The sequence below is a fragment of the Zalophus californianus genome, chromosome 7, assembly GCF_009762305.2.
Source record: "Zalophus californianus isolate mZalCal1 chromosome 7, mZalCal1.pri.v2, whole genome shotgun sequence".
Taxonomy (NCBI): domain Eukaryota; kingdom Metazoa; phylum Chordata; class Mammalia; order Carnivora; family Otariidae; genus Zalophus; species Zalophus californianus.
Window position 1 is genome coordinate 55,172,408 of NC_045601.1, and position 72,089 is coordinate 55,244,496.

At 40.0% G+C, this 72,089-nt stretch overlaps 1 protein-coding gene and 1 long non-coding RNA gene across 3 annotated transcripts; one reads left to right on the forward strand and one right to left on the reverse strand.

Annotated features, from left to right (window-relative positions):
- Positions 1 to 2,797: 2,797 nt before the first annotated feature.
- LOC113927778 (NADH dehydrogenase [ubiquinone] iron-sulfur protein 5-like) lies at positions 2,798 to 3,485 on the reverse strand. Its single transcript, XM_035728704.1, has one exon. The coding sequence runs from the start codon at positions 3,352 to 3,354 to the stop codon at positions 2,917 to 2,919; it is 438 nt and encodes a 145-aa protein (XP_035584597.1). The 5' UTR covers positions 3,355 to 3,485; the 3' UTR covers positions 2,798 to 2,916.
- Positions 3,486 to 15,661: 12,176 nt separating this feature from the next.
- Positions 15,662 to 52,609, forward strand: LOC113927783. 2 transcript variants are annotated; one of them, XR_003521740.1, is made up of 4 exons: positions 15,662 to 15,764; positions 16,866 to 16,999; positions 34,626 to 34,683; positions 52,546 to 52,609. It is a non-coding gene; the product is annotated as an uncharacterized LOC113927783 (long non-coding RNA). The 2 variants fall into 2 exon arrangements; XR_003521741.1 differs by lacking the exons at positions 34,626 to 34,683; positions 52,546 to 52,609 and adding an exon at positions 26,943 to 27,608.
- Positions 52,610 to 72,089: the final 19,480 nt, after the last annotated feature.

Here is a 72,089-nt window from a genome sequence, read left to right on the forward strand (position 1 = left end):
AGTTATTAGTTTGACTCAATAGACCCCCTTGTCTGAGGGAAAAAAAAAAAAAGTGATATGAATGGTAACAACCCCAAAATAAACTCAAGCTGGCATTCACCACTCTCCTCTGAGGAATAAAAACTAGATCTTATTCTTTTAAGTGTTTATATTTTGTATACCTGGAAAATCTTATAAAACAGAAAGGAAAAGGCGAGGCCAAGGCAACTGAGGTCAAGAGCGATTACACTGGGTCTGTAAGTACCAGGATAGAAGGGGTACTGAGAACCTCTGCCACCCACTCAGGACACCAAACCCAGATCCTTCTCACATTAAACATGCAATAAACCCAGGAGGGTTTCTCTGCGGCGCTTGCCATTGAAAATGTTCAAACTAGCTTCCAGAATTCTCTGCATCACTGGGAGGAAGGGGACCGCCCAATGAACTTCCAGCTAAACACTCTCTTGAATTCTAGTTGTTTTTTTATTTTTTTTCCTTCCCACTCTATTCCCAGGAACCAAATTGAGTTCACAAGAAAATATTAAACTATTTAAGAAGTCACGTGCTTCAACTTTGATGCTGACTCTAAAAACAAGAGGCCTAACGTCTTGGATTCATTTATTGGGGGGGTTGTTTTTTGTTGTTTTGCATTCCAGTCATTTTGGCATTTACCAAGTGACTAATACTCCTTGGCAATATCAGTTTATGCTGAACCCAGGACCTTTCATTCAGGCCAAGTATGCTCATGATTATTCAGGTATTTTTGTGAGGTTAGCTGGCCCAATCACTTAAAACTCTGTATGGTCAACACAATGTTTTCTCATTTGTTTTCTTATTTGATCCTTAAAACTGACCTATGAGGTAGACTGAAAAGGTTTGATTATTCACCTTGCACAGATGGGGAAAGCAGACCCAGAGAGGCTAATTTAGACCCAGTTATACTAATTTCAGCCTTAATAAGTAGCAGAGTTAAGGCTTACAACTAAGTTTCACCTCTCCAGGCTCAGATTTGTTCCCACCACACAGGAGGCGGTGTACAGTCAAAGAAATTGTGGGCTGGGTGTAAATCCCCACCCTGCCAACCACCGGCTGCCTGACTTGATTATTTCAGCAGAGATAAGACCTTTCAGTCAGTGACCCAGGCAGGATGATGACCAGCTGTTCCTCAAATTGATAATCTCTGAATGTTTATCTCTATTTAGCGAGGGTATAGATAAACTGATTTTCTAATAACAAAAATTCATCGTATCTTTGCTTTAGACAATATGTCCATTCCCCCTTGTCCTATAGCTCCAGCTCCTTTAAGTCAAAAGTGTTAATGGCCCATAGACACGTCATTAAAGACCTAGAGCAGCATAAGGAGAAGCTCCACATGGTACGTTACTTGAGAAAGCCCGTTTGGATACACCCCTCTCCCAAGTCTCTCCTCTCCCTCCCTTTCTCTTTCAGTGTCCCTCCTCCCCAGCTCTGACATCCTGTTCACAGGTCTTATGCCTCCTGAAATCTCTCTCCCTTTCTTGGCAGAGTAACTTAACTTCGTCTCAGCTGCTCTCCCTCTAAACTTGCACCCTCCCTCTACAGAATAATAGAAATCTTCAAGTATGTCAAAGATCATTTCACTGGGAATAAAGACTTCCTTGAACTCAACAAACCAAAGAACCAGGGCTAAGCAGCAGACTCTATCTGATGAGGAGTAAGGCAGTAAGGACATTGTTAAAATACGTATGTAAATTTTGTCTTGCTCTTTGATTAAATTCAAATGAGGGATTAATACACATGCTAAGCAGAAGTGGGACCAATTTACATTTCACCAGTTTTATAAGAAACCATGGGATAAAACCATTCTGAGCTGATGCCATATTCCCAATCAATTTCAAAATATTTAAATTCCTTTCGTTGTGTTTTTTCAACTCTTTTAGAAGATTTAGTAATTCTAAAATAGCCTCAAAATATATGAAGTAAAATTTATAGCACTATAGGTAGAAATTTAAAAATACAATAACTTACTAGATTTCAATATGTCTTAGTTATTTGAAGGTCAAAAATACACTAAAATGTAGAGCATTTGAGTAACATAACTAATATGCATGATCTAATGGGCACATATACAGATCCTACACCCAGCAATTAGAGAATATACATCCTTCTCAAGCACATTGAAACATTTAAAAAAAAAAAAAAACCCAAAATTAATGTGAAACAACTAAGAAGGAAGAGATTCTGTGATACAGATAAGAATTAACTTGATTCTCTTTTTAAATTTTTTTCTTAATTTTGAGCATTACTAGCACTAAGTGAGCATAATGCTTATAATCATTGTTCCTGAAGCCATGATCACCCATGTGAAACCCATCATTTTTTTCCATTTGCAGACCCTGCCATGAATTGAGAGGGAACTGCTTGCATCTTTGACAACATAATTGAATTGTATGAGCAATCCGACTCAGCTGTTCATGTTTATTTTTTTCAGCTTTACTGCGGTATAATTGACAAATAAAATAGTAAGATATTTAAAGTGTACATTATGATAATTTGATATACGTATACATTGTAAAAGGATCTCACAGTCGAGTTAATTAACATAGCCATTACCTCACATATTTGCTTTATTTTATTTTTGGTGAGAACATTCTCTTAGCAAATTTCAATGATACAATACAGTGTTACCAACTGTAGTCACCATGCTGTACATTAGGTCCCCAGACCTTATCACTGGAAGTGTGTACCCTTTTATTAACCTCTCCCTGTTTTCTCTACTCCCTAACCCCTGGCAACCACTTTTCTACTCCTTCTAAAAGTTTGACTTTTTTTTTTTTTCCAGGATAGAGCAATCCTTTATTTTTAGACACTTTCGCAAAGAGGTTTTCAGTAAATGAACTTTCCAGGGGAGAAGAGAGAACATGAAAATCAGCCTCCAGCCATCAGCAGCAGCTCTGCTCAGGGCCTACGATCCTCCTTGCCCAAGTGGTGAAGTGGAGGTGCGTACTTCCCTTCCTTTATTAGCTTATCTCGCTGCCTCCTGACGTCACTCAGATGTTTCATCGTTTTCTGCTGAAGCAGACATTCTACGAAATCATCAAATTCCATCTTGCACTCTTTCTCTGCACGGGTACCACCGATTCCATGCGCACATTCTATCCATTCTTTTTCAAAAGCATGGCATCGACCTGGAATCTTGTGAAGCTGCTCAGCACTTTGGATTGTCATCCAATGATCTAAGTGAAGGCCCAGCCTTTTCTGCACATCAAAGAAAGGCCTGGCGTCGCGCCACGGAGCCCTTGTCTCCTTGCAGGCCGCCACTACTGGATGATCTCTAAAAGTTTGACTTTTTTTATTTAAGATTTTTAAGATTTTCCAAGCTTTAAGAGACACCATTTAGTATTTGTCTTTCTCTCCATCTGGCTTATTTCACTTAGCATTGAGATCTATCCGTGTTATCACAGATGGCAGGATTTTATTCTTTCTCATAGCTGAATAATTTTCCATTGTATGTATGAACCACATCTTCTTTTTCCATTCATCCACTGATGCACATTTAGGTTGTTTCCATACCTTGCCTGTAATAAACACTGGAATGCAGATATCTCTTCAATAACCTGTTTTCATTTCCTTCGGATATATACCCAGAAGTGGGATTGCTGGATCATATGGTAGTTCTCTTTAATTTTTTGTGGAATTCTTGTACTGTTTTCCATAGTGATGGTACCCGTTTACATTCCCATGGGTTCCTTTTAAATAGTTTTTTCGGCAACTGCTCGGTTGTATCGCTCTTTCATTGGGCTCATCTTCTAAACATTGGTTTCCTCATCTGGAAAATGGGGATAGTATTTACGTGCACTGGTTTGATGAGAATTAAATGAGATGCCCTAATATAACACACCTAATCACAGTGTCTGTTCATGGGAGGTAATAGGCAAATCTGTGCCCTCACCCTTACCCACATATGCCCACAGTGCTTCTCCCATCACTCCAGACCAAACTCCCATCAAATATTGTCAACTTGGGCGCCTGGGTGGCTCAGTCGGTTAAGCGACTGCCTTCGGCTCAGGTCATAATCCCGGAGGCCCGGGATCGAGTCCCACATCGGGCTCCCTGGCAGGGAGTCTGTTCCTCCCTCTGACCCTACCCCCTCTTGTGCTCTCTCTCTCTTACTCTCTCTCTCAAATAAATAAAAAAATACAATCTTAAAAAAAATATATCGTCAACTTTCCTGGGGACAGGACCTTGTCTTTCTTCTTCTCCTCCTCCTTCTCCTCCTTCTTCTCCTCCTTCTCAGATGCCCCTCTCCTTCTTCTTAAGACTTAAATATTTAGGGGCGCCTGGGTGGCTCAGTCGGCTAAGCAGCTGCCTTCAGGTCAGGTCATGATCCCACGGTCCTGGGATTGAGTCCCTCATCGTGCTCCCTGCTCAGCGGAGAGCCTGCTTCTCCCTCTCCCTCTGCCTGCAGCTCTGCCTACTTGTGCTCTCTATCTTTCTGTGGCGGGGCGGGGCGGGGAGGAAGATTTTTTTTTAGAGTAGTTTCAGGCTCACCACAAAATTTCAAAATTACAGAGATTTCTCAGACACCCCTATCCCCATACATGCACAGCCCCCTCCATTATCAATGTCCTTCACCAGAGTGGTGCAATTGATGAACCTATGTCGACACATCATATTCACCCAAAGTCCTTACTTTACATTTCAGTTCATTCTTGGGGTTGTACATCCCATGGGTTCAAACAAATATATAATGACATAATGATATTATATTTTCACCACCTTAAAAAATCTTTTGTGCTCTGCCTATCCATTCTTCCTCTCCTTCCCCCAACCACAACAACCATTAATATTTTTACTATCTCCGTAGTTTTACCTTTTCCAGAATATCATATAGTTGGGATCATAGAATAGGTAGCCTTTTCAGATTGGCTTCTTTCATTTAGTAATACGCATTAAGTTTCCTCCATTTCTTTTCATGGCTTGATATCTCATTTCTTTTTAGCACTGAGTAATATTCCATTGTCTAGATATACCACAGTTTATCCATTCACCTACTGAAAGATATCTTGGTTGCTTCCAAGTTTTGAATTATGAATAAAGCTGATATAAACATTCACATGCAGGCTTTTGTATGGACATGTTTTCAACTCCTTTGGATGAATACCAAGGAGCACAATCAATGGATCATATGATAAGAGTATGTCAGTTTTTTAACAAACTACCAAACTATCTTCCAAAGTGGCTTTGCATTCCCAGCAGCAGTGAATGAGAGTTCTTCTTGCTCCACATCCTGTCCAATATTTGGTGTCAGTGTTCCAAATTTTGTCCATTCTAATAGGTGTACAGTAGTATCTCGTTATTGTTTTAAGGCCTTGACCTTTTATCCCTTATGCTTAGCATAATGTGACAAATGCTGAGTATGGAGAAGTCCCTCAGTAGATGTTTCTCAGTTGACTTTCCAAGTTAAGTAGATTCTCTCTTTCTCTCCCTCTCCTTGCCCCTGTCAATTTCCACACATATATACATGCATACACATACAACCATATGTATATACATATTTTAGCCTGAAATTTCCTTACATTTGTTAGTAACATACACTTATGTGACAATAAAAGTATTATCTTTTAGAAAAGAGATAAGAAGTCTTGGTTACTCAACATGGTGAGCCATTGATTCTTATACCTGAGAAAAAGTTAAAATGCCTACATTCATTGAAATTATCGTATCTGTGGCAAAGAGGACACAAGTTCTCAGGGTTCCACCTGGAAGATGAATGTTCCTTTTCCTTCCAAGAATGATTTTATCTGCCAGTGAAGGATAAAGGGGTCATTTGAAGTGACAGAGGCCTGAAATGCTGCCTCCAAGAAACACTGTTGCTAGTTTGGTTAATTCTTCCTCTCTGGCTGGAGTATAACTAACCCCCACAATGGAGTTTGCTATCTGACTCATGTTTTATTTGACTTCATTCTTAACCCATCTATGAGTGCTTTGTAGATTGGTGTTGTGTTTTGGAAATACAAAGAATGCTGGAGAATTCAAGTGAGGCTTTTAAAAATTGATCATTAATTTGGTAAATAACATCGTCCTAGCAAGAACATTTAAGTTTGACCCTTGGAATATAAACATTTTTAGGAAGTATATTAACTAATTTGTTAATTCACTTATAATTAATATCTTCTATTATTTTCTCTTACTCAAACACTACAGAATTATTTCCCTTGAGTCTCAATTATTCCACATCTTTTTGCTGTGAGCCGGTCCTCAGTCATGCATGAAGCATCTCCCATGTGTTGTGCACTCTATTAGACAGGACACCAGCGCCCTAACATGTATAGAGATCCAGGCTAGAGTACACATGGAAGCTCACGTGACATAGGCCTAAATATTTCAAGGTTGCAAATGACAAGATATGATCCATCCTTTCACCATGATAAATATACCTTCCTAACTACCTGGAAGGCCAGGTTCAAATTTAGAACCCTCAGGTTCCTTGAGGCTTCAGGCCCCAGCTCTCTGCCTAACTGCCTGCTCCTCCTAGTCCTGCTCTAACCTCATCCCTGGACACCTCCCATGCACACATGTGGACAGTCTAGCCTGTTTATACAGGTTCTGTCCATATGCTTCACGAATAGCTGCCTTGGCCAGTCCTCGGATCTAGGAGTGAGCACATACGTTCTTGGTCCCTTCTTAGAGGACAGATCTTGGGAAAGGGCTCGTCCAGGCCCCAAAGGGAGGATTGGACCTTTGGACAGGGAATTCTTGGGCTCTAGGTAAGCAAAGCATGGTCTAGAAACAGGGAGTGTAGGATCTGGGTAGACATGGAATCCGGGAAGGCACATCCCTGGTCCTGCTGACTTCTCACCTCAGGTATAGGGACACTGCTGGAGGACGGCCAAGGTAGGGTCTCTGAAGCACAACCCTCCATTTTCAGGGTTTAAGAGCAGTGCGTATGCTAGATAAGGAACTAAGATCCTGAATAGGCTGCAGATTGTTACCTCATAGTTCACTGAGGAGATGGACATATAAACAGTGAGCACTATACAATGTGGTGCATGCAATAATTTAGATGTGTGTATTGTGCTAGCATGACAGAAAAGGGTGGTGTCACTAGTCAAGTCAGGAGAAGTGTCATTGGAGCTCAGTCTTGAGAGATAAAGTACTCACCAGGCAATGTACACCTGGATGAGATGGCAAGGCAGAAGGGCGCCTGGGTGGCTCAGTTAGTTAAGCATCCAACTCTTGGTTTTGGCTCAGGTCATGATCTCAGGGTCGTGGGATCGAGCCCCACAACCGGCTCTGCACTCAGCCCAGAGTCTGCTTAAGACTCTCTCTCTGCCCCTCCCCCTTTGCACACTCTCTCCCTCTCTCAAATAAATAAATAAATTTTAAAATAAATAAATGTGATTTTGAGAAGACCCAAGCCCTTTGTTAGTCTCCCGGGTCATGTCACAAGCGAGCCACCTACAAATCAAGCAGGCTGGCAATCCCCTCTCTGGGAGAAGGCGTGACACAGGCTTCCAAGATTACAGAGCTTCCCTTGTGCCCATGTGTTTTCATGTTGATAAATGATTTGCCTTATGTACAAAATTTGATCTACCTGATTTAGTATTATTTCACAAAGAGTTTATCTTGCTTGAAGTGAATCCGGGCCCCTCTGTTTCTCCTTCTCTATATGAATCCTTCATGGGATATTCAGGAAAACAGTGCCATCCAAGAAAAACTGGGATTTAAAACTTTGGAATGTAGTAGAAGGTTTGGATGATGATGGGTTTATAATAACTGTAGAATTTCTAAAACCATGTACATTTATGTTTCTCAGGTCATTCCTACCCTTGTTTTTCATTGATAAGGGTTGGCTGTAACTGATTTCACATGCAGTTCTCAGATTTCATCTCCCCTTTATATTTTCTTTTCCCCATCCCAGAAATAATATATAGAAACCATAATAGTTTAGTTCAATTCCTCTAAGAGAATAACGGCTTTTTGCTCCCGGGGCAGTAATGTTTCGTGTCTAATGATTAAGAATAAATAATGGGGCACACGTTTCACTGGCAATCTAGGAAACAAATCAGTTGGAAAAACTATGCCCTGAATTTCTCAACTATTCTTAAGATTGGGTCAAAGTACAGGAAGAAAATAAACTCTTGCTCAAATTCTTGCCAGGCTTGGCCAAATCTCCTTTTGGAGGAAGCATATTCAGGGTAAACCCTCTGACTTGGCTTCTGTTCCTACTGGCACCCCATGGGATATTGGCTAAGTTGCTTAACTTCTCATTGTAAGCTTTCCTATCTGCACAAGAGGCATTTGATGATGATCATCTTGTCAACAAGCATTTATTGAGCGTCTATTTCCATGCACCACTGTACTAGGTACTCTACCAAGATGCCTGCCCGTCAGAGATATGGCAAGGATCAATGAGATAACAAAACTAAAATGTTCTAATATCCTTGAAAGAATGAAGCTGTGCCAGACCAAGAGATTCTGAATTTAAAGATTCATAAAGGTGAAGAATGGTCATCACAGTTTTCATAATCTTAAATCTATTTAGTTGACATGGAGATAAGTATTAATCCCCATACAGAAGAGTTAGCCCTGCACAGAGACAAGCTCTTGGAATATAAGTACAGACTACAGGATCTCCAAGGGGATTAGGGTAGAGAGCAAGCCTGGATAAATAGCTGCAAATTTATCATAAATACACTGGCAGTAAATAAATAAATGTATATATATATTGAGCAAAATCATTGCCTACGAAGAACACTATGCTTTTTATGCTCCAGTTGCCCTAGCAGATTAATCCTCTGCCTTTCTCCACCCTACTGTATGCGCTGGGCAACTGACCCCTAGGGACTCTGTCACCCAGTCTCCCTTGCCACTGCCTTCCAGTTCAGTTTGGCCAACAGGAAGCACCAGCAGGAGATCAGAGGTGGGACAGAGATGGTGATCAGGGTGTTTCCTCCTGTCTCTCTGTCTTCTTCAGGTGGGTCTTCGGCAGGGACTGTAGTCTCCACTAACTTCCATGGGGAACATGTACCATCATTTCCTCCCCTTGCCCTTTACACCTAACAGTGGTAACAGCTTCCCACTGTTGCTGATCTCTGGGTTCTTCAATGTCTCTTATTTGTTCTTTTGCCTGCCCATACCATTGTCAGTAGTTGTTTATTAAACTGTCTTTACTGGAAACTTCTGGGGTGAATTCTGTTTCTTACCAGGACCCTGACTAATATATACATGTTATAAGTTTTTTTTATACAGTCCATAGAGACCCTTATGTAGATCTAAGATATGTTTCATATGAAAACCAAAATACCTGAGTATTTGAATCAGCCTCTCCACAAGATGTCCCTGAGATGTTTAGATTTCATTTCTTTGAATTTCTTGAAATGCTCACACAGGAGCATTAAAATCCTCTGATGAAACCATTTTTAAGCTGAGAACTGATTGTGAGAATATCTTAGAATTGGTGAGAAACCCCAGGGAATACTTTGCACGTTGTTCTTTTTCCTTTACGTGGTTGATGACATGCATTTTATGTCAGAAGAAAGGAAAACATTCAGTAATTTTGGCTTTTCTTAGGCAATAATGGGTCTTGCAGGTCTGGGGATCGGATTTTATCTAAGAGGTTACACTGTACATGGATTGAAGCTTTGTGTCACACATGGAAAACACAATGAGGTGTCAGCAATCTGCAGTCTGGGAGGAAATTTACTCGATCCAGAGATGACCTTTTGTGACTCATTTTACCTCCCTTCTGCACTATGAACAAACATGCTACTGAGTGGGGAGCTGTAAATGAGTCCGTTTCCTGCAAACAAGATTTTAAGGAGACGCTCCAGTTGGTCACACACCAACACAAGATGATAAACTGTTGATTCCTTCCCTCCCGCTAGTGATACAAACCCTGGTCAGTGTTCTTAAACCAAATTTAATTTTAGCCTACAAAATCATAACAGAACTGAAAATTAGGTCAAAATAAGTCTGTCTCTGGTGGCAGTGACAGGGACTTTTGCACAAAGCCAAGTGATCTCACACTAGAAGCCCATTCCTGCTTAGTGTCATGGAAAACACATTTTTCTAACAGTCATGCTTCATTTGGTAGCCTTTGGCTAACTAAGTCTTCCTGGACTTAAAAATGGGCACTGAGGTGGGCTGGAGAAAGGGGAAGTTACATTCCAACCCTCTCTCCATGGGAGTCGGAAGGTCTATGTGAAAAAATATTTGTTTCCTCCCCACAATTTGTCTCTGTTCTTTATTTTTGGATATTAATGGGTGAGAAGGGCACAAGGGGCCCAGACATAATAAGATCCAGTGAGGAGGAGCTGGTGGAGGAAGGAGACACAGGAAGAAAAGCTTTATTTTCCCCACTGCATCGTCTACTCTTCTTGAAGTGAACAATCACGTTCCAATAGCCTGAACCCATAGGGACTTTAAAACTCCAAATGATCCTACTCAAATGGAACTTAGCCTATTGCTTGCAACATCTCTTGTTGCTCCTAAGTTTAAAGACAATGAAGAGGGATAAGAAGAAATATGAAGAAGACAGGATTGAATAATAATATTAGTTAATCCACTTTTTTTAAGTTAAATTAATTATTCACTGATTTATTCATGCAACAAATATGGACTAGGCACCTATTATGTGTTGCATAGTAATAAAGATACTGTGATCCAAGGACAGAACAATGCTAAGTCCTGGCCGTCAAGGACTCTACTTTTGAGTGGGGCAAACAGAAAATGAACTAAAAGACAAATTGATACATAACATGATATCTGCCCTCATAAATGCTAACATGTGTGAGAGTCTACACCAAGAATTTACTTACACAGAGCTCATCTACTCCTCACAGCAACTCAAAGGGTAAGTTTATCATCTCTATTCAGAGCAGGAAAGAACTTGTCCCAGGTCATCCTGGGCAGAGCTGAGCTCAGGTCTGCCTCATAATCTGGAGACAACGAGGTAGGTTTGTTGGCCTCCGCTGGACCTACCTACATCTGCCTGTCCTGAAGAAGCCTTCCCATTTAAGGGGAAGATGAGACCCTAGAGAGAGCCCTGGGGTCTCAGAGCACTGCTTGCTTGTAATTACCATGTAATTAACCATGGACAGCCTTCTGGAAGTTGCCATCTCTTTTAATTTAGATCTGTTACTGAAATGTTTTCTTTTCTTTCTTTCTTTCTTTTTTTTTATTTGAGAGAGAGAGAATGAAAGAGAGAGAGAGCACGAGAGGGGGAAGGGTCAGAGGGAGAAGCAGACTCCCCACTGAGCAGGGAGCCCGATATGGGACTCGATCCCGGGACTCCAGGATCGTGACCTGAGCCGAAGGCAGTTGCTTAACCAACTGAGCCACCCAGGCACCCTGAAATGTTTTATTTCTATTTAGCCTGATCCTAATTAAAATTTTTGTCCCCAATTTTGCTGTGAATGTCTTGAGGACCAGAAACATTTAAAAGATTTTAATCCTTAGTGGCTCTCAAGGCATTTATCTTGTACCCTGCACACAATGGACATTTATTTATTTTTTACAATGGACATTTTTAATATGGAGTTTACTTAGTTGAGTGTTTAGAAAAGGCAGTCCTGAGAATTTGCTGAAGGAGCTTCATCATTATCTCAAGTCACAAATGAGCTCCTTGCTCTTGATTTCTCACCTCAAGGCAGGTAGGGCTAAATCTTAAGAGGATTTCTTCTTTTAAATGTAGAGTTCACCTTGGAAAGTAAAATAAACTGGCCCAAAGTTTTTCAGTATAGCTAGAACTTCAAGGTACTCAGTTACAATGAAACATCCTATTTATAGAAAAGAACAGAATTGCTAGACTTACCATTTAAACTGGGAATTAAAAAACATGCACGTAGCACCTGGGGGTGGGCAGTGGGTTAGGCCTCTGACTCTTGGTTTCTGCTTAGGTCATGATCTCAGAGTCATGAGATGGAGCCCAGCCGCTGGATCTGCTCAGCATGGAATCTGCTGGAGATTCTTTCTCCTTCTCCCTTTGCCCCTCACACTTGTGCTCTCTCTCTCCCTCCCTCCCTCTCTCTTTCAAATAAATAAGAAATAAATCTTTAAAAAAATAATACACATGCACAAAACAAAACATAACCTGGGGATAAAATGATTTGCCATTACAAACCTTGTTACAGGAGAAAACATTCCTCCAAGCATCACGTTCAAACAGCATCCACTACAAATTTTGCTACCCAGCGTCCTGAGCAGTAAGGCTGCCTGAGTCTCCTTGCATGACAGGCCACTCTTTTACAAGAGGACTCATCAGGCACCCTCACTCAAATAAAATACCATTTAACATTTGTTTCTTTTTTTTTTCAACATAATGTTTCTAAACAAGACTGCAGAGCCAAGCAGCAAGAACATATAAAAACAAATACAGCCTTTATGGATGTGTAAATACTCTGGCCCTGCCATTCTTCCCTCAAAATTTACTGGAGCCCAGGAGACTGGAGCAGCGTGATGCTGAAAGGAAGTGCTTTCAAAGCACAATCAGGTTTATTCACACAAATGTGATCTTTCTGAGTCGTTAAGTGTAGTTATCCCATAATTTGAGAAAAAAAAATATATCTGGACGTGAGAGTGTTTTATTGGAATAATTACTTCAGGATGTGAGCCAGCTCCCAACCCTGCTGAGCCAACTTCCCACCCTTTTAACATTTCCTGGGTCACTCACTGTACCAGCGATCTCCTCTCTTATTTTGATCACCTTAGAACTGGCAGTCAGAAGGGGCTCTTCTTAGGAGCCGTTTCAGCCTCTATGGGATGGAGTTGTTAGCCTAACTCTAGAAAAGGGGCATGTATGCCATTGTTTCGCTGTCCGACTCATGTAAATTGGCATCTTTGGGCCCAGCATATTGTCATGATGAGAAACCACAGCACCCGACTGCTATGTGTACATCCAGTGAGGGAGGAGTGGTTCCGGATCTTGCTCATGTCCTGCATGATACCTCTGAAAACTAGGAATCAATCTGCTTGTGTTAAAGACTTAGGTGCGAAATAGAGACACATACTCAAGCCATTAGGATTAGGATGGGAGAAGATGAATAAAAATAGGGAGGAAAATAAGACACTAAGTGACTAGAGGCTGATGATCAAATTGAGTAAGGAAAATCCTTCCTTCAATCCACAAATATTTTTTTATAGATGTCAGGTACTCTGATAGGTTCTGTGACTAGGCAGATGAAATACAGTCCCTTTTAAGAGTATTCACAATATAGAAGTAGAGCTGGATAAGGCAATAATTTGTAGGACAGTGTATTATCTTGCTAGGGCCGCTCTAGTACCACAGATTGGGTGGCTTACACAACAAAAATTTATTTTTCACAGTACCAGGGGCTAGATGTCCAAGATCAAGTTGTCAGCAGGCTTGCCTTTTCCTGAGGCTCCCTCCTTGGTTTGCAGATGGCACCTTCTTGCTGTGTCCTCACATGGCCCCTCCTCTGTGTACATGTATTTCTGGTTTTTCTCCTCTTCTTACGTGGACACCAGTCATGTTGGATTAGGGCCTCCCCTTAATGTCCGCATTTTAGCTTAACCACCTCTTTTTTTTTTTTAAGATTTTATTTATTTAATTGACAGAGAGAGAGAGAGAGAGCGAGAGAGGGAACACAAGCAGGGGGAGTGGGAGAGGGAGAAGCAGGCTTCCCGCCGAGCGGAGAGCCCGATGCCGGGCTCCATCCCAGGACCCTGGGATCATGACCTGAGCTGAAGGCAGACACTTAACTGACTGAGCCACCCAGGCGCCCCATTTAACCACCTCTTTAAAGACCTTGTTTTCAAGGTACTGGAGATTGGGACTTCAACATATGAATTTGTGGGGGAGGGGGAGAGGACACAATTAAGCCCATAACAGTCTATTATAAACTATGATAGAGGTCACTCAGGATGCTTGGGAAGCGCAGAAGAGGGGGACAGTCAGAAGGGCTTCACAGAGCATCTGAAGAATAACCAGGTCTTATAGGATATATAGCAATTGGCCTGAGGTGCCAATGGTGAGTTCTTCCCACAGAAGGAACAGGGTCTTAATTAAGAACTCATAAGTACATGGTGACATTATGTATGTTAGAACCGTGTCTTATTTTCAGTCTAAAAATTCCACAATGGTACATGTCCTTACAATACAAAGACACGAAATAGGGATGTGTGCAAGTAGGAAAGATATTTAGAAACAGGAATGAGTGAGTGTTGGCATGGGATGGAAGCCGAGCTTGAAGTTTAGTTGAAGCAGTGCAATGATAGAATGTGGGGGTGCAAACTGGGTGCAAGGGAAGAGACAGAGGTCAGGAGAGGCCTACATATCAACCAGTTGTTCCTTACTTGCTCTTGGGCACTGTGTGTGTATACTTCTTGAGTCAGCAGCAAGTCTGTATTACACAGAGTCTTCTTCTAGGCTCCTGCCACCAGTAACCTCTATCTGAGACACAAACAAATGAAGTCCACACTCCATTCCTCTGCATGGACTTTATTGTTCAGCAGACAGTTTTCCCTTTGAAAGAGGCTTTTAGGAGCCAAAAGTTTCTGGATTTGCTGTCCCCAGAACCACACTGAAAGTCTGTCGGATTAATACAGTTGTAGTTTGTGGTAGAGAATTAAAGAAATGAGAAATTTTCTGGCTTATATTTGTGTAACATCTCCGTGCTGCATCCCCAAAAAACCACCCTCCATTTTCCCAGCTCAGAATCAGTGACAGTAATAATGATTTGAATTTAAAACTAAAATTGGATAATTTGGGGGTTGGAGAATAGAGGAAATTATGGATTGAATCAAAGAGTTATATTCCTCAGAGGAAGCTGCAGGTGGGTAAAACAATTCATTTGAGTTTGGTTTTGAGGATTAAAAGGGGGAAATTCTTTTTCAGAGGCACTGAAAAATGTAAGCAGTATGTGATTCAAAGATGTCCACCATCTGGATTTGAATGGATCAGCTTTCAGAGAAGAGTGACATCAGAGAGCAATTCTCAACTTCTGAAGCCCTGAGAGCCCAGGAAACAGGGGGAGCTTAAAATGCCCTGAAATTAATTTTCCTGCTTTTATGATTTTAGCCAGTGTTTTCATTTTAGTATTGATACCCAGAAGCAGTTTCTCAAAGGACTCATTTTTTAAAAATCGCATCAAATAAGCAAATGACACTATTCATTTACTTGACTAATACAGATTTCAAAAACTGCTGAATTGTGTCAAGTTTAAAAGACCAAGATCAAATTTACATACATTCAAGCCAACTAGGGGATTTACTCAAAATTATTATAACTTTGAAATGTGCATTTAAATGAGCTGCAGAAGGAAACGGTGGTAAGCACTAGAATTAAAAGTATGTAAACGTTTTACTTTGTTTCCATTTTTGTCCCTAAATGTCTGAGCTTTTCATAATTCTTGGTTTGACTCCGTTTATCCATTTTTAGTTTTTATTATTAAATTCATAAGCTCTCTCCATATTTAGTATAATACCACAACAATGCAAAGTTCCATGAATTTTTATTTACACGTGAAGTTCAATCCCAGTCCCAGCAGGAAATTTTTACGTTATCTAATCCATTCATCTCAGTTGTCAAGAAGAAACCTCAGGCATGAAAAGGGAAAAAACATTTCTCAGCGATACAAAGTGATTCAGTGGCAGAGATGAACCTCAACTACGACTCCCGGGTCCTCTCCTCTAGTACCTTCTCCCACCTCTCCTCTTTTTCCAGAAGATTATCTTCCCTGGATGTCTGGAACCTTCTGGGTCCTCTTTCCAGCCAGGATCTGATCAAGTGGACAGAGATTGAAGTTGAAGATGAATAGAAGGGGATCATGGTCACTGTTGAGGTGCAGGATTTATCACAAGTCAAAGCCAAATTCAGATGAGTTTTGTTTGAATTGTTAATTGTCATTCACCTTCCTCCTTCTTTTCATTAAAACAGAATGTGAAAAGTAAAACAGACCTTCAGTCTAGATTTTCATACTAGACTGTGGGACAAGAACTACCCTCATTGCTTCTCCATCACATTTACGGATAGTATGGGCCTTTGCTTGGCCCAAGTTCTGTATGAAAGAGGTTTTTAATTTGCAGGTCAATTTCCTTCACATAAAAAATCATGATTCATCTCCAACTATGTGCGTTAAGGTGGAAATTGTGGAGATACGGAGATGTATGGCATGGTCTCTGTATTCGTAAAGCTTATAGTAGTAGAAAGTTTAAGTTAAAAAAAAGTAACTTTTCAACTTAAAAAACATTCCTAGCCTGCCAGTTAGTAATGGTTGCGTGTTCTTCTTTTTGCATTTACTGGAAGGAGAAATCCTAATAGTTTAGTGGGAAAGGGCATCATTGGGGTTTTCCGCCGGCATGCTGGAAGGAAGCATGCACTATTTCAGACAATACAATAACGTTCTTCCAGCAAGAAGGAACTAGTTCAGTGCCTAAAAGTGGTTCAAGGCAAAAGTTCCTGAGAGAAAGTAGTTCGGGGGAGACTTAAATGGAATCCTAAGGGACCAGCTTCCCTGGTTGCTTCATAACGCCAGTAGAAAAGGAAAACAAAAGCCTTTTCTCCGCCCACTCTCCTCTGGACTTCCATTGGCGGGACGCCTGGGACTGACAGCTGAAGGCTGCAGTGCTTGGCTTCTCCTATTTGGGGGGGGAGGGAGAGGGGACTCCTGCCTCTAGGGTCCCACTAGGTATAGTGACATTATTTGCTGAAATTTTTACTTATGAACACAGAACTCTAACTTTCATAATGGTCAATGAAACTTTTTATCCATGAATATGAAATGTTCACTTATGAGCTGCAAATGCCGGCAGGCGTTCATGGCTAGTGTCCCACCCTCCCCCAACCAACGCTTGCCCTCTCCCTCCCCCCCACCCCCCATGGTACCTGCCCCCACTCCTGTGTTTCCTCTGGGAAACTTGATTCTTTGGCCTCTCTCTTTCAGATCAGACCGATAGGAGCCCATTCCGCTCAGGAATTAGCAACCACCCGTCATACCTTGACGGAGCAGAATCAGTTTGTCAGCCGGCTCAGTTTATTATAAAAGGAATAGAAGCAATCGGTGCAGGACCTCTACAGGTAGGTGAGAATTGCTATTGCATTTGTTAACATTGAGGACGTTCAAGAATAGAGTGGCTTTAAAGACAGCGTAAGTGTTTCAATATATATGTTAAGCTCTGTGGCAACTCTGTGCAAAGTTGAAGTTACTGTAGCCCTAGAGTTTTCGTTCGGTATAGGTTAATAAAATCCTTTTATTTTAAAATAGAAGGATTCATTGGGATGCTCTGGTTCCCTCCTCATGATGATGTGGCAAGGTTGTCTCTTTTGGAAAGAGTTTAGATCTGTGCCCCTAACAAAGCCTTTCTTTCACACATGTAAAATATCAATAGAACCACTGAAGGACGGGGTCGAGGAGAGCCAGCCTTACCATGGTTGTCTGAGTTTGCAGTGTCTGTTTTTGCTCCATTCTTTGGTCACGATGAGTGGAGGTGGGGCTTTCCTGGAAGCTCTGTTGTGGCGAACTGGCCCAGACCTGGCCTTCCCCACTCAGACCATGTGAGCAGACCCACGACCTCACCATCACCCTGCTTCAGGACAGCAACTGAAAGCGCGGTCCGTGTCACAATAGTTCTATTTAAATCCCGCCGGGAGAAACCCGGCCTGAGAGTAAAGGCTGGTGGAGTCAGTGGCAAACTCGTGCGTGTCTTTCCTTTCCTTTCCAGGGTCGATCCCTCATGTTTAAAGTAGGAGACTCTCAAAGTCAGGAAACTAGTCAGACGTCCAAACTATGCAGTGACGCTGAGGGCCCTGTGAACCGGAAACAGACATTTACAGTATCCCTTTCCAACTCAGTTGTTTCCAAATATCTACCTCTGATGCTAAAGGGGAGTGGGCTCTTGGCCCAAAGTCTAACGTGGGCAGAGGGAACGACAGTTCACCAAGGTCACTTTTATTTTTCGTTTTTACTGTGTAGAGAGTTGGGTGTATAATGTTGGCTCTTTTACAAGAGGCTGGTAAAGGGAGAGGAAAGAGGAAAAAGTAAGACTGTTTTTAATTCATCAAACTGCTGCTGATCTCAGAATAATAAACACAAGTCTGTTTCCTTGATTTTTTTTCTAAATAACAAATATTTGGGTAAGGAGTTTGATAAGTGCCCTGACCATAGAAATTATTTACCAAAATGATGTATCAGTAAAAAACAAACAAAGAAACAAACAGCGATCTCCGCAAAACCCTTGAGTATGTCTGTGAGATTCTTCGGTCTGGTTCCCAAGGTCCTTAGTCATCATTTCCCTCATCTTTTGAACTTGATCAAAGCAACACGAGGGCCTCTGAGGGGAAAGATTGGTTCCATTATGCAAAAGGCAATAAGGTAGTGCCCTTCCCAGCAGTTAATCGACAGGAATGTTGTAAAATACCGTGTGGTTTTCAAATACCAAGGCGGAAGTTTTCTGGTTTATAACCTCCCTAATCATCCCAACTGGTCTCCTGGCTTTCTCAGGCATTGCTGACTGATTCCATGCTAAACCAAACTGGTGAGGCTGGAGACCTGCTGGCCCAGGTAGACCAGCCCTCTGCCAGGTGCTTACCTACACTGGCCCTCAGAGCCGCCAAACCTGGGCTTCTCCCCCAGACCCCAGCCAGAGGTCTGGAATTTCCACAGCGCTGAGTTACTGTAAGAGCCTCCCAACTTAAGTCACTGACCCAAACAGGCAGCAAATTGCATTTAAATGAGCAACGCAGGCCCTGAGGAAAATAGGAGGGAGAATATAAACTGTGGTCACTGCATTCTTCTGATATTTGAAAATTAAAATGGAAATATTTTGTCCATTTGGATTTCTGGGAAATTTAGGGTGGGAAAATTCTTCTGGAGGTCTTGTAAGTAGGGTATCACTTTTTTAATTGGATGAAGTAATGAAATTATATTCTGTTTGTTTATTTGTTCAACAAATTTTTTTTTTTTTTGAGCGACTCTCATGGCCAAGACCCAGGCAGGTTCTGAAGAGATGACCATGAACAGGAAGGGTCTGGTTCAGTGGGCTGATCAAGAATGGAAAACACATACCACTGGCATGATGGTTCTCTTAAGGTGAAGAACCTCCTTACTATGTGTAAAGGGAAACACAAATGAACCATCCACCTCCCGGGAATCTCCTATTTCTTAGAATAGTTTTTCCAATTAGGACCTCAAGAAGTTACAGGTCATCAAAGCCCACATCCCAGCCGTGCTCTGCCTGGTGATTCCAGAGTCCTTGAGTCCCCAGAGACCAGCTCAGTGCTGTTTATAGGTGGGAGGGGATATTCTCTCTGCTTCTGAAGCATAAAATTCCTTGCGAGGGAGGGCACCTGGGTGGCTCAGTCAGTTAAGTGTCTGACTCTTGGTTTTGGCTTAGGTTGTGGTCTCAGGGTTGTGGGATCGAGCCCCACGTCGGGCTCCATGCTCAGTGCGGAGTCTGCTCGAGATTCTCTCCCTCTCCCTCTACCCCTCGCCCCCACTCGCACTCTCTCTAAGATGACTCCAGCCATGCAGCAGGGATCCCGTTGTGCTTCAAGATGGGATTAGATGGTTTGGGTTTCAGAATGCCTCCTTAATCAAGCTGATGAAGTTGGTCCCTAATCTAAATCAGGAAAATACCTGCTTTTAACCACATTTGTCTCAGGGTCTTTGAATTACTTGATATATCCATAATCCAAATCACAGATTGTTCTAGGAGACTGAATGATTCAAAATAGCTTAAATGAGGCACTGGAAAGCAGAAGACTCTATTTGTCCAGTTTATAACAAACCAAAGAGGAACAGGAGTGTCCGGCAGTTCAGAAAGGGGCAGGTAATGACAGATGGGATATAAACGGAAGGGAGGAGACTCCCAGGCAACAGTCTTGTTTTCATGTTTTCATAATGGAGTCTTTTCACAGGATAGTTACATGTTACACACAAACTTTTTGCCTAAGAAAATAGATTGGATTTAGAGAACACTTTTCTTTTTTTTTTTTTAAAGATTTTATTTATTTATTTGAGAGAGAGAGAGAATGAGAGTTAGAAAGCACGAGAGGGAAGAGGGTCAGAGGGAGAAGCAGACTCCCTGCTGAGCAGGAAGCCCAATGTGGGACTCGATCCCGGGACTCCAGGATCATGACCTGAGCCGAAGGCAGTCGCTTAACCAACTGAGCCACCCAGGCACCCAAGAACACTTTTTCTTTTGAATAGCTCAAAGAAAACTATTGCATCTAAGACTAGTTATGTGGGAGACTCTTTCTGTGTGAGCCTGACATCATGCTAACTATTTAAGTGGAGGTCAGAACAGCTTTCAAATTTGTAAGACCATGTTATCCTTATACAATATCTTTCATTTGAGCACTTACTCTCCCAGTACTTCTGTAAGGGTGTAGATAATTTATGGCTTATTTTATGGGTAGAGAAACTGAAATGGCTAACCATTAACAGGTTGTGTTTTCTCAAAGTTACCCAGTAGGTAATTAGTAGATTTAAGAAAACAATCCAAGACTGTGAATTCCCAGTTTCTTGGCCTTTCCCCCTTAGACCTTTATACCTTAGATCCTAAATGCAATGCCATAAGAATGTAAGAAATGCTGTATTAAGGACCCCAGTAGACTATTGCCTTATTACTGTCACAGGATATTTTGATGGGGAGCTTGATAGGTAAGCTTGTTAGTTACTGTCTATGATTTTCTTTCAAATTTAGTACTGCTATAAAGGGAGTCCTTAAAAGCAGGATTCTTGCCCTGGACCCTTAGACAGTAGCACATACAGACTCTTGCCCTGGTACCACAAACACATATTTATTAAGCACCATATGGGTGCTCGGTGCTGGTACAACATAGCCATTATGCCTTCCCTGATGATTAGCACTGGTCCCAGGCCCCACAGAAACACTGTTGCACCTCTCTTGCTCTGTGTCCCTCAGGACAAAAGAACTGACCAAATGCCATCCAGGCTTGTGGGCTGTGCCACTGCTGACATCAGAGATGGAATGTGGAAGATATAGGTAGCAGAAGCACTTAGGTAGAAAAAAAGACAAAGACAAATTAATTTGTCACGTCCTTCCTTTCAGATTGCAAAATCAAGTATCACATCCTGGTAGTGCTGAGCTCCCATTTTCTTCCTCCTCTTTGGGTTCCAGTTGGTGGTTCCAGAGATACTCAGGAGTTAGTGTGGTGTTCACCGTAGTTGCAGATGGTAGCTGAGGAACATTTTACAACATGAGACACTTTGACATTACTCTTAAATTGTACATCTAGGGCAGCTGGGTGGCTCAGTCATTAACTGTCTGCCTTCGGCTCAGGTCATGATCCCAGGGTCCTGGGATCGAGCTCTGCATCGGACTCCCTGCTCAGTGGGAAGCCTGTTTCTCCCTCTCCCACTCCCCCTGCTTGTGTTCCCTGTCTCGCTCTCTGTCAAATAAATAAATAAAATCTAAAAAAAAAAAAAAAAAAATTGTACATCTAGAGGGCTCAATATACCACTTGTGAATCGTGATACTGATTCTTTACTTGAACATAAATATTAAAGCATATATAATACAGACCTCGAGTCATACAGTAGACCCCATAAATACTATATGTAGACCTGTTCACAGGTTATTATTACCTTACCATGGAGCCTTGGGCAGGTCGTAACTTCTCTGAGTTTCTGTTTCCCCATTTGTAAAAGAAAAGTGTTGGACTAGATGCTCTCTAGAGTCTCTTTCAACTCTAAAAATTGTTTTTTAAAATTATTCTGCCTATTTATAAATATATATGCTTCTAACAAAACTTGAACAGCCTTATAAAAAACCTACTATAAACTTTATATGACCTGCTATAACCCTCACAAAGCTTGTATAAAAATCTAAGCCCCTCTTCTTGCTCATTTTGTCTTTCCAGCCTCATTCATTCATCAGGCATTTATAGGGTACCAAATATAGGACAGATATGGTGCTATACTTTGAGTGAGAACACAGCAACAACTAAGTCACAGTTGATGTGTTCAAGCATCTCACAGGCCAGAAGACACATAATGAGACTAGTAGACTGCAATCAAGTCCATATAGTGAGGGCTGGGCCTGCAGAAGGAGGCAGCCCACAGAGCAGTGGGTCCCTTCTCTGCCCTGAGGGCTGAGAAGGATCTTTGGAGGAGGTAGGGTGTGAGTTGAATCTTAATGAATGAACAGTAGTCATGCCAGCCCAGAGAATGGGAAGAACACCTCAGGTAGAGAGGATAGCAGACAAGGCACAGGGGCCAGAGGGAACGTGCAGTGTGAGGAGGGCAAACGTGTTGGTAGAGTGTCCTGTGTGGGGCATGGCCATGTGGGGCAGAGCCTGCAGCAGCAGGAAAGTGCTGGGAGTCTTAGATAGACTTTATTCTGTAGGTGATAGAAAAATTTCAAAAGATTAGAAATAGGGGAATGACATAATAGATTTAGGTCATAGATGGATCACATTTTAACAGTGGTCTGGAGGAAAAATGAATTAGTGGAGGCCAGATTAAAATCAGAGGAACAAGTTGGGGGCTGCAGACATAATCCAGGTGAGAAATTCTCAAGGCCTGGGTGGGACAATGATGGTACAAATGGACAAGTTGGGGGGCAAGATTGACATCATATTTTGGAGAAGGATGTGGGTCTATTTAGGTAACAACCAAGTCCCTGCCTACATTGGTCCATTTGATTCTCCCAATGTGAACAGCAGCAGGAAGACGTTACCTGCTCCACATTCTCAGATTTGCATCTTTAAAGTTGTACTTGCCACTTATTTCACATTAGGGAAGTTGAAAGAGGGACATGGACTCCCTGCATTCCAAGAGGCTCATGCATTGATCATCGTCAGCTTTTAGAAGCTGTGAGCAAAACATTTCCAGTCTCACTTGGTCATCCTTTATTCATGCTAAAAGTGCTTTTGTGGAGGGGAAGTTAGCACTATTGAACAGGACTCATGTCATTCACCACATTGGTTTCCAGTTTTCAACAGAGAGAGCCTGTTCACAGCCAGGGACAGCAAGCAGTCCATTCAATTTAGGCATCTGCAACTCTCTGTGCAAATGAGTCAGAAGCAGAAGGTTGGCTTTTCCTTATGAAAGGCAGATGCCTTTAAAACTCAGGGGGCAGATTCTGAGGACAGCAAATGGGGTGAGATTGTCCCCCAATTCCCTGGAAACCACCGAAGGTGGTTGATAAGATTTGAGCAGCCCAGGGAACCAGCAGTTGCCCTGGGGAAGCTCCAGAGGGAAACAAGGCTCTGGTCCCAGCTAGAGCTCTGAAGTCCAAATGGCATTTACAGGGCTCTGTGATTTACACAGATTTATATAAGATTGAAGGCACTTTATGAAATCTGCTCCTACAATTACATTTCCTAAGAATTACTAGGGATTAGAATGTCACTATTCTCAAACACTCTGCCACATAGTTGTCTGTAAACAGTTTATACAGAAATAAAGGAGGGGGAATGATCAGTTGCCAGTTTATGTGAGCTTTTCCATACAGAGGCTCACTAAGGCCAATTCCTTCTGATTTATGTACCAACTGCCTGTAACCAGCTGGACAACAGTCATCCTGACTCCTTACCACTTTTAGAACGTTTTAAAAGTAAGCCCTAATAAAAGGCTTCCTTTCTATTATCCCTGTCCTTTGGGATGAGGAAAATTCCCCACAGAAATTGTACACATTTTGCGAAAGCTGTAAATTCTGGCAGTGACATTTTAATGTCCCAAAGTCAGTGCATAATAAATGTCTCCTGTTATAAGTTAGAGCCTTTCTGGGATGTGTTGACCTTTGAAGTCTCTCCAATAGATAAGGTTCTCTCTTATTCAAGGCTATCATCCATTGGTTTTAACTTCTATTAACCATAAAATTACGGTTAAAATTCTTCTGAAATAGAGGAATTATTTGGCTTTTTTTAATAGCTGAGATGATGCTCAACTTTGATGACAAGAATCACTTTATTTTTGTAGCACTGAAGAATTAAAAATCAAAATCATATTTGGGGAGGGACATATCACAGAGTGAATATGCTGGAGAAATTGGAATGTGCGTAAGAGTTCAAATACACACATTATTTAATACTGTTACATAGCTATTTCAGCCTACACACACACACACACACACACACACACACACACACACACACACACACACATAATTTTGAAACTTACTAAAACAATATCCACTAAGAATTTTTTTTTGAGATTCTTTATTAATAATCTTACTGTTTATTCAGAATCCACTTCCTGCTATCAAAGTTGGATATTCTGCTCCCAAAAGGACTGGGTATATTTTACAGATTGCTGGACATGAGGGAAAACTAAAGCACAGTCAAGGTCTGCTGGCTTCTTTGGCCTCCTTATTCCCTCTCCAGCGAGGTACACACACACCCCTACTGACTTGGGAACACCACTTGGGTGGTGGTTCCTCCACCCAGAAATGAGTCTCACTACAACCTGGAGCCTGTAAGGAGAAGCCCACATGCAGATCCTGCCTTGGAGTCCATCGAAGAAAATTCCTGTGGGATCTGTTGAGCATTTGGGGCTGAGGGACAGTTTTTCTCTCAGACATTTTTCTGACTGGAGCAGAAGAGCCTCAGGGCTTCAATGTATGGATCATGTGTCGACAACATGCCAGGTGAAGTCTATCTAGCAGTGAGCCAGCCAGACCTGGTCTCTTCCCTCTGGAAGTGAGTTCTTGTATCTTCAAGTAAAACAGTGTTTGGTACTAAATTTAAAAATGGAGACACAGAACTCTGTAGTGCAATTCCATTGATGTGAAAACAAATACACAGGAGTAAACAAGTATATATGCATACACTTGTATATGCTTTAAAAACGTTCCAAAGACCAGAGTAATGCTGTGGAATGGAGGAGAGAAGAGAAGCGTTTTTATTTTCAATGCCCCTCTCTCTCTATTCTTGGCTTTTATTCTGTGTACAACAATTTTTTTTAAAAGATTTTATTTATTCATTTTGACAGAGACAGCGAGAGCAGGAACACAAGCAGGGGGAGTGGGAGAGGGAGAAGCAGGCTTCCCACGGAGCAGGGAGCCCAATGCGGGCCTCGATCCCAAGACCCTGGGATCATGACCTGAGCCGAAGGCAGACACTTAACCGACTGAGCCACCTAGGCGTCCCTGTGTACAATAATTTTAAAGAAATTTAGTCTTTGAAACCACATACGGTATCAAGGTATATCTTTATAAACAAACATGGAAAGGTATATTGCTGAAAGGTATAAAAAGCAATTTATAAGTAGCAAGGAAGATTCCATTCTTGTAAAAACTAGAGAGAGAGAGAGAGAGAGAGAGAGAGAGAGAGAGATAATTGGGGGTAAACAACTGAGGATATAAAACAAATTGGTATGGAAAGTTACCTCCAGGGGATGTGGTGAAGGGAGAGGCCTCTCATTTTCTGTGTTGCATATTTCTGTAACATTTGACTATTTTTCTGTGAGCGTGAATGGACCATCAGAAGAAAATGATTTTTTACATAAAAAATGTTGTGGTATGTTTTATGCCAAACCATTTCAGCTAATCCCTTTTTGTCTCTGTAATAAAAATAACTTAGAGAATATTAGAGCAAAGAGTAGATATTTGAAGCATAAACATTTACCCAGTTACTAGCTTTTCCAAACCCTTATAATTCTCCTTTCCCCTTGCAAGTCCTAAATCAGAAAGGATTTCACATAACTCTTCAAGTTCGGTTTGGAGCCAGGCCCTCTGTGGGGATGTCACAGGGAAAGGCCTGAATGAGCTACAGCCCAGCAGAGGAAATTGAGATCCCACGCGGGTCACTCGCCCTTCCTCTGTGCCACCTCTCCACAGCCATCCCACTGGGAAAGGGTCCTTAGTCTGAGGGGCAGAAGGCCCCTTTTGTCTTTAGCCCTTCAGCTTGACCTTGGACCCCAAAACCTTTGCTATCTTCTGGGTCTCATGGAGAGGTAGCCAACAGATTCAGTTTTCGTTTTACTTTCGGAGCACTCATTTGAAGGTTTTCATTCTGAATTGGCCTGAGTCCGGGTCTCAGACGCACACATGGTGGCAAGCTCTGGCCTGGTGGAGATGGCCCAGGCAGGTCTGTCTGTACTTTCACTTCCCACCCAGATTCCTGAGTACAGACCAATGGGAGATTGCGTCAGATTCTCCAAGGCAGACCAATTAGACAATCCTGAAATCCCCTTGATGACACAGCAGGCATGAAAGCCTGTTTGTACCCTATCGCATTGTTAAATTTAGATGCAGTCTGGCTATGTTACAGAAGGAGCTCTTGAAAAGAGGCAGAGAATGCAAAGAGATCAGTCCAAGGATACAGAAAACCTGCCTGGGCCAGTTAGTCCCCACTTGTTTTGTAATGCAGACAGAGGAGGAGTTAATTCCAACCTCCGCCAGTTGCAACAGAGCCATTGTTTCCGTGAAGTTACTCTGGAGAAGGAAGTGCCTTCTAGGTGCTGGGAGCTGATGTTGGCCAAGCCCACACAAGATGGAAGCTGGGAAGGGTAATTGGTATCCTGAAAAACAAGAAGTCAGTTATCCAGTGCCGAATTACTGACAAAATCATGTGAGTGCTTATAACCGGGCAAATAACAAGTGTATGAATAAAATCTAGTATCGCTAAAGAGAAAAAAAGCAATAGCCAATGTATAAAGTGTACCAGGGACATCATTTCTGTTATTAATGAAGTATTTAGAACACACGCATCAGAGAGACCTTTTCATTCATGTAAAAAAAAAATTTGGACTTTGGGGATATGTTGTGGTCTGTAAACAGTGACATTTTAAATGCCTTATAGTTGATACCAACACCAGCAACATGATCCATTTAAGACTAGTTGATATTTTGGAAAATGTCATAGATTCGTTTTTCCACGCAAAGAAGCAAAAAAACTATCTGGGCATGTTAATCACTATTTGCTTTTAGCAGAGCTAGTCTTCTCCCAAGCCTTTCCAAATATTTATTTATAGAATAGTCTTTCCACTCCTCTGCACTACAAGGCTTGAAAACTATAATCGATGATGTACTTAAAGCTTTTCACCTGTTGGCAGCTCGCAGCGCTTCCCCTGATGATGAGTTGATAGATATCTTCTCGAAAGGGTGGAGAGAAACACAGACAGGGGTAAGGACACACGTGGCAGAGTGGAACACAGGATAGAATTACGAAAAGCTTCGAAAGACATGGAAGTCCAAGAGCCCCAGGGAAAGATTGGTGAGAAGAAATGTACGTAAGACTAAAAACAACAGCATCAAAAGAGATACCTCAGTGCTTTGATAAGGATGTCAGTTATGGGGTTCATCTTTTCTACCCAGAAGTCAAGAAGGCACTGAAACTGAGGATTTTGCATTCCAGAACCTATAAATTTATCTCTGATTTAATCTCAGAGGATTGAAGTGACTTCCACAAGCAAGAAAAAAAGTGGAGCCCAAATAGAAGAAGAAGAAGTAAGAGTTGTGTAAGAAGTAAAAAAGTCGTATTAGAATTATCATCATAAATTGGATATAATTGTGTTATTTTGTGTTAATAATATTTTATGTTAATGAAGCATAGCACTTTTATCAATATCTCTTAACTTTTAGTACAACTCTTTTAAGTATCAATCTATCCTGAAGTACAGGTTTTTAGTAATATCCCTTTTTGCATAATTCTGATTTTTCATGTATCCTCCAAAGTTCCTAATAAACGTCTGTGTTCCATTTGTAGTTCTGTTGCTTCAGCCACATATCTAAAATGACAAGAAACCGGTGAATGAGTGGAAACAATTTGAAAATGAATTTGCCAGTTTAAAAAGAAAATGCCATAATTCAAAATATGAGATGAGTCAAAGGGAGGCATTGCCCAGAAAGAAAACACACACACACACACACACACACACACACAGAAGAGAAAACTGTATCATCAGGCAAGTTCGTTCACTTTCCAACAACAAATGAGTCATTCATCAATCTATATGTCACATATATTACAGAACTTGAATCTAAAATGGTATTTACTTTTCGACAACAACCAAAAAAGCCCCTACAGTCTTGCACTACCTCAGGTTTCCCCTAAATTTCTCAACATGCTCAACTTGTCTATTACCCTTCAGAAGAGCTGATCTGAGAAGCTTGAATTGACACAGTAAAACAACCAATTATTTTTCTATTTTGCACAGAGAATAGTCACAGTTACCCTTCATGTCCAAAGCCATTTTTCCTTCCGCTGGGAGCTACTAAACAAACCAGTCAATCCATCAATAACTTTCAAGGAATAATTACTCAAAAGCCCTTGTAGAGCTGAGTATGGACCACGGTGCTACCTAAGACTTTAAGAGAAAGGTTCTAGAAATATGTAACAAATAATAATAACTCACCAGTCACCCCTGGCAAAGACCAGCAGCCTTATATTTGGGGCTGCTGGCTGTTTTTCCTTGGGGGAAGGACTTGTTGATAATTTAAGCTTTCTCTCAGGGCTTTTCCCCCAAGGAGTAGAGAGGGGCTTTCTGTCTTCACATGGTCTCTGTGACCTCACACTCTCCAGCTTCTGGGTCAAAAAAATCTGGATTTTATGTTATTAAAGTACACAAAAGATGAATAAGTGAGGGGATAGATCAGCTTCATATTTATACATGAAGCAAAATCAGAACATGTCAATATTGGTCAATGCCATGTAATGGATACACTCATGTTTGTTATATTAGTTACTGTAAACTTTCTATGTATTCTTTAACTTTTAAAACAAAGTCAAATCAAAGGAGCTTCATGTTTCTACAGAAAAGAACATTCTTTTACTTCATAAATCAATGAAATATATGTCCTGTAAATCAATCAAATCTAATGTTCGTTTCATAAGGAAAAGTTTGCCACAAGTATTCCATTCCTAGAACCAAGGTAGAAGATTTTTTGTGTAGAGAATGGGCCAAATATTTGCTGTTTGAGATCAGGATATATTAAAGTCTATTTAAAAGTTCACAGAGGGGTGCCTGGCTAGCTCAGTTGGAGGAGCATGAGACTCTTGATCTTGATGTCGTGGGTTCGAGCCCCTCGTTGGATGTACAGATTACTTAAATAAATAACTAAATAAACTTTTTTAAAAAGTTCATAGAGAACATTGTGCAGTAGGATTAAAAACTTAAAAAAATATCAATATGAGAAAAGAAAGAAATCTGGATTTTAGTCTAAGTTCTGCTGCTAACTTAAAATTTGAGCTCTGACAAATGTCTTAAGTTCACCTGGGTCTCAGTTTTCTTATTTTAAAAGTGGAGATGATGACACCTTTCAAACTCATGCACTTGGCTTTTGTAAGGAAGGGATGTATAAAACTTTCAAAGAACAAAGCACTGTTTGAATGTTAGATAGTTTCATGAAAAATACAGTACCTTCTTCTGATTTCCTCCTCTCACAAATGCCATTAATAAAAATTATGGTGAGAGTGAGACTGGCATTAAAAGTACATTCCTGGGGCGCCTGGGTGGCTCAGTTGGTTAAGCAACCGCCTTCAGCTCAGGTCATGATTCTCGAGTCCCAGGATCGAGTCCCACATCGGGCTCCCTGCTCGACAGGGAGTCTGCTTCTCCCTCTGACCCTACCCCTTCTTGTGCTCTCTCTCTCTCTCTCTCAAATAACTAAATAAAAAATAAAATAAAATCTTAAAAAATAAAAGTACATTCCTGATCCATGCACTGCCGATGACAGTGCCATGGGCATCTGGGCACTTACTGTGTCTTAGCTGGTGGTCGTGACCCACCTTCGTACCCAAAGAGATTCATTCTCTCAAGGCTTGATTCTAGAGTGACTTCCTCTTTCCGTGTTGGAATTTTATTGCACCTGACAACCAGATGGAAAAAGGCAGAATGTTCCAGAAGTGGTTGATAGATCCACTTTAAATTTAATTTAAGCATGTGGTGATTAATGGTCCCTGTGCACATTTTTTTCTAATTTGTAGTCTTTTGAGTTGAAAGTTGCCCTAGCTACATTCCACTAGGTTCCCTTTTACATACAACAAATTCACACTAATCTGGTTTGGTGAGACCCTTTTTCAGTGGGCTTCTCAATCATAGATGTAGTAGAGTATCCTGGTTCCTAGTTGAGTGCAGCAGTCAGTTATAACATCCTGGGAACATAGTCAATTAGCCTGTGATTCATGTTGGAATAATGCATTGCTTTCTAGTAAAAGATTCCTTGGAGTTGTGTCTAGAGTTTAATAGCAGACAACTTTTACAAGAACAGTTTGTTGCACAAAAATTCCCTTCATAACTTTCAGAAATTGCGTTTACACAAGAGTGTTTGAATAGCACAGACATTACTGAAGAGTGGCCAAATCCAGTGCAGTCATGTCACATAATTTTCCAACTCTTGAAAAATAATATTCTAAGCTGAGGTTGAGATTCTACCACTCTCCAATGTGGTTTTCTGTTCTGAGGTGGTTTGTTTTCCTCCCTGCCATTCGTCACATTTTATATCCTGGGAATAGAACCACTAACTTCCACGAAGAGAACATTTTTAATGACCTTGGTAGTTCTTGAGATCACTTATGTCTCATGACTAAGAACAGACTTAAAAATGTAGGCACTGTGGACTAGATTTCTGGGCCTTCCTCAAGGTGCTGAGAAAGTTTAGGCAAATCATATGCTGTACTCATGCCTATAAATGTTCTCATCTGTCAAGTGGGAGAAAAGTACTGATCTACAGCACAGGGCTATTCTCTAACTGCAGGGGGGAATGTTTATCCGTAGTAAGTACTACCAGATTATTAAATCAAAATATTTGATCCTAGCATTTTGAAACTTTCATTTAGAAGGAAATCTTTACTTAAAATGGGAAAAATGTGTCATTTTAAAATTCATAAAAGGAAAAGCAAGCTTTTTGATTGTATGAATGTAACCAATAACTCCATCAGGATTAGGAATCAATCTACCTGTAGAACATGGCAGACTTTGGAGACATGTCCAAGATTCTTTGTACCGCTCATCATTAACACTGTCTCAAGAGCACACAGATAATTCTGGTGGTGTTTGGTACCTACAAAACTAGGAATGTGGAGGTTTGGGGGCTTTGCCATAGTAGATGATACCCAGTGCAGGAAATAGAACCAAGACCATTTCCAATTCCATTGGTTCCAATAGAACCAATTCCATTTTCCTGTGTCCCAGGCTTGTATGGGTATTTCCTATCAGGTCTCCAAAAAGCATATTCTATAGATCTGGAAAAGAAAGTGTGACTATTTCCTGAGACACACTTAATATGCCCCAACTCCATCACCACACCAAGTCACCACTCAAGGTGGTTGAATTTCTATAGTGTGATATATAACGTGGAATCTTTGTATCCTATGTTGCATCAAATATTAATACTTTGGAAGCAGTCAGTGTACAAGAGGCAGGCAAAGCTTCTGCCCAAAAGAGACAGATCTGATAGAAGATGTAAGACCTGGATTCTTCCCTGACTCTCCTCCTTCCTAAGGCTGGGTTCGGCACCTTTCCTCTGCTCCTCTCCCTCATTGCACTTCCTGCACTGCATGGTAGTTTTGTGGATGGGTATCTGTTTTCTTTACTAAACCAAACCAGCACTCAGTAGATGTACAAAAACTGAACAGTCTCTTTTCTCTTCTTTTGCCCTTTTCTTTCATTAATTTCATCCATTCTTTTATCCAACAAATATTTTAAGCTCCTACTATGTGCCAGTCACCTAAATGCATTATCTTGCTTAATCTTTACAGCTCCACTGTCATTCCCACTTTAGAGATAAAGAAATAAGAAATTAAGCCACTTGCCCAAGTTCAGTGAAAGAAATTTGAAAAAAAAAGGAAGAAACCAGGATTTAAAATTCGATCTCTCTGGCATCCCAGTCAGTGCCTTTTCTCGTCCATTGTACTGTCTCACAGGCCGAGGCTGTTGTATCGAGAATGATAGAAATGATGGAAAGAATACTTAAGGAAGAGTATGTACGGGCTCTTTATGTGGGAGAAGCCGGATGACAATTTGAGATACTCCGGAAGGTTTAGGCACAGAAGGTGACTGACAAACACTGAGTGATGTTTAATACAGCACGTCCTAGTGTATTTTGTAAAACTTGAAATAACACTAGAGCAGGTCAGTTCTGTAAAGTGGAGGTCACCAGAGGAAGAGTGAAAGAATACAGTGTAGGGGCCCTTAGGAGAGAGGAGAGTGCAGAGCCTGGGGAGGGGGCTGCAGTCAGGGCTGGAAACCAGGACCCAGTTTCAGGGAAAAGATTTTGAAGTAAAAAAGTGCCCTTAAGGCTGATCTCTACAGCTGGGAAAGGAGAATTCAAGACTTACAGGAACAGGTACCAATTACCATTTGGCAGGAAGGCAAAAAAAGCCTCAGGAAAATGCCAAGGATTTCATCAGGATAAACTTGTACAAGAATGTTAAGTTCAAGAGCACCAGATGGCATTTTTCTGAGGTACTTGGTATTATAAACAGAGATTTCTGATACAGGCATTTCCTCGGAGACAGAAGAAAAGTCGTCTGCAGAATTTTATTTGAGGACTGATAAGTGGCACCAGAGGAAGCTACATACACATGACCATTCCTGTGGAGACATGAGCCAGACAAGGAAGCCAATTTGCTTCTGCCTACATTTGTTTTCTTTGGTTTTCTTGAGGCTTCCTGGTAGTAGCCAAGCTCGAAAAAATAAACTTTTGGTATCTCTTTTAGGAAACACTTTTCGTGTCTCTTTCTGGAAACCATCCTTTTATGACACTGGAGCTCTTCCTGTTATCATTCTGCCTTCTCAGAGAAGAGAAGATGAAGATTTTCTCTTGGCTAATAAATGGCATAAATAGAAAGCTTTTGAGGATCTTTGAGTAATTTGGAAGAAAGCATTAGAGAAATTTATTTCTTTCTTGTTAAATGAATAGCCAACATTTCTCAAGATGCTAAAAGTAGGGCGTTTGTTTCTCTACTGTATACACAAAGATCTCCTGTATTTGTATCCTCCTGCGCTCATTTCCTTTGCTCCCTGCCTCCGGGCCCCACCCCCTCATGCTGCCCAAGCCAGGAACACCTTCTTCTGTCTTCTCCGGTCCCTTTCTAACTTCCACCTCTCTGTATTCTTCCATATGGCCCCATATGCTTCAAATAAAAGCCCATTGTCCATCTGACAAGTCACTTTTCTCTCTTTCATATTCCTCCTTATGAGTCACATCCCCTGGAAGTCCATCTTCCTTTTGGAGTGTCTTTCTTTCTGAACTACTTCAGATCCTGAAATGATGAAGAGAATCACAACCATACCCTATTTTCCTGACTTCTTTGTCGCGTAAACACTCTCAGAAAACTTCCTTTCAGAGATCTTCCATCCATTTCCTTTTATGATGTCTTTTGAGGGACTATTATAAGTCCAAGAGGCAGGGATGCTGTGGGAGTTTGCTTTGTGCACTTCTTAACATGCTTGTTAGATTCTAGAATGTCACTTAGGATATGAAGGCAGTAGCATAAGAGGACAAAATGAAAATGTAGTCAATGAGCAAAAGCACATTTATTTATAAAATGCATTGAAAAGTCGAAAGGAGCCCATTATATTTCAGAATGCACACGCAGTGAGAAAGATCTAGACTAGAGCTGTCTTCCACTGAGGTGAGACCTGCGCAGACTGGGTCTCCAAGGAGGGAAGACAGAAATAAGACAGGTCCAGGTTTGAATCCCAGCTTCATCACTTACTAACAAGTTAATGTCTCAAAGCCTCAGGCTCCTCTTCTGTGAATGGGAATAATAATCTGACTCATGGCTTTGCCGTGAGGTTTAAGTGAGAGAATGCATGTGAGTTGCTCAGCATGGTGCCTGCTCTAAGGTCGTTCAAATAAATGAGAACCAAGATTATTAGATGCCAAAAGGGGCATCTGGAGGGTATGTAGATGTTTGGGGAGGCAGCAACATGCAATCCAACACAAAGTAGCAGGCATGAGAAACAGATGGAGGTGGTTCTCCACTCTCTAGAAAGGCAACAACCCAGCCCAGAGAAGCTGTGGGAATGGTGTGGTGCTGGGGAGTGGTTCAGGTTCAGCACCTGAGGTCAGGGATGGCCAGGTAGGGGACTTACAAGGCAGAAGCCCATACATCGGACAAGGAGTCAAGATCTGGCTGGATGACCTTATCAGTGCCTCGGTGCAGAGTTCCCTGCCAGCTCCTTGGGTCCTTCCTGCCTCCGACCAGGATTAATTTCGAGACCAGAGTGGGCTGGTGGGGCCCAGGAGTCACCTGAGCAGCACCCTTCCTTAGAAGTCTGACAGACTGTTTCTTTCTTCTCCTCACATGGCAAAGACGCAAACATAAAATTATGGGAAAATGAATCATTGAGAGAAGGCAGTTTGAATTTTCTCCAAGACAGATGTGTTTGAAAAGGCTCTTTCCTCAGAGGGAAGTTCTTAGGTTTCAATATTCCATTCTACCCAACAAGCTCCAGAACTTTCTCTCCTTTATCTTGGTTGCCTGCCTGAGCAATTATTCTGCAAATCATCCTACTACATCTGTCTGCTGCCCACCCCCGCCCCACAGAGTTTGAGGCTGCTCTTTAGGTTTCGCTCATTAACATTCTTTCTGATTCAGACACACACAGATGACAAACTAATTTAAATGTCCCCTTGAGTGTATTTTTATTAGCGTGACAGAGAGGCTTCATATTTTAAAAATCCATGTATTTGATATACCAAGTTTTTAAGAGCTTAGCTTTGGTGACAAATATATGAATACCAAATCTTAGGTGTTTCTTTTTCTTTTTATGTTGGTATGTGTATAGGTAAAACAAAAGAACATTTCATTGAACTATGACACCCTGGGCTATCCACTGACTTGTGGTAAGTTAAAATATGGCATGTTTTAGAGAAGATTTCTTTTGTTATATAGATGTTGTGTTAGACTCAAACATCAGACTACATGTATTAGATTGTAGATCCGTATGTATGTATGTATGTATTAGACTATAAAGGAGTACTTTCTGAAACCTACATACATTTTCTTTTCCTGGATGTTGCAGCAAGGCACCTAATCTGTTAATGGTCGTTGCTGCTGTGTTATAACCCCCAAAACATATTTCCTGCCAGGTTCTCCCTATATACATTGGTCGCTCAATAAATACTGTGAGCAGACAAAATCTGAACTGTATATATAGCCACAATGATTTACTTTTTATTTTGTAATTACTTACTGGCAATACTTGAGGACATGTTGAGTTGACTTTCTCCAATGAAGGGGAAACAGCTGTTACTTGTAAATCAGGGGAAACGTTGGGGAATCCATGAAGTAGGCAGGGGCGGGATTAGGACAGAGAAGGAGTCAGGGGTTATGCCCGGCAAAGAGGCTCAGGTGTTTATCCACAGTTGTCCTTACTGAGGTGTCTGGGTACTCTATAGCTATTGTCTATAACCATCGAGTAGAAAGTTTGTTTTCAGGAAGTGGCTAGTGGAATTTCCCAACTGCAGACAGATAATCTACTAGGTGGGGCAAGTGGAGAGTTGCTAATCACCTCTAGGTTATGACGAGAGTGTCCATAAGTCAGGCCAGTCTTCAGAAGGGGCACACCATGGTAAGGGATTCCACTTTCCTGAACAAGACTAGAGGAAGCCCAGTAATGTTTCTAAAAGAAACTTAATTGTTAAAAAACAAACAAACAAACCCACAGCCCTCAAGTACTGGAATAAAAAGAGAAGGAAATGACCCCAAACCAAAGGGGTACAATTCAAAAACAGGTCAGTGGTCCTATAAATACAAACCAAACTGATGGGTGCCAGAAGGAAGGGGGTGGGGGATGGGCAAAATGGGTGAAGGGGAGTGGGAGGTACAGGCTCCTAGTTACGGAATGAATAAGTCATGGGAATAAAAGGCACCGCGTAGGAATACAGCCAATGGATAATGTAACCATGTTGTATGATGACAGGTGGTAGCTACACTGTGGGGAGCATAGCGTCACTGGTAGAAAAGCTGAATCACTATGTTGTGCACCTGAAACTAACGTAACATTGTGTGTCAACTATCAAAGTTTAAAAATTAAAAAACCATTAGGTCAGTGGTCTCTGCAATAATGGAAGGAAGAGATCACTCTTTCTAGTATATCTTTATCACCATCTTTTTTTTTTTTTTTTTTTGTCCTTCCTTCTCATTCTTTGTAGTGACGGTGAGCAAATGTAAGCCCTTGCTATACTTTGTTTGTTGACTGGGCAGTAAAACAGTAAGGCTTTAAGTCCTTTTTCTGTTTTACAGACTTGGAGAAGGAGCCCGATTTGGAGAACCTGCTGCTGATGCTCGGGGCGGGTGTCCCCCACATCAGGGGCAGAGCTCTCCAGGGCCTCTGCCTGCAGTGGCAGCCCCAGGCCCCACTGCCCCTCTGGAGAACCCAGGGAGTTCCCTCTCACTGGGGGGAAGAAAGGCCTTCCCCACCCCGCATGGGCAGAGAGAGGTACTTAAAATACCAAAATGCTGAAGAAGACGAAACTCGATGCACTTTCTCAAGTAGGGAAGAAAAATAAAATAGAGAAAAAATTCTTTTTCTCTTCCAAGTGAAACCGAAATTAAAACTGTTTTAGAGACATCAGGGTTTCATTCCACTGCCCTTTTTCCGAATCTATATCATTTGTACAAGTCAAGGAGGAAGAAATTCATCCTTAGAACAAGCTTTGCAAAGTTAAGACATGTGTTCAGATCCCACGACCAGATAAAATTCCCCACAGACACCGAAACCCGCGTATTTGGAATCTAAATGGGGATGAAATGCAGAGATCTTTGAAAAAGAATTTCGAGCTCTTAAGTGTATCAGGTCCTCCAAAAATTTCCTCCCGGGTTAGTTGTCTCCATGGACCCTATTCTGCCCTTGGCACAGAATTTTCACCTGATCCTTTCCCTCCAGTGCAAATGAGCCCATCAAAGGAGGCATTGTTTTATTTGAGAGCAGAAGCCTAAAGTAAGACTTTCTTGGGGAACCCATTTGTGTGGATAGGAAGCCTCTAGTATCCTGACCCTTGCTCATTTTGGCTCTAAAGCTCCTCTCTTACATTTTCAAGGCAGGCTTTCTGACTGTCCCTTTTGATGCCAGTGAGGTCAGGCCAGCATGTCTTTAAGTGAAACCTCCCATTTTTTCCACCAAGTAGCCCAAGGTTATTTACTATTTGCTCCTGAGTTTACTTTCTTCCTTCTTGGATTCTTTCTTCCTTCTTCTGTTATCCCTTATCCCTTAACCTGTACTCTTGTCTTGATACCCCACAATCCCCATGTTTCCCTTTTAACCACCCCACCCCATTCCCTACCCTCATTTTGTCTGTATAAATGTAACTCAGTAATATAAATACAAATATGGTAGAAATGTATCTCAGTGACAGTGAACCACTCAAGCCTTCTCTCGTATTTTCCCCTTGAGACAACTGAACTGAGACCATCATGGGTTTTGCTTTATAGGAATCCCAAACCTACCTACTTCAAAAATGTTAATATTTGATTGGACAGCAGAACGAGAGGAAAAATGATCACTCTGTACCTGAGACGATTATTTCCCACTCATTGAGGCAGTTAAATATATCTAATTAAAAAAAAAATCTCCAGCTACCTGGCCACACGACACACTATCATCTTTTTAAAATATATGAGAATCCCCCATATCGTCAATATTCATCAAGGTTTATACCATGTAGAAAATCCCTAATGTCGGGGCACCTGGGTGGCTCAGTCGTTAAGTGTCTGCCTTCGGCTCAGGTCATGATCCCAGGGTCCTGGGATCGAGCCCCGCATCGGGCTCCCTTCTCCTCGGGAAGCCTGCTTCTCCCTCTCCCATTCCCCCTGCTTGTGTTCCCTCTCTAGCTGTGTCTCTCGCTGTCAAATAAATAAATAAAATCTTTAAAAAAAAAAAAGAAAGAAAATCCCTAATGTCTTCCAAGTTAAACCAAAGAGAACTAAGCTTATTTGATCTGTGTCTGCTACTATGTTGTGTTCATTCAAGTTCATCCTCGTGCTATTATTATAAATGCTGAGTGAGGGGCTTTGTTGCATCTTCTCTCACTTAGCAATGCATTCTACCTCGTATGAACAGAACACTTTTCCTTCAATTATGACCCTTGATTTTAAGCTTTCGATTCCCTCGGAGGAATAATTTGGCAAATCTTGGCTGGTCTTATAAAAATCCACAGATGCCGCTTTGAATAAAACAGTTCATAATGGTTTAAAAGAGGCTTTCGACTCTTAACTTTCATCTCCACACATGAGGTGGGTGGCGGGGGAGGGAGGAAGTGGATCAATGGCCAACATCAAGTTTTGATCCTCGCTCCAACCCAAGCTCCACCCACCACCTAAATACCATCTAAAGCAAGATCATTTGTCAGCACTTCATACATGAGCATCATAATTAAGAATGCCACAATTCACTTCTGGTATCAAAGGTTCGTTTTGGTGGAAATAACGTAGCTAGCATCTTCTCTGTGAAGAATTAGGAAGGTCCATTTGGAATCTAGAATTTTGAACACTGTGGTCTGAGCACAGTCCCACGCTGCAGAGTGGGAAGCTTACTGCTGCCCCTGCTGGAATGGGGGCTCCAGATGTCACACAGAACCCAGTGAAATGAAGAACTTGAGCAAGTTAGGAAAGAAAGTGAAGAGGAATGTTTTCCCTTCTGACATATCTCTAGCAACTGTGCCTAACCTGAAAATGTGGCTCCAATCCTCTACAGAACTATTAGTTTCTTTACGGCAAAGTTCTAAAAACTTAGTTTCTTTTGATTTTTGCCCCCCGGCAGGAAAATGACACATTTGGGGCCAAGGCATTAAAGCATGGTCTCTTGGGAGAAGGGGGAGGGCTATTGCTTTCCAGCCCACAAACAGTTGCAGGTGCAAAAAATGTGCACACGAAAAGGGAGGTCTGGTAGAGGCCTCTTTCAGACTGCAGCCTTTTAAGTTCAATAAATCTCTTTGCTCTTCCCTTTGTGAGCCGTGTGCTTCCCTCCCACGCTCAAATGCACATCCCGGTCCTCAATGTGGCCTCCAGAAGGAATCTTCATGTTTGTTGTGAAGTTTTCCGTAATTACATAATCAGTGAAGTCTGTGAGTTCGTGTTGAGGAGGCTGAAAAATTCAAGCCTGAGGATTACAGTAACATAATTAGATGGCTTCCTGGAAAAGCCAAGTGATTTTTCCCTGGACCGGACTCTGATTGGTTGCCCTTGGAGGCCTTCCTCAGGCCCAGTGAATCACAGCTTCGTGGACAGTGCTGCCGGCCGACCTCCCCAAGGTGTTTCACGGTGTTTGTGTGTGTTGTGGGTGAACTCTGCATACATGCTGTGCGTCGACTTGATTAAGAAGGCAGGAGCCACAAAACCAGAGGGCTGTGGTTTTTCGAATGCTTTGTGTCTGTGTGGTGACAGAGCCGGTGCTTAGCTTGTCTGGGCCGCGGTACCTTGACTCATCCGGCAGTGTCTAGAAGCCTTGATTCCTTGCCTTGGGGTTTTAGGGGCAGGAAGAAAGAGAAGAAAGGAAAGACCACAGCGGAGTTTTGGGCGCGTCATTGAATTTGGTACCTGATATGCATCATTTCTTGTGAATTTTTCCCAAGTCAGCTGGATATTGACGATTATATATTAAAAACCAAACAACCAGAAATAAGCTTTTATTTTTCTGCCAAGTTATCCCTTAGAATCCACTTTCCCAGTACCCAGCAATCCTTTGAAATGATTATTCATGTGCTCTCTAAACTCTCCTTCTCTCTCTCTCTCTCCCTCTCTCTCTCTCTCCCTCTCTCTCTCCCCAGTATTCAGTTTCATGTGTATGTTTTCTCCTTTAGGTTAGTCATGGCACACACAGAGACTCTAGGAACTTTTTAAAGGCAGACACAAAGGTGTGACAGCAGCTGATTGTTTTCTAAATGAAAATAACTCTCATATAGAAAAAACTTTACATAGCTATCTTGTTATTTAGCTGGTTTCCATCGAGTTTCCGTGGACGCCATCAACTGCCCATTAGAGGTTGCAAGCCAAGGGAATAGCTATGAGAAGAAAAGATGACCATGAGGGAAATCTCTCCCTTTATTTCATTCTGGAATGAAGGGCTAGAACCTCAGCTTCTGTGACTGATGTCAGAATTTAACATCTGATTTTAAAGAACACAAATTGGAAGGCAGGTGGATCTCAAGTGGAAACAGTATACATCTAATTTTCAGGAGCATCAGAACTGGTTCAATTGCCAGTTACTGTATTCAGCAAGCACAAAATCCTGTGGAGCAGACCGTTGATTAGAATTGGGATCCTCAGGTAAAAATTTTCTGGAGGTCCTTCTTCATTCTCTTGCTCTCAGAGAATCTCTTGCCCTGCTCTCTGAACCCCTCATTTCTGTTGCCATCAAGGTGCTCATTCATCCGTTCAGTTTGCTCTCAGTTATTCTCACTTCATAAGTTTATATAGGAAGCACACTTTCTCTTTTTCTACATTCCCCAAGAGTTTAAATAACATAAATCCGTTTCTTAAATATTGGAAAGAATCTCTTGGAAGGCAGATTGAACCCTGCGTCCTTTTGAGAGAGAACCCTTTAATAACACATTTTGTTTTTAGACAACAGCTCTTCTTGACTCTGTCTTTACCAAATTTGAACTCCAAAGAATAACAGTTAATGATGTCTATATAGAAATGTTTGCTTCTTTGCTTTATAAAATGAAAGATGATGACAAAAATTAAATTTGCTTGTGATTCTCCAAATTTTAATTATTTGAAAAATGATTATAGTAGTTCTCGTATCAAATGTATGATAAAGGAAACAAAAACTTGACAAATCAAATAAAAAGTTTGGCAAAATGTTACTATAAATATGATCCAGGTTAGAAAGAGGTATACTCATGCTCATGCACAAAGACTAGTATGATATAACTGTCAACAGAATATGGAGAGGAAAAAGACGTTTTCCTAGGTTTAAATGTCCTTGTCAAATGGTGGCATTTATAATATACTTTATGAATTAAACTAATGATTTTTCAATGTTCTCATTATCCATAATACATCTTTACTCCCAGGATAATTAGCAACTGAGTCCCTATAAAACTGATTATGTATAAAACCTCAACAGGAGAGAAAACCTCCTCACTTAGGGTATGGTACTTACAGTTCTTGAGGGCTGGAATTAGTCATAAGATGGTCTTGGCCTAGATTGTTCAGAATTTGTAAACCAGGCAAGTTGCTGGAATAGTCAAGTGCTGTAATTTTTAGAACATACAACCTTTGCAGAGTTACTATTACATCGTTCTGTCAATGGTCCTATCTTGGAACATATGGACCTGAGCAAAGAGGTATTATATAATTTTCACCTTAGGCCATTTGTTTATTTTACTAGTCATAGTGCAGACCATTTTTCAAGCTATAGTTTTCTTCAGCTCTCATCCTCAATCTATATAAGATCTATATAATTCTTTATATAAGACTCTAACTCCTTCCCTCTCCTTCATGTCCTATAAGGAAGTCTCTAACCAAGGTGTATCTGATGAAAAACTCCCCCTCCACCCCTTTTCCTCATGCTATTTGCTTTTCCTAACAAAACTCACTCCCAAGCTTGGGGGAAAGGAAGAGCTTAAAGCAGTGGGGGACTGTGGTGGCGCTTTCCCCTGGTGGCGGGGGGGGGGGGGGGGATCAATTCTATCATTGCCTTTGCACACAGTGTTTTCTCTAATCACAATTCCATTGTAAAATTCTACTCTTTCTTTAATACCCAGCTCAAAATCACGTCCTTTAAAAAGTATTTTCCAGTGCCTCTCCCTTTTTTCCTCCCCATCTTCAGCACCCCAGCCCTGACTTAGAAGATAAACTTATGTTCCCTTTTTGTATTCCTGGTGCCTAGAAGAGTGCTTGGTACATAGTAGATGCTTAGTAAAAATTTTTGCGTTCCATTGGTAATATCTAATTTGGCAGTGGGTATTATTAAAATACTTTGATATTACTGTATTTCAGCTCCTTCTCAGTTCTCTCCCCTCTGATTTCCTATTGCAAAGTTTGACATTGTTCTCTGATGGCTTATAGATAATAGTTTGTTTTTTCTTTTGTTCCAATTATTAATAGATTGAGAGTTCCTAGGGATTGGGACAATTTCTTTTACTTATTTGGCATCCTCCACCCCACCCCCATGCCCCTTCAAACTTAAGACAATTCTCATACTTTCTAAATATTTGCAGGGTTTGATTATATTTTGAAATATTAACTTATATTGTCTCCTTTATTTCCCCCACCCTTTATTTTCTCCCATTCAAAATGGCAGCTGGCTTCAAACTTCATTGCCTCAGGGAAACATTGAGTCCAGGAATAAAGCAGAGTAGAGAGCATCAGTCATCGTGGTTTTATTTTACAAAGGCCTAAACTCTTAGTGAATAGAGAAAGTCTGGTGTAGTAAATGAAAAATGGGATTCCCAGGTCTAGACAAAACAATTGGAAAAGTGGGGAAAGCAGATGATTGCCAGGTCCCTCTTTCACTGCCCCTAGCTTTAAAAAAAAAAAAAAAAAAAAGGTGGGGCAGAGAATGTGGAGAGTACAGAGAGATTTCTGAGTGCCCAGGAGTAGAATGGACTCAGGTCCTGCCTGGAAGGCAGCAATTCCAAAGTTTCCTCAGAGCAAACCCTCAAAGAAGAATGGATACAAGATGCATCTAGGCTGGCTGACTAGAGACAGGCTTACAAAAAGCCCCTCCGCTCATAGCATCATGTTAGGTCCCTGGACAGTGTGGGATGTGTTCTTGGAGTAGGTGAGGATGCTACAAAGATTGAGAATAACAGGGCTAACAATCAGAAATTAAGCTGCTTTAATCAATAGGGAACATGCTGTTCTTGCACACCTGAGTGTGTGGGAGTTTATATCTGCTACATTTGTTGAGTTGATTAATTTGTTAATTGTGTAAACTTGGTAAAATTACTGTCTATCACATCCAGAAGGGAAAAAAAAGTTTACCTCATTATGTTAAAATTGAATTATTATGTAATTTTGGATCCTAGCTCTGTCACTAATTAGCTGTGTAACTTTGAGAAATTTACTTCACTTTTTAAAAAGTCTGAAGTGCATCGTTTTAAAAATAGCTAAAATATATTATCTACCTTGTTGAGGGTGATGTGAGGATAACTGGAATATCTATAAAGTGCTTAGCAAAGAAACTGCAATGATAGCTATCATATATTAACAGTATAAGGTTTTTTTTAGGACTGAGGAACTTAATATTCATGTAGGCCAATTAGTAATGATTGTACAATATTCAAATATTGACAATAAAAAAATCCTTTTCCTCCTGTATATTTCTCTTTCAGCAAGCAATTAATATTTCCAAGGAAAATTCAGCAATATTTAAGAAGAAATGGATAAAAATAGTTCTCCTTAATTAAAAAAAAACCTCAACTAAAAACTATTGAATAGAAAGAAAGTTATACATCCAAGACTTTTTGGACATTAGAAAAAGGGTCGATAAGATGAAAACACAAGTGAGTTATGAGATACTGCATATTATAATTAAATTAAGACAGAACTAAGTTGTGTATACTCATATATTCTAGTTCCATGCCAGAAAAGGAGTCTTCTTTTTTCCAAGATGAATTTATAACCTATATGTCAATGAAATTCAAGATTTTGCTGATAGATGGGACGCCATATATAATGTTGAGGAATAGGCTAAAAGTAAGAGCGGTAAATGGCAATCTTCTGACTTACTGTATGTGTCCTTGAAAAGAGTGATTATTTCTCACAAGTAGAGGTGAAGTCAGGAACTATTATCATCCATACTTAAGTGGTTCTGCTCTTTTCTTCCACAGCCACCAACTTGATTAAATAATGATTTGGCTCACATGAGACTTGAGCTTGGTGGTTCCAAGTTCCTTCCCAGTCAGGTTTGTAAATGTCTCTGGTCTTCAGCTTTAGAGAAGTGCAGAGATAAGGAAAGGCTCCACTAAGTCAGCACCAGACAAGGTTACCTGGGAGGAAATAGCAATCTCAAGTGGAGGCAGCCAAGTCACCAGATAGAAAAGGGGACTAGAGTCAAAAGGCTTAAGTAACAACTTCAAGTCTGCCTTTAACTGTCTGTTTCATAGCCACAGGCAAATCCTAACCTGTTGGTGGGAAGAGGGTGGCGCTTTAGAAGCCACCCCTTAAGGAAGAATGCTTTGAAATCCTCTCGGACTCTAAGGAAACCCTTTCCTCTCTGAGGCAAAATCCAGGGTTTGATGGAGGATCCCAAGGAGTTTCACAAGATAATCAAGAGAGATAATTCTCTGGTGGTGTTTCATCAGGTCTCCAATGAAAGCCAGGTAGAAGGTATTAAGAGTCACATTTCTGTTCTAGCATTTCAATGAAGAAACACCCAGGGGTTCATTTCCAACACCTGTGATTGTCAGCTAGCATTTTCATTGTACTTGCTAGTGGGCCAGAGGTAGGAAGATAAATCTTTTCACCAGGAGGAGCAGAAAGTCTTAGAATGGCCTAACATTAAAGAACTTTGGAGAAGGTGTGTGGTATTGTGATCTATAAGAACTATATATTTGGTTATTCAGGTGACCAAAACATATTTCTCGTATATATTTGATTTTCATCCACGGATCCTGGCTCAGCTTCCTTTTGCAAATTTCTAAGCAATAAGAGCAATGAGAGCACCTTTTATTTTAACATAGGGTCTCAGTTCCTGGAAACGCTTCAGAGCCATAAAGTGAAATGGGTGTCTTATTGTTCCTAACAACCCCCGTTCTACCACAGCTGAGTTTATGTTAATGAGGTGACTTTTGGAAAGCACCTAAGGATGAGGTCTGGTTGCAGGAGAACCAACCATGATTAGAGGGTTGGAACTTTCAGTCCTACCTCCCTTGACTCCCTGAGAGGGGAGAAGGGCTGGAGGTTGAATCAATTCACCAATGGCCAGTGATTTGATCAATATTGGCTGTGTAATGAAGCCTCTATTAAAAACATTTTAGTTTCAGAGAGTTTCTGGGTTAAAGAACACGAGAAGATATGGAGAGTGACGTGCCTGAAGGGGGCATGGGAGCTCTGAGCCCTTTCCTCCTATTTTTCCCCCGTGCATCTCTTCCATCAGGCTGTGCCTCAGTTACATCCTTCTATTAAAAAGCCCTGGATCTAGTAAGTAAAATGTTTTCCTGAGTTCTGTGAACTGCTCCCACAAATTAGTTGAACCCAACGAGGGGGTTGTGGGAACCTCTGATGTATAACCAATCAGTGAGACATACGGGTGACCACCTGGGCTTGTGATTAGCATCTGAGGGGGGTGGGGCAGGCTTGTGGGACGGAGTCCTTGTGGAATCTGATGCTGTCTTCAGGTAGATAGTGTCAGAATTGAGTTGATTTGTAAGACGCCCATCTGGTGCCAGAGAATTGCCTGGTGTATTGGGAGCCCCCCACCCCCCCACACACGTTGGAATTGGTGATCAGAACCCCATTAAAGTGATTGTCTGAATGTCTTTTTAAATTCTTTTAAATTTACCACTGTAAGGCACAGTTACTGAACTAAGTAACTGAGTTCAGAGTTACTCTGAAAACACTTGAGTTCAGAGCTAAGCATTAGGGTTCACGATGTCAGGTATGTCAGATATCTGTTCAGAGCTGTAATCTAAATTCCTCTTCTAAGTCAATCTCAGGAGAAAACAGAGAAGGGGGAGGTATATGTAGGATATCAGCATTTTCTTCTCTGAGAGCTGCTCTGTATCAAGCAGTAAGGTAGTTTTTATTTTTAACATATTGTCTCATGTGATCATTATAGAGTGCCAAGTGTTCGGGAATATGCCCCATTTCCAGATCAAGAAACTGAGATTCAGAGAATTTAAATAACATGCTCAAGTTTCCGTAGCCTAGTAAATTGAAGAGAAGGAATATGTAGTCAGAGCTCTAATTTCCATAATCCTACTCTTTCCTCCACAACTGCTACCTCTCATAGAACAAGGGAAGAATCTTATGTCGTCACATGACAAAATAATTTTGGGTTTTGGGGTTATTTCTCACTTTTCTTTCTTTTATTAATATCTTTTTTATAAAGATTTTATTTATTTATTTGACAGAGAGAGACACAGTGAGAGAGGGAACACAAGCAGGGGGGAGCAGGAAAGGGAGAAGCAGGCTTCCCGCCAAGCAGGGAGCCCGATGTAGGACTTGATCCCAGGACCCTGGGATCATGACCTGAGCCGAGGGCAGACGCTTAACCAACTGAGCCACACAGGCGCCCCATTAATGTCTTGATTAATAAAAAAATTTTCCTCTATCATTAAGATACTGTGATTTGATAAGATAATAAGTAGCTTTGTTTGTAACCCATGCCAATTCCCATTGATAAGCTATAAATGTTTAGAAGGTAAATTCTTGAGTTACCCTTAGAATTGATTTTCTTAGAAAATACTTGAAAAGATTTACAGTATCTCACCTGCTTTTTCCTGTTCCTTTCATTTGGTAGACTAGCCCCTCAATACATTTAGGAAAGAACTCTTGGTATTATAGCTTTCCCTTCATAATAAGGCATTCTGATACATGGGAAGGTAGCTGCCTGAAGTAGGTGAGTGTTAGAAAATATACAAAAAAAAGTGTACCATATTTATTAAGAGCATTTCTAAATGAGTTGTCTTCTATGTGTGAGTACAAATTTTTGTTTTTTTCTATCTAAATTCCTTAACATACCTTACTAAGTTTAATCTTAGTTTATATAGTTGTTTTCTATTATGAAAAAAAGTATTTTTTATTTTAAAGTGACCTATTGCTAATATAGATACTATGGATAGCTTCTCTTTATCTTTTATACAAATATTACTGAATAATATGCTCTTTTGATAAATATTAAGTTATTTTCCTATTACAGTTGTTATGTAAATATATTAATATGGTTTGCAAATAATGATAATTGTCTTGAGAAAAATAAAAGCAATCAAACTAATATCCAGGAGCTGGTCTGGTACTATTGGTCAGGCCTTGATGTTCTTCCATTAAATATATACAATTTCATAGAACATTAGCATCAGACAAGGCCACACTGTGACCATGATGAATCCAGACAAAAACAAGACCACTTTGTAATCATGTCTGGGCACAGACAAAACGTGAATAATGTCCAAGCCACAAAATGCCAAATATATCCCTATTTTGACTAATATGTGTGATTGTTAATTTTCACCAGTTACAGCTTTAGCCTTGGCCCAGTCTCCCGTACCTCTAGAAAAGATTTATTAAGATAGTCAGTTATCTCCATTTCATGACCACATCCTGTCCAGAGGTGAGTCCCACTTCCTTAAATCCACCCCAAAGTCGCTTGACACAAGCCAAATTATTCAAGTCCTTTCCAATATTTTATTAGTGAGACACCCACAATTCACCATTCATTTCATTCTCCAGCTAGCCTTCTCTCTCCCTGAAAGGATTGATAAGCCCAAATTGTTTAACAACAGGTGTGTTCCTGGTGGTCTTTATCTGGAGGACATTGACAATTTCTTCATATCAACTTTCTTATTTCATTTTCATATCTTATTACATTGGCCAGATTCTAAAAGAACAAAGAATAATAATAGTGACAGCAAACATTCCTGTTCAAAGGGACAATCCATGGTATTAATACTTGCTTTCCTTTTAAAGTGGGTTCCTTTATCATATTAAGTAAGAATGGTTCTATATTTTGAAAAAATATTTATTTTGAAATTGACACAAATTTTAAATAATTTTTTGTCTCTTAACTCTTCTTTTTTAAATATTGTAATGGGACATTATTTTGATAGATTTTTCTCCCATGAGTTCCTAGGATAAATCCTTTATGGTTGTGGTTAGTTGTTCTTTTAATGAATTTCAGCTTTAATAAATTATGTAATTTATTAATTTCATTCATTTAACAGATGTTCTCTAACTACCTACTATATACAAAGTTCTATCTTAAGTCCTAGACAGGTTGCAATTTAAGAATTCGTAGGGAGGGATGGCTATAAAGAAGTATCCTTTTAATCGAACTGTTTGTTCTGTATCATGACCGCTGTGGTAGTTACACAAATCTCCATGTGATAAAATTGCAAGGAACAACAGACAGACAGACACACACACAGATAAGCACATGTAAAATTGGTGAATTCTGAATCAGGTTCTTGATGTCAATTTCCTGGTTGTGATCTTGTACTGTGGTTGTTCAAGTTTTGCCATTGGAGGAAATCAAGAACTCCCTGTACTGTGTCTTACAACTGCATGTGACTCTACTATTATCTTAAAATCAAAAGTTTTTTAAAATTATATAGTCCCTGACATCATGTAGGATACAATCTAATAATTAACATAGATCATTAAAAAAACTATATGATAACTATTATAATATAGATGAAAAGTAATGGGTGCCGTAAGTGCATACAATATTGGAGCCTGTACTTAAGGGTCAAGAAATGTCTCCCTAAAGATGTAACATTTATTTTTCTTAAAGATTTTATTTATTTGAGACAGAAAGAGAGAGAGTTCACACAAGCAGGGGGGAGGGGCAGAGAGAGAAGCAAACTCCCCCTGAGCAGGGAGCCTGATGTCAGGCCTGATCCCATGACCCCGAGATCATGCCCTGAGCCGAAGGCAGATGTTTAACCAAATGAGCCACCCAGGCATCCTAAAACGTAATATTTAAAGTGAAGTCTAAGAATGAGTAGGAATTGGCCAAACAAAAAAGAGGAGAAAGATAGATTATCATCTTTCAGGGAGTGGAGTCTTAGCAGAGAATCCTAAGTAAGGTTGACAGAAGAAAATGCTGAGGAAGAATTTGGGAACAGGTCATACAGGACCTTGGGATGATAGTAACTTTCTTAAGAGAATAATGAGGAGCCACTAAAAAGCTTTAAGCAAGGCAGTAATAATTTCAGGCTTATATTTTTGAACTATTACTTTGATTTTCAGGTAGACAGCTGCTTGGTTGGAAAGGATACCTGCAAATATGCAGAAAAAAGGAAGCTGTCCAGGTTAGGGATGGGGTCCTTGGAATTGGGTGTGGGTGGTGAAGATGGGAATCAATGAATGGATTCAAGAGTTACTGGATAGGTTTGGTAACGATTTGAATGTGAGCTGTTGATGGTTGAGATTATACCCAGATTTTGGCATGGACAATGGAGTGCATGGAGAAGCCATATTCTCAGGTGGGGAGGATTAGAGGAAGTACAGATCTGAAGTGGGGTAGGGGATGGTTTGGTTCAATTTTAAATCTAAGATAAGATGCCATCAGGAGCCTGGGTGCCTCAGTCGGTTAAGCATCTGCCTTCGGCTCAGGTCATGATCCCAGGATCCTGGGACTGAGCCCTGCATCAGGTGGGAGTCTGCTTCTCCCTCTCCTTCTGCCCCTACCCACCCCCTTGTGCTTCCTCTCTTGCTCTCAAATAAATAAATAAAATCTTTAAAAAAAAATAAGATGCCAGGAAGACTTCCAAGTGGAGATTTCAAGTAGGCAAGTAGGTATCTCCAACTGGAGCACAGAAGTAGAGATATGGGCCAGAGATAAAGTTTTTAAGTCTTTGGCATACAGATGATATTTAAAGTCAAGGGGGGTAGTTACAGTCATTAAGGGAGAATGGGAAGAGAAAGAAAAGTGGCCCAGAGGAAATTCCTGATGAACATGAACATTTAAAGGTCAGGGAGACTTAGAAGTAGCAGTCAAGAGGGATTGGAAATCTAAGGATGATTTTAAAGGGAAGCAGAAGGAAGAGAGTATTTCAAGAAAGAAATGCTAAATATGTTAAATGCTCTGCTGAGAAGTCAAGTCAGATGAGGCACAGAAATAACCATTGGATTTAGCAACGTGAAGATCACTTGTAACTGGGCTGAAGAAAGGGGAGAAGGAATGCAAATAGAGGTAGGCTTACTAACTTAGAGGAAGACGAAAGAACTCTATCCAGATCATATTGACTTTCTCTACAAAAGTATAGACACTGAGAAAGGAGATTTAAGGAGAATGAGGAAGGTGTAAAATAATTGTTGCAAGAGAAAAGGACTGGAGTAAATAGTGAGTAGACTAGAAAAACATTTCAACCGCTGAGGTAGATTTTTTGAAGTTTAAATACATGGAAATTATCCAAATTTTCTCTTGGATAAAAAGACTTAATATTTCAAAGATGTTAATTCTTTTCATAACGATCATTATATTTGATGTGGTAATCATAATCTTATTTAAAATTACTATGATAGCTCACACTTACAGAGGGCTTACTGTGTGTCAGGCACTGGGTTAAATGCTCATAAAACCCTAATCAAAGTCACAAGTTCAGGGGAATTTGCAAAATGACTGTAAAGTTTGTCTGAAAAATAAACATGCAAGAATAGCAAAGAAAATTCTGGGAAAGAAAATAGCAAGTGTGGATTAACCAACTGTAATTGTGGTTTGCAACAATAGAAAGCTCAATGGAAAGAACTCAGAAATAATCACAAGTTTATGGCAGGGTGACTTCAATAATGCTGGGTTTTCCAGACAGTGGGGAAAAAAATAGGTTTACAATGAAAACATTGGGGATGCCTAGATAGCCATTTGGAAAATACTAAAGCTAGGTCCCTGCATGATTCCTTACCCCCAAATCAGATAGATAAAAAATGTGAATGTAAAAACTTAAATTATGAAAGAATTAAATAAAATTATAAATATTTTTATAATATTGTGTTGAAAAGACCTTTTGAAATATAGGATAATATTCATCCTTAATGTGGCACACACACACATGCACACACACAAACAATGCCAAAAGACAGTTGTTAAAATAGGGAAAATGTTGTCAATTTTTAGGATGAAAGATTGAGCTCTTGTAGATCAATTAAAAATATGAAGAGCCCAGTTTTAGTAAGAAGGGCAAGGGAAACAGCTCAGAGTAAAAGAAATGATTAATAAATATGTAAAATGATGCTGGTTCTGTCAAAAATTTTAAAACACAAAAATTAAAGTGGTATTTTTTATCAGATTAGTCAATCCAATTAACATATTATTTATGAGTACCTACTATGTGCCATGTGTTTTTAGTATTTTCTTATCCGAATATTTTCTATAATATTCCTGTGAGCATATTTTTCCGTAATAAACTATCAACTTTTTAATAATATGATCAGGAGTTTGAACAGACATAGATACCTCTAAAGAGCTTGATAATGCTTGAAAGGTGGAGTTTTTTTCTTATGTCAAACTCGGCAGTCTTGTTGATATGCTCAATTTGATTGTGCATTCTATGAAAAAGAATGTATTCATCTTTAAAAGTGTTTTTTTATATGCTCACAAAGCTAATTTTTCCCCTCCCGTTTGATTGTATTTTATTGAATTGATAATATTTCTGAGAGCGGAAAGTTAACATTGGAACATTAATGACAAACCAAATCAAAGTCACACCCCACTGATTCTTCTCTTTTATCCGCCAGAGGTGAGAAGAGCAGTTAGTGGGGCTTGTCTTTCTTCATCTCTTCATTCTTTCATTCAACAAAATTTATTGAATGTCTACTGTGTGCCAAGCACAGAGCTAGGCACTGGGGATACTATAATACACAAGAGAAAGGGGATCTCTGCCCTCAGACTGCACCATCTAACTGGGCCTATAGGCAAGGAAACCTGCAATGGAACACTGTCGTAAGAACTTGAATTTGTATTGAGTAACTGAAATCTCCCCTTGCCTCCATTCTTTCAATCCAGAGATGGTGTAGGGCTGCCCAGGGTAACGGACTATACTAGATAGTCATTTGTGGGTGATTGAAACACCTTAAAGTATCTTTCCAAATAATATGTCAAACCTAAATGCAGCTAGGTCATAGACTTCCTCCAGATTAATAAGGCTAAACTTTTTGGCAACAAAGGAGAGATTTTTCAGGTCTAAATGAATCATTAGGAATGAGCAAATCACAGACATAACAAATGCTCTACAATTAAGAAGATAAAGATGGATGTTAAGAAGTATCATAAATCTCAGAATAGCCCAAAATGTTGTCCATCTGTTTTTGTCAACAAATACTGGAAAGAACCCAAAGAAACAGTCAAACATGTAACTCCAAATAGTCTATACTTTCAAAAAACCATTAAGCTAACATATACTTCCTTAGGGGAAAAAAGACAACTTCATATACTAAAGAATTAGTTTCACAAGTTTCTTTATATGGTTCCTAAATTATATTAGATTGAACCATATGAAACTGCCAAAATTTGATATATTTTTTTTACCTACAAAATTTGCAATTTCATGTGGCTCACTCTAATGAATGACATCATTTCAATTCCTAAGAAGAAATCTTTGCATCGTGAGTGATTTATAGAGCTCGCCCTATGAACCACACTGCACTAAGCCCTACCTGACATCAATCCAAGGCTTTCCCTGGGGCCCGTGGATTTCCCCCAAAAAAGTATGAGACTGGAATTAAGGAGGATCTTTGAACTTAGATGAAAAAAATTACATATTTATTTTCACTATCTTTAACTGGATCTTTGCATTTCTTTCAAATATAGACATGAGCAGTAAACTTTGATAGCATTACCAGTACCCTTGTTTTTGTCACCGTTGGCAATCAGCTGTTTTCATAGTACATTACAGGTGTCCCAGCTATCTCAAAATAGCATTGATAGTTATCACAAACTTGAAATTTCCTGTTGATATTAAACCTACTTTTAGGTCTTATTATTTAATGCATTTATTACTAATCACAAATTTGTTTTTTAAAATATTTGGATGACTGAATTTTGATTAGTTTGCTTTATAATAGAGTGTTATGTATCTTTTATGTTTTTAAAATAGAATATTCTGAGGAAAGTTTCCAAGGGCTTCCCCAGACTGTCCGATGGGTCTCTGGCACAGAAAGGTAAGAACCCCTAGTATCATCTGATCCTTGCAGCCACCCTGCATAGTGGGTAGTATTATCACCCCCCGATGTGCAGAAAGAGGAGGTAGAGTCATTTGCTGAAGGTACACAGCTAACAGCACAACCAGGTTTCACAGTGAATCAGGTTCCAAAGCCCATGTTCTTACCCAGGACCTACACAGCCTTTGGAAATTTTCAGTGACCAACAGAGATCATAGTAGTCAAAATACTGATGATCATCCAATAATATTTGTGTGAACCTTAGAATGCTTCCCATGCCAAAAGGCACTTAATGAATGTTGTCCATGGCAATCATAAGCTTACAGATTGGTCAAGAAGACTTTGAATAGTAAGGAGAGTGGGCCCTGGGCACCAGCCAGGGCTCTGAGGTGGGGAAAGCCTTAGAGACCAGAGAGGGAGCTGTCAGAGAGGAAAAAGAGCCCCAGACGGGCAGCCTGGCACCAACAGGTGTCACAAGGTTGTAGCCAGTAAAATTTACTTTTTACTCAAATGGTGACTTCTGCCTTCTCTCCCTACTTCTGTTTTTATTTCTCTTCCTCCCTTCTGTCTCCATGCAGTTTCTAATGTAGATATCTATCCCATTCCTCTATGTACTAGCCAATTTTCAGCTTGAAATAGAGGGTTATTTCATATTTCAACTTGAAATATGCCAGGTTATTGCCTAAGAAATTCAGGCTACTATATTTATCCATCTATTTGAGCTTTCATTGCTTTTTTTTTAAATTGAGGTAAAGCTATCATAGAACTTTGTATTAGTTTCAGGTGTACAGTGTAATGATTCGATATTTGTAAATATGGCAAAATGTTCACCACAGTAAATCTAGTTAGCATCTGTCACCATAGTTATAGAATTTTCTTGTGATGAGAACTTTGAAGATCTACTCTTTTAGCAACTTTCAAATATACAATATGGTATTACATCCCTGTGACATATATATATATATATATGCATGTTTATTTATTGAAGTGTAATTAACATACAGTTATATTAGTTTCAGATGTACAATATAATGATTCAACAATTCTATACATTTTTCAGTGCTCATCATGATAAGTGTACTCTTAATCTCCTTTGTCTATTTCACCTGTCCCCCCTACCTACCCTATCTCTGGCAACCACCAATTTCCCTGTATTTAAAAGTCTGGTGTTTATTGTTGTTGTTGTTCATCTCGTTTTTTTCCTTTGAGTAAATTCCACATATGAGTGAAACTATGTGGTATTTATCTTTCTCTGACTGACTTATTTTAGTTAGCTTTATACCCTCTAGGTCCACCCACGATTTAGTTATTTTACAATTAGAAGTTGGTATCTTTTGACCCCCTTCACCTCTTTTGCCCCTCCACTGGCAACCGCCACTGGCAACCACCAGTCTGTTCTCTATATCCATGAGCTCAATTTTTTTTTTTTTAGGATTCCACATATGAGATCATTTAGTATTTGTCTTTTTCTGTCTTACTTCACTTATCATAATACCCTCCAGATCCATTCATGTTGCAAATGGCAAGCTTTTCTTCATTTCTATGACTGAATAATATTCCAGTGTGTGTGTGTGTGTGTGTGTACATTTTCTTTATCCATTCATTTATTGATGGACACTTAGGTTGTTTCCTTATCATGGCTATTGTAAATAATGCTGCAATGAACATATGGGTACAAATATCTTTTCAAGTTAGTGTTTTCATTTTCTTTGGATAAACACTCAGAGGTATTTGAGCATCTGATCCAATACCTGGATCAGATGCTAATTCTATTTTTAATTTTTTGAGGAACCTTCATACTGTCTTCCACAGTGACTGCACCATTTTGCATTCCCATCAACAGTGATGAGGATTCCCTTTTCTCCACATCCTCACCAACATTTGTTATTTCTTGTCTTTTTGATAATAACCATTCTAACAGATGTGAGGTGATGTTTTATTGCAGTTTTGATTTGCATTTCTCCGATGATTAGTGATGTTGAACATCTTTTCATGTGTATGTCTTCTTTGGAGAAAAGTGTATTCAGGTTCTTTGCCCATTTTTTTTTTAAAGATTTTATTTATTTAATTGACAGAGAGATAGCAAGAGCAGGAACACAAGCAGGGGGAGTGGGAGAGGGAGAGGAAGGCTTCCTGCGGAGCAGGGAGCCCGATGAGGGGCTCAATCCCAGGATCCTGGGATCATGACCTGAGCCGAAGGCAGATGCTTAATGACTGAGCCACCCAAGCGCCCCTTTTGCCCATTTTTTTAATTTGATTTTTTTATATTGAGTTGTATGAATTTTTTATATATTTTGGATATTAACCCCCTATCAGTTATATCATTTGCACATACCTTCTCCCATTCAGTAGGTTTTTTTGTTTTTGTTTTTAGTTTCATTGATGGTTTCCTTTGCTGTGGAAAAAGCTTTTTAGTTTGATGTGTCCCATTTGTTTATTTTTGCTTTTGTTGCCCTTGCCTAAAGAGATCCAAAAAGTATTGCTCAGACCAATGTCCAAGAGCTACTGCCTATGTTTTCTTCTAAGATTTTTGTGGTTTCCAGTATGGCATTTACATCTTCACTCCATTTTGAATTTATATTTGTATGTGGTGTAAGAAAGTGGTTCAGTTTCATTTTTTGCATGTAGCTGCCCAGTTTTCCCAACACCATTTATTGAAGAGACTGTTTTTTGCTTATTGAATGTTCTTGCCTCCTTTGTTGAACATTAATTGGCTGTATCAGCATGGGTTTATTGCTAGACTCTAGGTTCTGTTCCATTCATCTATGTGTGTTTTTGTGCCAGTACCATACTGTTTTGATTACAATAGTTTTGTAGTATAATTTGAAATCAGGCAGTGTGATACCTCCACCTTTATTCTTCTTTCTCAAGATTGCTTTGGCTTTTCAGGGCTTTGTGGCTCCACACAAACTTTTGGATTCTAGTTCTGTGGAAAGTGCCATTGGTATTTTGATAGGGATTGCATTGAATCTATAGATAGCTTTGAGTAGCATGTACACTTTAACAATATTCTTCCAGTCCATGAGCACAGTATATTCTCTGCCCATTTTTAAATTAGATTGTTTGTTTTTACATGTGATGGAAAGAAATGATAGATTCACAGTAAGGCAGATTCCCCACTTAACTAGGAAAGCACTAGGGATTCTACCATACTATTTCTTCAATTGTTAGAAATTCAACTATTGTTTATTAAGTCATGAGCCAGGTATTGGAGATCTCCAAGTGCCTTTCAGTCTTATCAGGATAAACTGATATTGACAAATATCACCTTCCCAAACTCTACTCTTTATTTGTGTAACACTAGATGTAGATGTGATCCCATCTTCACTTTCCTTAAAGAATTGTAAGGATCTCCTGGGAACCTGGTGGGGTGTCCTCATGCAGTCCCCTGGGGACATCGTGGCTGGGGAAGAGCCCACTAAGCTAACATGTTGGTGAGCTCCCGCTGTAGCTCTCCCTTTTGTTGATTCACTGCTAACAGGCTCCCAAAAGTGGTGTGGCTTATAGACCATGGCTCTGCATTCAGATGACCTGTGTTTGAATTCCCACCTTCACACTCCTAGAGAGATGGCCTTGGATAAGTTAGTTAACCTGTCTATACCTTAGTTTCCTCAAACTGTAAATGAAATTGATAATATTACTCTCTTCATAGAAATGTTGTGGGCATTAAAAGACATGTTTGCAAAATAGTTGATGGGCCTATAGCTTCATAAATATTAGCCATCTTTATCACGACTAATGCTAATACCACTACTCTCTCTATGTGTCTTCCTTCCCTCTTCAGTCTTCATGCCCTGAAAGAATACCACTTCAGTGAGGGAAGGAAGGGTTCAGGGATTGATGTAGCAGGGAAATTTCTCCTGTTGATTATAGGTCTGTTCTAGTAGAGGAGGTAATGAAGCTGACTTCCCAAGCTACTTGGAGAGACAGAAAAAAAATGGTTAAGAAGGGCTGACTCTCTCAGCAGCAGAAAGATGTTCTTCCACAGAGTCCCCTTCTAAGGTGGTATGAAACTTTTGTTTCTAAGGCATTGTAGGTTTTCACAATTATGCTAACATAAATAATTAACCCATTTTAAAGCTATGGATATGTGAGCTTTATTCTTCTGCTATTCCTGAGGCTTATATTCCAGGGTCAGTGTATAGTTGAAACCATGTAATAATTATGACCTTCTGATAATTCAAGCTACTGTGGACTCAAGGTGGAGAGACTGGAAAATCAGCATGCATTGAGCACTTACTATGTATCAAGTGCTATGTGTAGTTTCTTTTTTTTAATATATTAGCTCACTGATATGACAGCTCTATGAAGTAGGAATTGTGGCTCCATTTTAATAAATGAGAAAGTGGAATTTAACAAAATTGAGTAATTTGTCAAAAAGAAAACATAGCCAGAAAGGGGTAGCCTTGGGATTTGAATGCTGGTTTGTGCAACTGCAGGACCCACGTTTGGTCACATACACTACCCTGGGTACCTGTTGTGTTAAATGTGCTGCTAAAGGTAGCTGGAGGGTATCAGCTTCACGTGTCAAAACTGCCTCCCCTGCCCCTAGAGCACAGAGTAGCTGATACTCATTATCTCTGAATTTTACAGACATGCATGAGGTTAAAATCATTATTAAATTTAAACTTATTAATAATACTATAGCCTTTGCTCAAACTGTGGCCACATAACAAAATGTTATGTCAAAGGTTAAGCAAAAATTAGAAAGTGAGTGATTTTAACTAAAAAGAACATGCTGACTCTTAGATTTCTCTGGATAAGAATAAAGTGGTTCCTGTAGACTCAGAACTTGTCATTTGTCAAAGTCCACAGGAGGAAGGTGTTATCTTTTTCTGCGGAGCTCCAGGTTCACCAGACAAGGCTTATTGCAGAAAAAGAAAGTCAAGAGGTTATCTCCTACAAACATTAAGAGACTCTCAATAGTCAGGGAATGGTGCTTTGGATGAGATTCTCAAAAATCTTATCACTGGGTTAATGGTTTTAAAAGTGAACTTTTTCCTTCTATTTGGCATTCATGAATTATACCATAAATGAGTGCCCTGGACTGTAGTCAGCATGGGTATTAACCATTTCATAGCTCTGTGTCTATGTTTATTCATGAATCATCTCTTCTCAGAAACAAATTTTCCATGTTATGTACTCCCTGCTGACTATAAAATAAAATTCAGCTGAGCTTTGAAAAGTTTCTTGAGTTCATCCAGTAGAGCTAATCCCATAAAGTCAAGCACAGATGAAAATGCATAGCCTACAGTATTTATCTTCATCACTGATACATAGTGTTTTCTGATCTAAATTCTCTACCTGAAGATATTTTGCTCCTGAGAAAGTAGTTTCTATAATAACATTTATTCATTTTTCATCCAGTTAATAGCCTGTTGTTTTCTGGCAGCCCCAAAGAGGGTTTGCTCTTCGGGGTGGGAGGGATGCAGATCAGTGAGGGCACCCACAGGTCAGCTTCTATGATGACCACCATGTTGGCAAATAGCCTCCTGAGAAAGCTTGACTAGCGAATGCAGTTGCCACAGAACAGTTCAGCTGTGGAGTTGAAAACCCTGGCACCTTTCTCCTGGGAAGTGAGTATGAGTAGATCTAGTAAATCACTACTTTTTTTTTTTTTTAAGATTTTATTCATTTATTTGTCAGAGAGAGAGAGAGAGAGAGAACAAGCAGGAGAGCAGCAGGTAGAGGCAGAGGAAGAAGCAGGCTCCCCGCAGAGCAGGGAGCCCGATGCGGGACTCGATCCCAGGACACTGGGATCATGACCTGAGCTGAAGGCAGCCGCTTAACCAACTGAGCCACTCAGGTGTCACGTAAATCACTACTTTAATTAAATAGTAACCGAATATCCAAAATAAAAATCTTCCAAACCTAGGTAACCAAAGAAAGGCCAACTCACTCACCTCTTTGGGGTCCCACCTCTTTACACCTTCTGTAAAAGTGACTGGAACAACCTATTTGTAAGAGGCCCCATCTCAAAGAGTGCTGGTGTTGATTCTGCCAGGGGTATGGGCTGACCTCAGAGTAATCTAATCCCAGAACAGTTTGGAGACTTTACAAGCAGATAAAACAGGAAAAGATAATTGTTAAAGATCTGAGAGAAGTTAGAATCCACATCTCTCTGGACCTTCCTTTGGGGGCCTGTTCATTCTTTTCCCTCCAACTGGGATTTGGAATGGCACGAGAATCATTTTATAAATAAAGAGCTGGGGAGAAGGCCAAGTTAACAAGTGAGTTATCACACAGCTGACCTTCCTGTCACTTATAAAAGCCAATATCCTATATTATTTCACTCAAGTAATATTTACCAATGCCTTTTATCTACTAGACTCTGGGCACAGACATAAGGCTTATCAAATCAGGGTTTAAAAGAAAGAGAACTTACCCAATTTTGTCTCATAAAAGGCAAAGATAACACAATTTCTTTGTATATAATCATTCTATCTACTTTCTTTTTTTTAACGTGATTTTTTGACATAGTGCAGATCAGAGAACACAAACGAAAAAACACATCATTCCTCAAAGGAACTTTGAAGCAAGAAGAGATCATAGTCTCCAACTCAGTCATGTGATGAGCCACATATTGACCAGCTGTTCAACCATTATTTCAAAGTCTTCACCCAGTTTTGAAATCCTAAAGGGCCACATCTGTCCTTGGCCCAAGCATACCATTCGTATTAGTACGAGTGGGATGTATTCTGACAGGCAAAGGGCAGTTTGTTGCCCCAGTTCTGCAAGAAAAAAAACATTCATATTGACATTATCTTAGGTCCTGGCTTCTCATAAGCTAACTTATCTTATCTATCACGCACCTTGACCAATTTTCTGTTTCTACCAGTCTGACTACACAGTGCTTTGTCTAAGACTCTGAGATGATAAGGGCTTTCATTTGCATTAGCCTTTTTTTTAAGCCCTATTTGATATCAAGTAAATCCAGATGGAATATGATCAGAGCAGAGCCTGGGAATGTTGATGGAATAATGGTGTCAGACAAAGACAACCTATTTTGAGAGAATAACTATCTGCCCTCAAAGGGCTGGATCCACAGTTCACCTCCCCCTAGGCTGGGGGTATTTAGTTTGCACCAGTGCTTCCCTAAATTTCCTATTCAAAAGTATCCCACCAGTTGACTAAAGTCGATGCTGTGGAGAAAGGAGTAGTACATGGCGTAGGGGAAGATGTTCCTTTGAAAAGATATCCTTACAGTAAGAAAATGAAGGAAAGAAAAGAGAGAGCCATAGAGCCCAGAATATATGGTAACTCACTGTTTTAGGCAGTATAGCTTTCAATTTGAGCTAGTCTATTTCCAGAAGATGAAAGGAAGGCACAGCAGAGAGGAAAGGGGGACAGACTCCCTGGCACGGATTGCTCACTCTGATGGCCACCCCCAGGGAGGAAGGCCGGAACGAAACCAAGACCTCAGAGGTCAGAGCCCGCTGAGTCTCCTAGCATGCTGCACACACACAGTGGTCTCCAGTTTGTAGAGAGTGATAATAGCCATGCCCAGTACCTGTCAGACCCTCTAGAGTTCATTTGAGTTTTCACAACATTATTTGGACGCCCAATATATAAGATAAGGTATAAATTAGGAGCTGTTTGTTTCCAAGTTGTGGATGAAGATCCTGAGACAGAGAAAGAATTAGTAACTTGCTCACAGTCACATGGCGAGGATGTGGCAAAACTGTGTCTCAAACTCATCTCTTTGATTCCACATCCTGGGCTCTTTTTACAGGATCTCAGTTGCTGCAGCAGCCTATTTAACGGTCTATTCTAGGGCATGGCATTGGCCTGTAAAGGATTTGAGTGGAACTGTGAATCTAGCATCTAAGACAAGGGGAGGTGGCTGACATTAGATGAGATTTCCAGTCCTCTAATGGCTTTAATGTGATACCCTCATTCGAGCCCCCTCAAGACAAACTAGTGGAGACAAACTCCTCACAGTCCCAATACCACATATCTACCAAACAACAACACTGGAGGATTGGATATTGAGCTAGCGTGCATCAAAATATGGAAGCAAGGTGTGTGGGGTGTATGTGTGTGTGAGAGAGAGAGGGAGAGAGACAGACAGATGGGAAATGGTAGGGGACAGTGCAACTTAGATGCTTTCTGCTTCCTCATTTCTGCAGTGTGTTCAAAGGACAGAGAGAGAAAGAGAGACTCAGGAATGGCTCATTCTTACATTCAAATTTTCCCTCATGACAAAGAAAACTGTTCTCTGTCTGCACATGTTTGGGTTTTACTAAAGCCTTGTCTTCTCTCCTTCCACAACTGTTCTCGTAATCTGAGCAGAGACAAAGTGGAGTGGTGAATCCTAACTGACCACAGGCTGGTTTCCTCCTTATTTCAGCATATTCATCTTTTCTGTGCTGGGGGCAGATGCCCAGAGAGATTGGCTGAGGCTGTGGCCAGCAGCATGCAGGCCGGGAAAGGGGAATGATTGTGGCGCTCGGCGCGCGTCAGCTGACTTGTAAAAGTTCCTGACAGCACACTTATTGCATGTTGTAAAACCGTCGGACATGTGCTTGGGGAAAGCTCTTACAGCCACAACAACACTCTATGTGCTCAAAGTTCTTTTCAGCCAAATCAGTGGCATCCGTGGTAAACTGAATTTGCTACTCAGGGAAACGTGAAGGAAATGCCAGTAAAATCCAATGCACATTAAAGAATCACATTTCTTAAAAAGTAGGTAATTTTGATTACGGTAACATTGTTCACTGGTATCAAAATTACTTCCCCTAAGGCTCCCTATACGTGATTTTTCTGGTAACAGGGATTGGTTGGGATTTTCCTTTATTATGATACTTAGAGGAATGATCTGTATATGCTCCCTCCATTTCCTTACTTTTCATTTGTGCTTCAAACTAGCACATTCTTATTTTTCACCTGTCCTTCCTACCACTCCACTAAATTGGCTTCTCCAAGATCACCAGGAACCTTCCCTGACTGAGGACAGTATCTTTTCCTTAGTTCACCTTTTAGGCTTTCTTCTAAAAGGACATTGCGAGCCCTACATTCTAAAACTTTTCTCCATTCTTCTCAGCATGCTTTTCTGACTCCTCTTCATTCTCCAAGTTTGTAAGTCAATGATGCTTTACCTTCAGGTTCAAGTTCATGGGCCCTTGAGAACCTGATGGAGTTATGGACCCTTTGCCCACATGCATGCACATCTTCCAACATGCACAAAAACTTGACAGGCAATGAGATACCACCCACACCTAATGGATAACAGCAACAACACTACCAAGTACTGGCAGGAGTGCAGAGGAATAGAATTCTCACTCACTGCAGATGGGAATGCAAAAGAGTATAGCCAATTTAGAAACAGTCTGGCAGTTTCTTATGAAGTTAAATATACACCTGCTGCACTACCCAGCAATCCCACTCCCAACTATTTACCCAAGAGAAGTGAAAATTTATGTTTCCACAAAAATCTGTATGCAAATGTTTATAGTGGCTTTTTTTTCCATAATCAGCAAAACCTGGAACTGACCCGAGTGTATAACCCAACTGGTGAATGAATAAACCAACTGTAGTATAGCCATACAATGGACTACTGCTTATCAATAAAAAAACACCGATCGTACTCATCATAACTTGGATGAATCTCAAGTATGTTACGCTTAGTAAAGGAAGCCAAACTCAAATGGCTATATACTGTATGAGTCTATCTATAGCTTATTCTGGAATAACTAAAATACAGGATTAGAAAACTGAGTGGCTGTTGCCCAGGAGGGTAGGTGTGGCAAGAGAGTAACTGCTAAAGGGAATGCAGGAATTTGGACAGGAATGGAAATGCTCTAGATCTTCATTCTGGTGGTGATTAGCCAACTGGATGTATTTGTTAAAACGCATGGTATATGCCAAGTTTTGGGGGTGAATTTTACTACATAAATTTATACTTCAATAAACCTGAACTTAAAAAAAAAAAAAAAAAACACACTTTTTCCTCTGAATTTCAGGAGTATTGTGGTTCAGGGATACCAGGATAAATTTTCTACCACAAAATTCCTCTTGTTTTTCCTTTTGTTCCTCTCACTTGGTACTTTCTTTCGTGGCTTCAAGCACAGTCTCCACACTGGTGACTCTAAATTTTACATCTCCTGAGCACCAATTCAAAATATTTACTGGTGATTCAAAATTACCGTGTCCTAAACCTACAATTCTTCCGGAGATTTTCCTTCCAGAACTGTACCTTCTCCTGTGTTTCCTACATGCTTCCTTAAACCTCCCGGCTGGCAGGCCACATTTATTGGACTCATTTTTAACTTTTTTTTTTTTTTTGATGCTCATATCCCATCATTCACTAAATCCTGTTAATTCTACTTTTTAATTATCTCTTAAACAACTCTATCTCTTCCCTTCTATTTCTTAAGCTACTTCCCAAATCCATGCTGTTATAATCTCTTCCTTACACCTTTGTGATAACCCCCTCTACAACTGAACTCATAGCTCTTCAGTCCACACCTCATTAACATGGCACAAGTTTGGGTTAGATTTCCTTGGCTCAAAAGCCTGCAAAGTTTCTCACATCCTACAGGGTAAAGTGTGATCTTAGCCTGATGTTTAAGGCTCTTAGTGAAAGAGTTCAAACACCTTTTCAAGTCACTTCTCCTACCACATCTTCCCCCACACAACCACCTCCAGAAACATTATTAATATACTAGCAGAGCCCTGCAGCAACCACAGCACTTGTATTCTCCTGGCTTGTGCAAAGTCTCGTTCTAGAATATTCTTCCTTCAAAATTGTTTGGCTAGTGATGAAATTTCTGTTCTTTGAGATGTAGTCCAAATATCATAATCTCTAGTGTACCCATCCCTAACCATGCCTCTCAGAACTAATTACTCCCTTCCTTGGCATGCCTTTGGCATGTGCATACGTGTGTGTGTGTGTGTGTGTGTGTGTGTGTGTATGTGCACATATTTTAATAGACTCAGTTACCAGATTGAAGGTATTTATATAATTGCTTGACCCTACTAGAGAGTCAGTCACTTCAGGACAGGAACTGTGTCTTACTCATTTTTGTATACCCCACAGCTTACTAGTAAGGGCTTCTTCCAGGGAAGATAGTAAACATTTGCTGAACTAAATTTAATTTAGACCATCTTCTAAATTTAAAAGAAATTAAATTCCACAAATTAAAATAAAGCTTAAATTAAGGTCCACATATCCTATAAACAAGACTGGTGTACCGTGTCTGCTATGTAGACTGCTCTATTCCAAGTTTTAATCCAAAAGATATAGAAAATCCGTGTCCCCAGTGTCTCTTCTTTTAGCCTTAAATTGTGCCACCTGTCTTAAGAGCAGCAATATCAGACATAGAAGAAAGGCCTGCAGTACACATGCCACTTGAGACTGGCCTTCTTCAATAACAGAAGTAAAGCTATTAGACCTTTCAGATTTAAATCACTCTTAGGTTTCTGTATAACAGTCCCTTGTTAAAATAAAATATATTTGCCTGAGATTCAATACTAAAGGTTTCTCTGTTCATTTCAAATGAGGATGAGAGATTAGTTCCCCAGTATGATTTCTCTAAATGTTAAATAGAAAACAAACAAACAAATAAACCTCATCAGTATTTCCAGCCAGTAGTCAATCAACAGGAATCCACTGAGAATTTTCTATGAAACTAGCATTGTTCAAGACCGTCTAGAGGGTATGGGCATTAAGATATGCTCTTATAGGAGCAAAACTAGTGTGTGAAATGATCAGACGCCACCACCTTCCTGGTAAGGGATGATGCAATGCAACCTCATCTAGAGAAGGGAGAGCTCTCCGTGGGTGGGCGTCATGAATGAGCTTTTCTAGAGCAGGGCCCACAGGTCTTGTGTGAGAAAGGGGTTCAGTGAAACAGAGCCAGGGTATTAGTTTCCTAGGGCCCTGTAATAAATCACCATAAATGGGGTGCCTTAAATCAATAGGATGTTTTTCTCTTACAGTTCTAGAGGCAAGAAGTCTGAAATCATGGTGTCTGCAGGGCTATGCTCCATGCTGAGGCTCTAGAGGAGATTCTACTCCATATGTCTTTAGCTTCTGGTGGCCCCGGGTATTCCTTGACTTGTGGCAGCATCATTCCAACCTCTGCCTCTTAGGTCATACTGCCTCTTCCTCTTCTTTGTGTATCTGTCTTATAAGGATACATATTGCACTTAAGACCCACCTGGGTAATCCCTCATAAGCTCCTCCTCTCCAGATCCTTAATTTAATCACATCCTTTGCCATACAAAATAATATTCACTCTTTGGCCGCATAAGGTAATATTCACAGGTTCCAGAGATTAGGAATAGACATACCATTTTGGGGGCCACCACTCAACCCACTACAGCCAGCTACATAATTTGCAGTGGCCAGAGCAAAATGAAAATGCTGGGCCCATATTTGAAAACCAGAGAAACCATGCCTTTGAGGGTACTAAAAATCTTTTTTCTTTGGTGGTCTCTCTCTCCTGACTTGTCATGGTTTTTTATTTGCTATGTAATGTCATTTTAAGAAAATGTAAATTATGTGCATGAGTTTTATCAATCATCTTTATTCTGTGCAGTGAGTTTTAAATGCAAATATAATAGCAACTAACTCATACACAGAACCACCAGATTACACAATTTGTATTTCATACTAATGCATGCATGTGTGTTGCATTCTTGCTAGGATATCAGAATGCTGCACAAAATTAAATCAACTGTTTTTATTACGTTTCTTGACATATACACTGTCTACTGACACTCTCTCTCTTTGCCTCACTGATGATTAAGGAGGGTCTGAAAGGAAAAGGAACTCTGGGTTGCCAAATCTTTCCCTTTCTTTCTATATCATCCTTTTCAGCCCAAGTGGTTGGCCACTACAGGGAAGTAATATATGCTAGAAAGGATGTGATAAGGCTCCTTGGTAATTTGTGTTTCTTAGAATCTCATTGCCTTGTTTCTCCTCTGAAGCAAATTCAGGTTTGAATTGAAAGCATGGTATCTCGAGGCTGTCAGCACCACTACTCTCTCAGTCATAGGTTGAGCACACTTACCTTGACCTCACTTTGAGTCTTGCTGAATGCTCAGGCTTTGTGGTGCCACTGGAATTCTGTGCTCACAGGGCATCCTGAATGCTGTATGTGAACAGGTGGCAAGAAAGTGCAGACAGAGAGAGTTCATGCACCTCTGCTGAAGTTCACATGCCATGGTCCCATTTGACTTCACTTCCAAAACACAAGTTCAGAGATAAAATTATTAGGAATTTCAAGAATTAAACCCAGGGCCCCTGTGAGCATGGGACCCTGTGCCACTATAAAGGTTGCATGAGACAGCCCTGTAGTGAGGGACCCTGTGACCTAGGTGTTCAAAGTGTGATAATAGCCCCTTTGTGAATTGTGACCCATTGGTTGTGAAATCAGTTTAGACATGGGTCATAACCAGCTTTAGTAGACACACACACTATACACACAGGCAATTTTAAAATAATAGTGATTTATTTATAATAAGGATAAGCATTATTTTATAAAACTTGTAATTCAAATATGAATATCTACATATCTATTTCTTTCTGTGGGTCATTGAAACTACTGTCCTAAGGGCAGGCCCATGGGTTCTGGAGTCAGATAATTGAGATTTCAATCCTATTTCTGTCCATTACTCTCAATGACTAACTGAAAGTGCAACACTTAAATTTTTTGAGACCAAGTTTCTTCCTATGCATGAGGTTCAAATGGAATAAGTGAAAGTGGTAGATAACAGTCATAAAGAAGTTATGCCTAAACTGATGCTTTACTCATAATTTCATACAAATGACTAAAGTAAAATTGATACCTGAGGATTTTTCAATCCTACCATCAAGTATCGAATGAATTTTTAAAAATTTTAAGAATATTATTTCCTGGTTTGCTCAAATGCTTTGAGAGATATAAAGTCTTTCTTTTAGAGTAAATACAGTCGTTTACCTCGAATAGGTAGGTTCACACACAAATAGGTGGTTCACACACAAACCTTCCAAAGATAGATTTTAACTTAAAACTTGTATGTGATAACCAACCCCACTCACAAATATCTGCATAGCGCCACTATTCATCATGTTTTATTGGGAGAATGGATTTGCATAGTATTATGCAGATCAGCTTCTCCCTCTAAGAACATACGCCTCTATATAGGGTTCTCTCAAATAATTAGAAAAGTACTTTGTAATTTCAAGAGTCATAAAAGCTAATTAAATATCCAAGTTTACATATTAATCAGTGTGAAGTTGATGGACCTACCTATCTTAATCAAATTGCCGTAGGATCATTTCCTGAATACTCCATGTTTGAAAAAAATGGAATGTACCACTTGAGAATGAAAAAAGAAATACTGAACCATCAGTAACCTCCCACAGCCTGGAACTGAAATAGAGAAGATGTCATTACAAGGATTTATAAAACACTCTGTGGGAAACTTTAATCATTGTGACTGTAATCTAGCATGATCCTTGATACTGAAAATAGTGTTACTAGGCTGTGCCATTTTGAGAAGTCCCCTCCATTTGAAGGAGGAAGGCCAGTGATTGTGGTTTTGTCTCGTTCACATTATATAGCATTTGGTTCTTGTTCTGTAAGGGAAGATGCTTGAGAGATATGTATTTTAGGCTCTTTGTACTCTTCTTAAAATGGTTGCTTTTTTAGAAGATGTTTTTAATATCACAAAGCATCTAGGTCTGATGCCAACAATCGTGTAATAAATCTAGCGTCTTTTCCAAACTTGAGTACTTTTGCTGTTAAAAATTGTATGGGTTTTCCTTTCTATATTCACTTCATTTTATATTCTTTTCACAAAAGAACAGAGATCTAATACCTACCTCATTCATCAGGCAAGACATGGTTTCACTGATCACCACAGGGTTTGTGGTTTTAAGTACAGACCATTGACAAAAGGAAACCTCAATCTCTGGGTAGGATGAGGGCTGAAATTGTGGGTGGATATGAAGCAAATAGTTCTATTACCCTCCCCAAAACGTGTGGACTCAGGAAACCCATTTCAAACATCCCTACACCAGGTTGCAGATTTTATGAGTGAAGGGAAAGTGGGATTCCTGAAAACACAAAGTAATTCAGACACATCTTTGGCTGCCAGAACCTACTTCAGACAAAAAGGTTAAAGGCAGCACGAAAGCAGGCAGCGGAGTTCCCAGAGAACCAGATGCTGTGGTGAAAATGCATCTTGTGTAGATTTTACTCCAGACATCAATGTACGCACTGAACTTTTGGGGAGGTGAGAGGAAAAAATAGGAATTAATAATTTCCAGATTCGGGCTTCAGGGCACACCCTCATCCAATGGCAATTAGTCAGTCTTTATTTTCTCTTCCTGTTCTGTATCTGTGCTAAATTGTGTTTGTAAGATTTGTTTAAAGCAGCTGATGTGCTTTCCCATCATTCTTTGGAGATGGGTTCCCTCTCTCTGGTGGTAAATTGAGCATTCCCGCTGAATTTGGGCTGAATTTGGGGATAATGATTTGAAGAGTGCCAGGTTGAATTTAGAGTCAACACTATAGAAAACAAAGACCATGTCTAATGATTCCTAGTAAATACACAGAGCCAAAAATTTGCCGACAAGAGGTCTCCAACAATTAATTCATAATAATAATAAAAAAGAGCAATACAACCCTACAAGTTACTGTGAATTCAAAATGCCATATGGTTCTGATAGATCAATCTAGAAATGAAAATTTGTTTTCCACTATTAGGATTTTTATTATTTTGGTTAACAGCACTCTCATCAGAAAACACTTGAAAGTGCTTATGTTTATCATCGTCAGGAGTAAGCAACAGACCACAGACCATAAATCTTTGTCTTTGTGTTTTAAAAGAGGGGAGGTCTATATTGTCTTACCATTGTTCAAAATGTTAAGAAAGAAAATCAAAATCAACGGACAAAAAAAAAAAAAGTACTCAACAGCAATGTTCTACTGGGCTAGCATCATGTTCTTAAATGGATTCGAATGCCTTTAGGTAGAACGTATATCCCCAGTTTGCCAAAGGCCCACCACTCCTCATTATTTTTTTTATTCACATTTTCTCTTGCCCTTTTGGCCAATAAATGCATTTGAGTTTATCTCTCCCCAGACTATCATGAGACTTAAGAGTAAGAATATAATTCTTATTATCACTATAAACTAGTAAGAATATTTATGGCTCTTTGATTAAGGGCTGCTGTAGTAACAGGCAGAACATGCATGCAATGAGACTGATGGATGGAAGATTTTTAGAATAGAATAATCACAGATGCTACACAGGGAAAACAAACACCTTCATAAAAATGCAATAGAAAATTATTCTAGATGTCTAGGGGCTGGGTCTGAAGTAAGATTGAATAAAGGTTACACACTAGAGATGAAGAGGAATATCTTTTAAGAATCTTTCTTTTTTTTTTGGAATTGACTTTTTTTTAAAATTTTATTATGTTTTTTTTTTTTTAAAGATTTTATTTATTTATTCATGAGAGACAGAGGGGGGGGGGAGAGAGAGAGAAGCAGAGGGAGAAGCAGGCTCCCAAGGAGCAGGGAGCCCGATGCGGGACTCGATCCCAGGACCTCGGGATCATGACCTGAGCCGAAGGCAGATGCTTAACCATCTGAGCCACCCAGGCGCCCTATTATGTTATGTTAATCACCATACATCATTAGTTTTTGATGTAGTGTTCCATGATTCATTGTTTGCATATAACACCCATGCTCCAATCAGTACGTGCCCTCCTTAATACCCATCACCAGGCTAACCCATCCCCCCCCCCCCACTAAAACCCTCAGTTTGTTTTTCAGAGTCCATAGTCTCTCTTATTGGGCATGCAGCTAGCGGGATAGCATATACAAAGTTAGGAATAGCATGGAGGACATTAAGAGAAGGAAGGGAAAAATGAAGGAGGGGAAATCGGAGGGAGAGATGAACCATGAGAGACTGGGGGTAGGGGGATGGGTTAGCCCGGTGATGGGTATTAAGGAGGGCACGTACTGCATGGAGCACTGGGTGTTATACAAAAACAATGAACCGTGGATCACCACATCAAAAACTAATGATGTATTATATGGTGACTAATACAACATAATAAAATAAAATTTAAAAAAAGAAAGTTAGTACTCAGTAATGTGCTTGTTAGGTAAACATTTTATTTTTTTAAATAAACATTTAAGATATGATTCTTTAAGAAATTGTGTTATCAGGTATTGTCTGTTTCAAATTTGAGAAAATTTCAAATGAGTAATTTAGGATAAGTGGTGATGGATGTGCTTAGCTTGTATACTTCTGATTGTTACTGGCCATTCAAACGTACTTGTTTGAATTTTAAATTTTAAATTTGCTATATGCAATCATTTACATTTTAATTGAAAGTTACAAACAAGGGTAGAAAAGAGTTATCAATGTAATAATGAAAAAAATAGTTAACACTGTGTTGGTACCTCTAAAGTGGTTCCATTTTCACGTTGGGGAGGCAAGAGTGTTTAGACCAGTTCCTATTACAAATGAAGAGGATTCAGCAGTATTAGGGATTTTTTTCAGAAAGCCCTAAAACCATTTTGATTTTCCTTCAAGTTTTGTTTTTTGAAACTTCAAGTTTCCAAAACATTTTCCCCCCTTAACTTAAGCCTTTGTTTTACAAAGGAAATTTAATTTAAAAAACATGTTTTTTCTAACTGAGTTTAAACTTGTATTATACAAATAAAGACAGATTTTTGTTTGAAATTAATTCTTGTTTGTTTCTAGAACTATGAAGGAACTCCAATTCAAAAGGCTGAGCTAATACATTCTCAGAGGTGAATAGAACATAGGCTAAAACATTTCAAATTCTGTTCTCAGGCCAGATTTTAAAGCATTTTATTTATTTATTTATTTGTTTGTTTATTTATTTATTTATTATTGTTTACAGGTCTTCCTTGACCTCCAGTGGGTTTGTCTCTTAATAAACCCATTGTACATTGAAATATTGTAAGTCAAAAATGCATTGGATACACCTAACCTACCAAATATCATAGCTTAACCTAGCCTACCTTTGCTCCAACACTAACGTTAGCCTACAATTGGGCAAAATCATCTAACACAACGCCTGTTTTATAATAAATGTTGAATATCTCATGCAATTTACTGACTGCTGTGCTGAAAGTGAATAGCTGTATGGATACAAACAGTCTTAAGCTCTCAGTTGTTCCCCGTCGTGATGGTATGGAGGAGGGGGGCTGTCGCTGTTGCCGTCCTGGCATCGTGAGATGTGTAAGTTGGCAAAATCTCTGCTTAGTTTCCAGGGTTTCTCGCTGGGGAAGGAGCAGAATTAGCCTAATGCTCCTGCATTACAACCCTCTGCTGAGATCAAGCCCAAGACCAAGCAAGCCCTGAATGCTAGGGTATTAAATATACATTTTATTTAATGTATAGTTTATTTATTTTATTTAATTTATTATATTTATTATTTATTTATATTTATTATATTATAAATTATAAAATTAATTTAATTTATTTAATACATTAAATATACATATATTTACATTATATATACATTATATACAATTACTATATATAACATATATTAAATATATATCCTCGTGTTTATGGACCACGGCTGTGATACACGTCAGGCAAGGTCATGCATCATAGTAGAACTGCTCTGAGTAAATTTTTTTCCCAAATCAGAACGTTTTCAAGTTGTCTAATAATTTCTCCTGTCCCTGCCTCACCCTCAGAATCACTGTGCACAACATAACAGTGTTTTCCATCCATCCATTCACTATTTCACCTGACATTTGCTGGGCATCAAAAGTGTGCCTGTCAGGTACCATCCTAGGCACTGAAAATACTACAGGAGATGAGGCATCTTTAATCTCCAGAAGGTTACAACATTATAAGGGCTACCACAAGGCAATGAGTCATAGCCTTATTAGAACATAAACATAGCCTATCATTGGGCAGGCTTATCTCAGATACATAGGCATCTTAGTGCTATTTCAAAAGCAAATGGGTCAGGGTTGGATTGGGGCCAATCACGATGTCCCATGGCTTTGCCCAGTGTGCAGATAGCAGGACAACGGACTATGCGCTCTCCTCTTCTGTGGCACCATCAACAGAGGCCCTCATTCCTGAGCACAGCTCAGCTGAGCTCTGCCCACATGCCCTTGGCCATGATAACACAACCCCCGAACACAGCTTCTTTTCATCCACAAGTAGAGGAAGATACACTGAGTCCCCCCAAGGATAAAATGCAGAACGGAAGTTCGTCTTTGGCTTTTCCATCCTGCCGTTTCTGCTCCTTTTTACTTTTGATCAGAATCAGATCTCCTGGCTCCTTCAGGACACCGTGCACAGCTTTTCCCCAGCCCTCTCCTCATACAAAAAGAGGAAGGAATCCACGTTTGCTACATGGTAGTTTGTAGGTTGCTATCTGTAGCAGATAGTTTTCATTTTTGGCTGCCTAGCAATGAAAGACTTTCCTATGTTGGGAGAATACCCAGTCTTGTGAATCTTGGGGGGAAAGGGGGAAGGA

Bases quoted from the DNA above. Each gene is read 5' to 3' on its own strand.
- LOC113927778 (XM_035728704.1), bottom strand. From the start codon at position 3,354: ATGGTGTCTCTTAAAGCTTGGAAAATCTTAAAAATCTTAAATAAAAAA.